Source organism: Pelodiscus sinensis, chromosome 6 (genome assembly GCF_052426305.1).
Source record: "Pelodiscus sinensis isolate ZL-2025 chromosome 6, ASM5242630v1, whole genome shotgun sequence".
Lineage (NCBI taxonomy): Eukaryota > Metazoa > Chordata > Testudines > Trionychidae > Pelodiscus > Pelodiscus sinensis.
Window position 1 is genome coordinate 96,057,467 of NC_143057.1, and position 61,659 is coordinate 96,119,125.

The following is a 61,659-nucleotide window of genomic DNA, read 5'->3' on the forward strand; positions in this document are numbered from 1 at the left end:
CTAATTGCCATTGATGGACCTAACCTCCATGAATTTATCTAGCTCTTTTTTGAACCCTGTTAAAGTCCTAGTCTTCTCCACATCCTCTGGCAAACAATTTCACAGGGTGATTGTGCACTGAGTAAAGAAAAACTTCCTTTTGTTGTTTTAAACCTGCTACCTATTAATTTCATTTGGTGACCCCTCATTCTATATTGTGGGAATAAGTAAATAACTTTTCCTTATTCACTTTTTCCACACTAGCCATGATTTTATAGACCTTTATCATATCCCCCCTTAGTCTCCTCTTTTCTAAACTGAAACATCCAAGTCTTTTTAATCTCTCTTCGTATGGGACCCATTCCAAGTCCCTAATAATTTTTGTTGGCCTTTTCTAAACTCTTTCCAATGCCAATATATCTTTTTTGAGATGAGGCAACTACATCTGTATGCAGTATTCAAGATGTGGGCATACCATGGTTGACTGGAAAATAGCTAATGTGACACCAATTTAAAAAAAAGATTCTATAGATGATCCTAGCAATTGCAGGCTGATCACCCTGACTTCAGGACATAGGCAAATTGATTGAAACTGTACTAAAGACCAGAGAGTGGAAGTAGATCAGTGCCACACACCGGTATAAACCGGCTGCCAGCCCAACCTGCACAAGGCCAAATTTTTGCTCCCCACTGTTGGTGGCTCTGCTGGTAGTGCTGCTATGGCAATGCTTCCAGATCTTACCGACAGCTAAGCACTGCGAGTGGCAGTGCGAGTGGCACCTGGTTGGTGGTACAGTGGGGCTAAGGCAGGCTCACCCCAGCCCTGGCTTTGGACCACTCCCTAAAGCAGCCAGCAAACTCCATCCCAAGTCCTGTTGTGCCCCCTCTCTGCTCTGTGGGAAAAGAATACATTGGGAGGGAGCACCTTGACATCAGCACCCCTCCTCTCTTTCCCTTGCCCTGCGCAGAAAACAGGAGGCTCCCAGGGGGAGGGGCAGCTCCAAGGTAAAGGACAGGAGCTGAGCAGCAGTGGGGGCAGGAGGCAGCCTCTTGGCCAAACTAGTCAAGATCACCTGTCAGAGGCTCCAAGATCTACCAGTAGATCCCGAGCTACTGGTTGGTGACCACTGGTGTAGAGAAAGTAGATAAGGAAGTGTTATTTACTCATAACCCAAGAACTAGGGGGTCACCAAATGAAATTAATAGGCAGCAGGTTTTAAAACAAACAAAAGGAAATATTTCATCACACAATACAGAGTCAACCAGTGGAACTCTTTGTCAGAAAATGTTGTGAAGGCCAAGACTAAAACAGCATTCAAAAAAGAACTAGATAAATTAATGGAGGCTAGGTCCATCAATGGCTGTTAATGAGGATGTGCAGGAATGGTGTGCCTAGCCTCTATTTGCCGGAAGCTAGGAATGGACAACAGGGTTGGGGGAATGTAACACTTCATGATTACTTGCTCTGATCATTCCCTGTGAGGCACTTGGCATTTGCTACTGGCCTTTGGTCTGACCTGGTATGGTCATTTTTATATTCTGGAGGTAAAGCAAAATTTATAACCTTTCCCATACCCTGGTTCACAAAATTCATGTGCATGCAAACCAGATTGTAATTATTGTATTATTTTGCCCCTTTGCAACTTCCAACAAACATTTTTATGATCTTGCATATTCTCAATTTAGTCCATGAAATTATTACAGAAGCAAGTTTCTATTGTTGCTTCTGGAATTTTTCATGCTTTTTTAAAAGGTGAAATAAAATTAAAAGCTAAGCTGACCATCATAATGCTTATTGATACCTATTTAGAGAACTGACTATATTTGATGTGGTATACAATGAAGGCAGTTTTACCTTGACTAAATTGAAAAAGTTTGCTATATGATATTCAGTTAAATATCTAAGGCTGTCCCAGTAATCAGCTCAGCAGATAGTGGACAGGAACGAATTAGTTTTAGTTGCTAATAGATCGTGGTTTTCTCTTTTTGTGATGGTTAAACGTCCTTTTGACATCAAGCAAAGACAATACCTGCTTTTGACCATATATTTTATGCCACTACCTTTTCTGCAGTTAACCATAGCAGATGAAAAAGCATCTGTGCTTTTTAGATACATCCTCAGAGAAGGAGGTCCCTCTGTGACTTAAAGTTAAAATGTAATCAGTTTTAGTCCTATAGCTTGGATTAAAATGCTTTACTGAACACAGTTTTTAATTAAAAATTCCATTACTGGAATTACAGCATTTTAAAAGTAAAAATTCCCCTGTTAACAGTCACACAAACCTATTCATGATAACAATGCTAAGTACTAAGTGGGTGAGATGATATCTTTTATTGAGAGAAAAAATATTATTTAACCCACATTGTCTCTCTAGTATTCCGAGACTAGCACAGCTAGAACAACACAGCAAATAACACTAATCAAACAGTACAAATCAAGGAAACTGCAAATTTGCTACATAGCCTCATCCCACAGTGCCTCCTTATGTACCTCTTATTTGTCCATTTGTGCTTACCTTTAGATAAAGAATTTGCTCCATACCACATTAAAGTATACAGCATTGTCATTACTCTTCTAAATAAACTGTTCACGCGAACCAGTTTCTGCCATGCTAATATACTCTATCTAAGAACATAAGAACATAAGAACAGCCATACTGAGACAGACCAAAGGTCCATCTAGCCCTGTATCCTGTCTGCCGACAGTGGCCAGTGCCAGGTGCCCCAGAGGGGGTGGACCGAAGACAATGATCAAGTAATTTGTCTCCTGCCATCCTTCTCCATCCTTTGACTAACAGGGTGTATCTAGACTACATGGCTCCATCGACGGAGCCATGTAGATGAGTGTACTCGGCAAAGGGAAATGAAGCTGCAATTTAAATAATTGACGTTTCATTTACATCAAAATGGCCGCTGCGCTGTGCTGATCAGCTGATTGTTGGTACAGCACAGTAGTCTAGATGGGGATCAGCCAACCTCAGATCCCTTTGTCGTCAGATCCTTTATGCCTTGTTATTTTTTCCAGTGTGCATTACTTTACACTTATCCATGTTAAATTTCATTTGCCATTTTGTTGCCCAATCACTCAGTTTGGTGAGATCTTTTCAAAGTTCTTCACGGTCTGCTTTGGTCTTGACTATCTTGAACAGTTTAGTATCATCCGCAAACTTTGCCACCTCACTGTTCACCCCTTTCTCTAGATCGTTTATGAATAAGTTGAATAGGATTGGTCCTAGGATTGACCCTTGGGGAACACCACTAGTTACACGTCTCCATTCTGAAAATTTACCATTTATTCCTACCTTTTGTTTCCTGTCTTTTAACCAGTTCTCAATCCATGAAAGGATCTTCCATCTTATCCCATGATAACCTAATTTACACAAGAGCCTTTGGTGAGGGACCTTGTCAAAGGCTTTCTGGAAATCCAAGTATACTATATCTACTGGATCCCCCTTGTCCACATGCTTGTTAACCCTTTCAAAGAACTCTAATAGATTAGTAAGACATGATTTCCCTTTACAGAAACTATGTTGACTTTTGCCCAACAAATTATGTTGTTCTACGTGTCTGACAATTTTATTCTTTACTATTGTTTCAACTAATTAGCCCGGTACTGACGTTAGACTTAGAGGTCTGTAATTGCCAGAGTTGCCTCTAGAGCCCTTTTTAAATATTGGCGTTATGTAAGCTGTCTTCCAATCTTTGGGTACAGAAGCTGATTTAAAGGATAGGTTACAAACCATAGTTAGTAGTTCCGCAATTTGACATTTGAGTTCTTTCAGAACCCTTGGGTGAATGCCATCCAGTCCTGGTGATTTGTTACTGTTAAGTTTTTCTATTTGTTCTAAAACCTCCTCTAATAACACTTCAATCTGGGACAGTTCCTCAGATTCATCACCCACAAAGGACAGTGCAGATTTGGGAATCTCCCTAACATCCTCAGCAGTGAAGACTGAAGCAAAGAAATCATTTAGTCTCTCCGCAATGGCTTTATCGTCCTTGATTGATCCTTTTGTGTCTCGATCGTCCAGGGGCCCCACTGGTTTTTTAGCAGGCTACCTGCTTCAAATGTACTTAAAAAATGTTTTGCTATTATTTTTTGAGTTTTTGGCTAGCTGTTCCTCAAAATCTTTTTTGGCTTTTCTTATTACACTTTTACACTTAATTTGTCAGAATTTATGTTCCTTTGTATTTACCTCACTAGGATTGGACTTCCACTTTTTAAAAGATGCCTTTTTCTCTCTCATTGCTTCTTTTACATGGTTGCTAAGCCACAGTGGCTCTTTTTTAGGTCTCTTGCTATGTTTTTTAATTTGGGGTATACATTTAAGTTGGGGCTCTATTATGGTGTCTTTAAAAAGTTTCCATGCAGCTTGTAGGGATTTAACTATAGTCGCTGTACCTTTTAATTTCTGTTTAACTAACCTCCTCATTTTTGCGTAATATTTGCAAAATTCACCTTTTTGAAATTAAATGCCAGAGTGCTGGACTGCTGAGGTGTTCTTCCGACCACAGGAATGTTAAATGTTATTATATTATGGTCACTATTCCCAAGCAGTCCTGTAATAATTATCTCCTGGACCAGATCCTGTTCTCCACTCAGGACTAAATCGAGAATTGCCTCTCCCCTTGTGGGTTCCTGTACCAGCTGCTCCAAGAAGCACTCATTTAAGGCATCAAGAAATTTTATCTTTGTATCTCTTGAGCATGAGAGATTTTCCATTAAATGATCAAATAATAACAATAATACAAATATCAGAGGGATAGCTGTGTTAGTCTATAACTTTAAAAACAGCGAGTAGCCCTGTAGCACCTTAGAGACTAACAAAAACTAAACATAGTATCATGAATTTCCGCCTTTTCTCTCTACACTGCTCATTTGAAAAGTGTGTTTTGCCCACAAAAGCTCATGATACTATATATATAATTTTTTTAGTCTCTAAGGTGCTATAGGATTACTTGTTGTTTCTAACAATACAAGTAAACCATGTTAAGGGGAATTCCTGCTCCATAAAATGATGTGAAGAGGTTTGGTATCTTCATTTTTGAAGATTTATGTAATATTAAACATATTATTCACAAAGCTGTTTAGATATATGAGGAGAGTCCTGCCATTTTTAGTTGGTCAGAATTACCATTGATTGTACTGGGAGCTTTGCATGATTAGGGACAGAGTCTCACAGAAAAATGTTTGTAAAGACTATTTAAAATGACCTGGGTAGGTTATGCATCACTTGTGTGTTGAGCACTTACACACACAGTCTTTTTCAGGTCTGTGGCTAATGCCATAATCTAGCCATAACTGATTAATCCTCAAAGTAGTGCAATCACTTACAACACATCCTTTAAAAATAAAAGAACCTATTCTGGAGTTTTGTGACTGCATCTTTTTCAAGAAGTTCTGTTGTTCTGCAAGCCAGTTGCCTAATGGGATGACATCAGTTACTGGAGGCATTATGTGTCTGGTAAGAGTACATCTCAATACAAATGAACTCTCTTACAAGGATGTAGAAATGGCTTGTTCTATGGCTTAAAGGTGAACTGCAAATTGCTTTTCCAGAACCTGTAGCAAAATATGCGCTCTTCTCAATAGATATGCTAAGAGGAACATTCATCTCATTATTCATTTCTTTTTATGAGCTCTATATCATACAACTGAACCCATTAGAACAAGCATCTTACCTATCAGAAAAGTGATCCTCCAGGGCTTTTTTCTATCTTCCATAGTTGTTATTTAGTAGATGTCACTGCTTTGTTTCTGTGGCCTCTGTCTTCTCTCTTTTTTCCTCTTTTTGTGTTCAATGCACCTCCATATGTTCCTCCTCTTAGGGTGAATCCCTATGCAAAGACTGTATCAGGCCTGGTGTTCTTTTTGGATATTTAGATACTAAAAGTACATGGTCATGGTGCCAGATAAATATTCAAAGTGATATGTAGTGCACCCTGGACAAGACTGCTCTGAGCTAACTGGGAAAAGGGGAAGAAGAAGTAGTTGAGGCATCCAGTGTGCTTTTTTTTCTCCTAACGAGAGTGTGAAAAAGGAAAGGAGCTTTGTGAACAGGGAGAGCTGGTAGGGGCTAATAAGTAGAGAGGAGTGACCTTGGCTTGTGGAAATCCAGGAAGTAGTTTAGTATGTGACAAAGCAACCAAGTTAATTATCTTTGACCAAACTAGTTTAGATTCATTTCAAGACATGGAGCAAAATCTTGTCAGAATCAGGTCTTGGTTTAGGTAAATTGGTTCACCAACCCATACTTATTTCTATGTGCAGTATGTACTCATAGGTCAAAATCTGTAATTATTGGTTCACATGACAGTAGTGTATCATAGAAAATATGCTCATCATTACATACATCCTCAGGGCATTTTCCTCATTGATTACCTACCGTGTCTCCGGTCACATGTGCTCAGCTCCCTGCATCCTTTCCATATGGTGTATACACAACATCTTCTTTTCTCTTGTTTCTTTTCTCCACAGTTGGATATATTTTCTTTCTGGCAAGTTGAGGGCAATTTTTCAACCAACTCCCTGTAAAACTAATCTAAAGCTACATTTCTCACCTTCCTGACTGGCTGCAATGCCTCTACCATGGAGGCTCTATTAGTGGCAACTGCTTATTCCAAAGGATTATTTTCCATCACCACTCTGGCTTTTCTTATTTCTTATTACTTTCTGCATCTCTTTATTCTACCATTATTCTTTGCAAGATCATGGTCTACTCAGCTGGAACCCTCACTGCTGACCTACAACTACTGCAGAAAACAGACAGCACAGCATGCTGTCCCTGTTGTGAGGCTAACTCTTCCTCCAGTTGCCACCTTCTCAGGAGAGAGAGAAAGAAAGAGAGATGCCTGATTTCCTTCCCAAGTAGAAAAGCTAGTAGAAAAGGAGGAGACTGTTATTTTGCACCCTGAAGAGAAGAGGGAACCTGTTGTCTCTATTTGGTAAGATGGAGAGAAGTTCTGTGAGGTCTGGAAGCTGGGAAGCTTTTGGGAATGAATTTCTGGGGTGAGAAACCGCCAGAAGGCTTTGGAATGACAAGGAAAGAACTTAAAGGGATGGTTCACTGATCATTTGGAAAATAAAATTCTATACCCTTCTACTTAGCACTATGGGAACATTGAGGGACATACTTTCAAACACCACCATGATGACTCTACCCTACAAAATGTGCATGCAACTATTGTGCTCACAAAATCCAGTATTTATACTTGAAGAGCAGGACTTCCTGATCTTCCAGCTATAGATTCATTGAAACTCGGGCATTTATGTGGCTGTATGAGGGATTTGGAGCTGCCTGTACTAATTTATGAAGGCTGTGTCCTAATCAGGTGATTGTGGTGCCTGCTGAATGCATGTATTGAGTTATCTCAACAGCCACAGTGTTAGGAAATGCACCGCAGCAGAGGGAGTTGAATCCTGATATGCCCTTTGTATAAACACTTGAAGGACAATGCAAATCAATTAATTTTGAATCCTAAAAAAATTTAAAAAACAATTAATAGTCTAGCAGCACCTTAAAGACTAAGGGTACGTCTACACTCCTCATTTTTTGAGGAGTAACATTAGTTCGGACTAAGGGCTTTAGTCCGAACTAACACGTCCCGGCGCGCACTTCCTGGTTCGAATCAGCTGTGATTCGAACTAGCGCGCCAGTGAGATCATGTTAATGGAGCGCGGGATATTTAAATCCCTGCTTCATTAACTACTTCGGTTGTCTCCATTTGCATCCCTAGTTCGAACTAGGGATGCAGTGTAGACGTACCCTAACAAAACATGTAGATGGTATCATGAGCTTTGGTGGGCACAACCCATTTCTTCAGCTGAATGGAGTTAATAAATGTCCAGTTCCAAAATAAATAGGGGATGAGGGGAAGAAGGAAAAATGGGGAAAGAAGCCAATCAGAGTCTTCATGCCACATGAAGCTGATAGAGAAAGTGCAAATTGTCTCCCTCCCACCTTTTCTCCCCCATTAAAGGGACTCATCTTTTGCAAAAAGAAGGAAGAGTCAACAAGGTTCAGAATGGTTGAAAGGGTAAAACTTTTGAGGAGATAGTTACCAGGGAGATTCAGGTAGAGACTGGTGAGCAGCAATCTTACATTTACAACATGAGACCAGGGTCAAGATAAGCCCCCGTAAGCCTGTAGGCAAAATGTGTGTGTATAGGCTGTTTATTGATTTAAAAATCTCTATTTTTAAGCTATGTTTTGCTGTGACTTGTTAGAAGTAAACAGTACTTGGTTTTAAGAAGGCTGCTTGGGGTCACTGTATTCAACCCGCTCCTGAAGGGAAGAACCATAGCTACTGACCACAGACAGCTCTGCTGAGCAAATATCATTGGAACACAGGGTAGGCGTTCCACGAGGCGTACAGCTAGTTCAGATTAGGAAGCCTAATCCGAACTAGCTAGTCCGTGCCGCGTGTAGCTGCGCAGCACGGAGTCCGAACTAGCCGACATTTAAAAATGGCGCCGGACGGCTTCATGCAAATGAAGCCTGGGAAATTCAAATCCCGGGCTTCATTTGCAACTACGTATGACTACATTACCCCCCCTAGTTCAAACTAGGGGGGTAGTGTAGACATACCCTCAGGGACTAAGACCTGAGAAGATACGTTCAGAGACCAGAAGAAGGGAAAGGGTTCAAAAGATCATAACAGGGTTAAAAAACAAAGCTACATAAATTAACAGAGGATAGGTTAATTAGCCAGGATGGCAGGAATGGGGTCTCTAGCCTGTGTGTCAGATGCTGGGAATGGATGACAGTAGAGGTTTACCTGTCCTGTTCATTCCCTCTGGGGCACCTGGCATTGACAACTGTAGGAATACAGGATACTGAGCTGGACGGACCTTTGGTCTGACCCAGAATCTCTGTTCTTGTATTCTTGGTGCAGCTAGCCCTGAACTGTGTCGCATTGCAATGACTATGCACATGGCTCTGAATCTATAAAGTAGCCAGTCATAATCACAATACTTTGTTTGAGAACAATGGCAGATGGGCCTGGCCCTAGCTGAACCACTTGGATTTAGAGCTATCTTTTAAACCCCTTAAAGTTTACATTCAAATTCATAACACTATAGAAAAATAACATTGTGAATTATGGATTGAAATCAGAGTTTTGGTTCAAACTGGCTGTTCAAATCAGGAGGCTGGTTTTGGATCCATCTTTGGTGTGTCTGAAAAGAACACCACAGGTTGCCATCAGGATTGTGGAAATACCAGGCTTACCCTTTTGTTTTCCAGTGCCCAAGTCATTTCTTAATGTGGTGCTGCCTAGGACAAAATGCAAATATAGATGCCCTGCTTCTTCTGTCTTTTGTCTTTTTAGTACTTATCTCTCTTTCCCCTTCCCACTTCTCTTCTGTAGTCAGTGATAGAGAATTTACTCCTCATTTTTTGTAAGACTAAAAAATGGAGACTATGTATACTTAGTGTACATGCTAACAAGTCTGATCTGTTGAGATCATGCTGTGACTGATAGGCTTTTTCATCGCTTTTTGTTTTATTCATAAAGTCTCCCCATGTCCTTTCACAGGTACTCTTTGTACCCACACTGAAATGATGAATGCTCCCTGAGGCTCAGAAAGATGCACACCCGTAATAAAGTTCTGTATAATTAATGCTCTCTGTACAGGTTGCTGTTTGTGTTTCAGCTGTTGAGTACATTGTGTCTCTAGTGCTCTGCTCTCTGTGACCAATGTGTTTTTCCCTAAATCCCCTCTGCTTCAGTAAATGCTACTTGATGTACTTCCTCAGAAGAGCTGAATAGAAGTGCTGCTACTTTGTTTTTCACATATCTGCAAGGGAAAATTCATGTGGATACTGAAATCACGAGTCAGTTGCCTACCCCGGAGGTCTAGCTATTTTGACTTTGAAGGGACATCTATTTAGTTTAGCATTCTGGCATTAAGCTTTCTTCTGGGTACTAATCTTTCATACTCTCTCCTGTATGCTTCCTTCCATTCCCCTTCCTTTTTCTTTTGTTTAGTATATCTTAGAATCATAGAATCATAGAACTGGAAGAGACCTCAGAAGGTCATCAAGTCCAGCCCCCTGCTCTAGGCAGGACCCATTCCAACTAAATCAACCCAGCCAGGGCTTTGTCAAGCCGAGACTTAAACACCTCTAGGGATGGAGACTCCACTACTTCCCTAGGTAACCCATTCCAGTGCTTCACCACCCTCCTAGTGAAATAGTTTTTCCTAATATCCAACCTGGACCTCTCCCACCACAACTTGAGACCATTGCTCCTTGTTCTGCCATCTGTCACTACTGAGAACAGCCTCTCTCCATCCTCTTTGGAACCTCCCTTCAGGAAGTTGAAGGCTGCTATGAAATCCCCCCTCACCCTTCGCTTCTACAGACTAAACAGACCCAAGTCCCTCAGCCTCTCCTCATAAGTCATATGCTCCAGCCCCCTAATCATTTTGGTTGCCCTCCACTGGACCCTCTCCATCTTTTTTGTAGTGGGGGGCCCAGAATTGGACACAATACTCCAGATGTGGCCTCACCAAAACCGAATAAAGGGGAATAATGACATCTCTGGATCTGCTGGCAAAGCTCCTCTTAATGCACCCTAATATGCCATTAGCCTTCTTGAATACAAGGGCACACTGTTGACTCATCTTAGTGTAAATACAGCTGGTCCCCAAGTTACGAACGAGTTATGGACCAAACACTTGGCCATAACTCGAAGTGTTCGTAACTCGGATCCCATTGAGTTACATGGCGACCGTGCTGTTTGTAAGTGCGGATCACATTCGTAACTCGGGGACCGCATTTACGACCGCTTTGGTCGTAAGTGCGGATGGTCATAAGTGGAGGTGGTCGTAAGTCGGAGACTGGCTGTATGCAATTTCTGACCACTCCAGGATGATAAGGCCCTTGCAAAGAAACTAAATGAATTCTTAGCATCAGTCTTCAAGACTGAGGAAGTTAGGGAGATTTCCAAATCTGAGCCATTCCTTTTAGGTAAGAGATTTAAGGAACTTGTTCTAGATTGAGGTACCATTGAAGGAGGTGTGGCAGGATGTTGCCCTGCACTGGCCCTTTAAGGGACTAGGAGCTGGAGAGAGGGAAGCCCAGCTGAGGCAGCTAAGGAGGGCCCAGCTGAGGGCTATAAAAGCAGCTCCTTGGAGGGAGAGTAGTGGAGACCTGACTGCCAGGGAAGCAAGAGGCTCCCTGGATGAGGGCAGGACTGGGGAAGCTATGGCAGGATGAACCTAGGCTACCCAGCCTGAGGCCCTAGGCGCTGCAAGGAGGCAGTCATAAAGGGCTGGGGCTAGCATGGAGGCAGCCCTAAAAGTCTGGGCTGCAAAGGAGGCAGCTGTGGCTAGCATGGAGGCAGCTGTGGCAGACAGGGCGAGCTTGGGCCAGGGAAGGAGGCAACTGGGCAGGCAGAGGTGGGCCTGTGGCCAGGGAGGAGGGGACTGGAGATACTGTGGTCTGCCCAAAGGGGCTATTAAGGGACTAGCAGTGGGCCACTGAGGCTGGGACAGTGTGGAGGGAACTGGGTGTTCCCAGGGCGGAAGAACTGTGGGTCCTAAGGAGTAGAGGGGACCCTGGAAAAAAGAACAGCAATGAGTCCCCTCTCCCCCGGAAGGGGGTGCGGACCAAGAACGGACCAAGAGAACACCTCACCCAAAGGGGAGTGTTGGCATCGGAGCAACCGGTGAATTCCTCAAAAGCCATGGAAGAGCCATGCAAAAAGTGAGTGAACCCCCTACAGAGGTTTTGGAACAAACTGATTAACTAAACAGTAATAGAGTCACCATGATCAGAAGATATTCACCCAAGAGTTCTGAAGGAACTACTAAATAGTTGTAAATGAGCACCTCTACCCCATGACTAGAGGGTAGCTACCATGAGGCCAATTTTTAAAAAAGTCTCCAGAGGTGATCCTGGCACTTACAAGCCAGTAAGCCTAAATTCAGTACCAGGCGAATGGGTTGAAACTATACTAAAGAACAGAATTTTCAGACACATAGATGAACATTATTTGTTGGGGGAAGAGTCAACATGATTTCTGTAAAGGGAAATCATGCCTCACAAATCTACTAGAATTATTTGAGGGGTCTTCAAGCATGTGGATAAGGGGGATCCAGTGGATATAGTGTACTTAAGATTTCCAGAAAGTCTTTGACAAGGTCTCTCACGAAAGGCTATTGAGCAAAGTAAGCTGCCATGGGATATGAAGGAATGTATTCTCATGGATTGGTAATTGGTTAAAAATAGGAACCAAAGGGTAGGAATAAATGGTCAGTTTTCAGAATGCAGAGGGGTGCCCCTTACGGGACTGTTCTGGGACCAGTCCTATTCAACATATTCATAAATGATCTGAAAAAGGGCTGCCGCTTCCTGCGGCTCCCCTTGGCCACAAAGAGTGAACTGCAGCCAAGAGGAGCTGCAAGGCTTTGTGGATGTGGAGATGTTAAGTAAACAAACCAGAATGGCCCATTAACAGCTTTCTCAAAGTGTGCTCATGGCCCATTTTGAGAAACACTGCTGTAATATTTTGAATGGACCTGAATAGGGAAAGGATGTATCGAGATGGCCGGAGCGGAGGAAATTCTAATAGTCAAGACAGGAGATAGAAAGGTACTAGGTGAGAGAAAAGGCCATATCTTTGAGATATAATCATTAGGCAAGAATGTCCAATTATGAGGTTTTGTGTTAGTGATATTGGTTTTCACTTTGTTGCCTTCATATTTGGTACCCTTCTTTATGTCAGAACGGGCTCCCTTTTCCAAAAGTGTGGGAGAGGCAGGTGACTCGAAGTCTGCCTAGTAACAATGAAGTTAAGGGATATTTACCCATCCCTCAGAGCTTTTTTCCTTGGGTTATTTGCCCAGGTAATAGTCCAATTGTTCCCTCGGCTGCTAAGCTGAGGAGCAGTCCAGTAGCCCGCATAAGAGCACAGTTGCTAGAAAAGCCCTAAACTAAGATAGGGCTACAAGACATCAACTCGTTCCATCGATTCCATCCAGACTTGCTAGGCCCCAGGGCAAGGTGGAGATGATGGCTTCACACACCCAGAAGGGGTGGGGCATAGGCAGAAGGGGTGGGACTGGGCCTTTTTGAATCGCTGGGTCCCGGGGCAGCTGCCTCCTTTGAGCCCCTTCCTCCCTAGTGGCAGGCCTGATTCCATCTGGATCCTACACACACAGCTGTAACTATCACTTGTTAGCCTGCATACACACAGACACAATGACGAGGAGTCAAGAGCAGAAGACCATTGTGTGGTTAGTTGTATGGCTCCTCTGGCTCCTGAGTGCCTTATCCCAAATTCCCTATTCAGTGTCCTGTGGTCCTGTCCTCATCCTGTCGGCCTGATCCCTGTTTGCCTTACGGCAGTGGTCACTAACCAGTAGATTGGGATCTACCAGTAGATCCTGAAGACTGTGACAGATGATCCTGACTGGTTTGGCCAGGAAGCTATCAAGCATTGGCACTTCAGTTGCCCATCTACCCACTGTCATGCTGCACCTGTCCTCTGCCTTGGAGCTGCCCCCCCCTTCCCAGAAGCCTCCTGCTTGCTGTGCAGGATATGGGAGGAAGAAGGGGGGGCACTGATGTCAGAATGTCCCCCCTCCCTTCACTCCTGTACCCTTCTTTTCACACAGAGAGAAGGGGATGGAGAGAGCTTGGCAATGAAAATCTATCACTCTCACACACTGTCTGTCTTTCTCACAAACACACACTGTCCTTCACTCTCCTCTCCAGACCCAACACATACATGGGGGGTTGTTGTTACTACTTTGACTGCTTGCAAAGTGGGTTATTTCAAGTTTTTGACTGGTCTATGCATTTCATCATTTTCATTTCTCTCTTATGCTTAAATTTAATTCTTTGAGTAGTGAGTTCTAAAATGTCTAACCAGTCATGGCTGGAGCAATTATCCCTGTGGTTATTGCTGCTCCTGGATGTGGCTGGCATGTCCCTTCATCTCCTGAGAGAGGTAGAGCAGGGGGTCTCCGCATGCTGTCCTTGCCTGCAGACACCACTCCTGCAGCTCCCATTGATCAATAACAGGGAACTGTGGCCAGTAGAAGCTGTAGGCTCAGTGCCTGTGGATGAGGGGCAGCACATGGTACCATTGCTGTACGTGCCAGATGCTTTCAGGAGTGGTGCAGGGCTAGAGCAGAAGTAAGCCAGCTTTAACTCCACTGTTGCACTATCCGGCAGTCATCTCAGTTACATGGTGAGCAGCCAGAAACTCCATCCTGAACCCCTGTCCCAGTTCTGAACCTCCTCCTGCACCCAACCTTCTGCCTCAGATATGAGTCCCCCTGCATCCAAACTCCTTCTCAGAGTTTGCACCCTGATCCCCACCCCCGGACTTCAATCCCCTGCCCTGGGCTCTTCCCACACTCCACACCCCTTGGCCTAAGACCAGAGTCTGTACCCCAATACCATACCCCAGCCTGATGAAAGTGAGTGAGGATGGGGAAGGAGGGGGGGGGGTGGAGTGAGCAGGGTGAGGCCATGAGGAAGGGGGTTGAGCAGGGGTGGGACCTTAAAGAATGGGCAGGAAGGAAGCAGGGTAGGGTATTTGAGGTAGATTTTACATTGCACTTAAATTAAATAAGTAATCTTCTGTTTAAAAAGGTTGGAGACCACTGCTTTAGGGTCTGCCTACATGTTACTGCCAATGAGACATGATAGTGTAGTGACCTTTGTTATTCCCATTGAGTTTCCTGTTGTCTCTGTAAGGGCATTCAGGGCCAATTTTGTTCTGTTTCATGGAAGCTTAGGGCCCTTGTTTACTTGTACCCCTGTGTTCATTCATAAACCCAGCTGTCTACACCTCAACAACTAGTCATGTTTTAGATCATTAATGAAACGGGCCAATGATTAAATACGTATGGGGATGGAGACTCTGAGCTTAACCTCTTTTGAGGTCAACAATTTTAGGGCTAACTGATTTGGTCCAAGTGCTAACATAATGGAGAAGAAAGTGACAATATTTAAATATAGCCTGAATGTGTTAGGCTGGTGAAAGAGCGAAGTCAAAGATGACTCTGTCTGAGGGGTTTCTGAGTGAGTGGGTTACTGGTGATGTATTCAGTGAGTACAAAGAATGTGGCAGAAGAAGAGGACTTGTAGGTGAGATGTGGAGCTCTACTTTGGCTGTGTTAAGTTTGTAGGAGTGTAACCTCAGCAGGAGAGATGCAAGAGTTAGGTCAGGCCCTGACAGGGTTAAGAGCTTTCAATCATGGACACTCAGTTGTGTCTGCCTGTTCCATTAACTGCTTCATGCCTATGCAGATTCACAAGTTGCAAAGCTTCCTTCCAATCAATGAGAGGACAAGTGGAATGGACTTCTGATGATGTACTGGGACCAACACAGCTGCAACAACACTGCATATCTGAAATATTGGGTACTTGAGGGTTAATTATTGGAAAGTGATAATTTTGTCATTTTGATTTGGATTATTAAGAAACTCATATTAAAGTTTTCACTGATCCCCTTTACCAGTGATTCTCAAATTTTGTATTGGTCAGGGGACCCCTTCACACAGCAAGCCTCTGAATACAACCCACCACCCACTTGTATACATAAAATAGTTAAAAAAACAAACACTCTTCTAAAAGCTGCAGGGGAAACCTTGGGTATGGGTGGTACTTGTGCAGTTAACACAATGTGCTAGGTTTCCTTTTATAAGACTGTGACACAGAAAACAATCAGGGCACCTTTTCAAAGAACAAATAATCAGTTTAAAGAACAGAGTGGACTCAAATGTTTTAGATCAACTTCTTCAAAAATAAATATGCTAAGTCACTTTTATGACACCCCTGCTGTTTCTGCTTTGCCCATTTCTGTCAGTGATGACAGCAGGTGTCAAGTGATCAGTCAAAGGGACTAAGCAAATGAAAAGTAATGTTGGTATGAGCGTGACAGTGCTAAATGTGTGAAGTCTTTGAGACTGCTACCTAGGAGTCAGTATTCCCAGTGGCCTCTGCTATGTCATTCAGGTGAATTCTGTGCAGTTGGGTGACTAGCAACTATCATAGCCCTGGTCTACACTTTTTGAAATAAGTGGCGCATCCATACTACCAAGCCCATGACTTCAAAATAATGGGTTGGTTATTTAAAAAACTGTACTCCTGCTTTTCTTGGGGAATAAGCTTATTTTGAAATAGCTATTTTGGGAATTATTTCAAATGTAGTTATTTTGAAATAATTTCCTAGTGTAGACATGCCCAAACTTGTAAGTCCAAAATAATGTTAGTGTGGATGCTCCCATGCTGCTTATTTGAACTAATTGTCTAGACACTGCCCCGGAGGCCTACACTTCTGTCTACAGAGAGATGTAGATTAGTTATGTTGAAATTGCTAATGAAGCTGGGATTTAAATATCCCACGCTTCATTAGCATAAACACAGCCGCTACTTTTTTTTTGAAACAGAGCTTTTTCGGAAAAAAAACCTGCAGTCTAGATGCGGATCTGTTGAAAATAAACCCTTTTTTGACAGATCCTGTAAACCTCATTTTTGAGGACAGAGGGATACAGTCTAGATGTAGCCTGGGAGGCCTCTTGTAGTTCACCAGAGTGCTTCTTGAAGCTCTGAGTCCAAGGTAGTACATCCTCATTAACGGAGCCTGACTTGAATTAATATTGATGCTTCTCTGTAGTGAGGATGTGCAAATTAGAATTTGTTAAATTGGGAGTCTTTAAGTTGAATTTAGTAAATTCGAAAAAATGTCCTAGTGCAGACAGGGCCAGAATGGGTTGGGTGCTGTAGCTCACACCTCAGTCCCAGCTGGTCCCACTGGAGAATACAAAGAGGAAGAGGTGGTCAGTCATCCATGCAGAAGAGGTAGTCAGTTGTTCATCCTGGGGCCACATCCTCCTCTATGAGCAGCGACCAACCGTCTTTGGGCCAGAGGAGGGGAATGTCCCTGGAGCAAGGTCATGTGTGGCCTGCACAGCAGGCACTGCCTCACAGGGGCCCCGAGAGCTAGGCTGGCTGCTTCCCCACCCTTCCCCCATGGAGAAGGTGGCAAGGGAAGTGTCCAGCCACAGTAGGATCCCATGGGCAGCAGAGGAGCTGAGAGCCTCCTGGCCCTCCCTGGGGCCCCCCCACACACTTGCACCTCGCAGCTCTGTCCACTGGAGCGGGTGGTGCCTCGCATGTGCAGACTTACCTGTGTGCGGCACTCCTTGGTGTCTCTGGGGTCATGCCTGCACCCTTGTGATTAGCCTGCTTTCAGCGGTGTCTAGTGGAGGGAGGGCGTCCCCGTCCCAGGGCCAGACATGTGCATGGCCTCCCCTGAAAGCAGGCGCCTGGGTGGGCTCAAAGTCTGCCTGCTGAGTCTGTGGGGCACACAATAATGCTGCATGTGGTTCCATGTGCATGGACTGCAGCACGATGTCCAGCCTGAGCAGGCCGAGCGATGGAACATAATATATATGTATGGAACATAATAAAAATAGGTCCTGATTCTGTAGTCAATTAGAACAGTACTTACATGGGGAATTCCACCACCGGCATACAGCCCTCATGGGGCTACTATGCCACCTTGCTCCTGGTATGTGTATGGTCACATCTAAGGAAAGGGGACATGGCCAATGCTTTGCTGGTCCAAGTAACATCTGTTTTTACATTTAAATGTGACTATCCTTGCATAAGTGTGTACTGGAGTATGACAGGATGTACTCTCTCCACACTGAGCAGGAGCTGAGGAGGCCAATCCCCTTTTACCCTTATTGGGCATGCTCAGGCTGCACTACTATAAAGAGAGCAGCTCCGCTCCATTGGGGCTGGCAGCTGGAGAGAGAGGATGTTCCTGGCCAGCTCTCTGCAAAGCCCAGTGACTGCCCAAATGCCGAGATGCTACCACAGAGGTGGGAGACTGGACACATCTAGAGATCGCCTACGTTCCAGAAGCAAGTGGAGGCAGCCAGGTCTCAGATGAAGATAGGGAACTGGAGAGCCACCAGCAAGCGAAGACATTGCAAACAGGAAGTAGCCCAGGGATGGTGATGGCTACAGGGTGAGTGAGCTGCCTTCGGAAAGTCAATGTGTTGCGGTTGGAAGTTCCCCACTTACTCAGTGGCTAGAATAAGCCACTAATAGGGCTCTGAGTTGGGGTCCAGTAGAGTGGGAGGGCCTGGAGCCCCCAGAGGTAAACCTTTCCCCTATCTACTGCCCCTTAAATAGACTTTGACCATTGGGATGTGTGGGGACTATTGAACTGTGCTGCCCTGCCAATAGGGGTGAGTTATAGACTTCAACCATTGGGTCATCCTGAGACTGTTGAATCATGCTGCCCTGCCAATAGGCTTCCAGAGAGGGGACTAAAGGGATGAAGTGATAGACTTCAGGGGTGCAAAATTAGAGACATCAGCTGGTGGAGAAAAAGGGACATTTGCAAGCATTACAGACCTGAGCTCCCTCCCCACCCGCACTCCCTCTCCCAGACAAGGTCCTCACTTCAGCTCTGTGATATGGAGGATTTATTTAATATATTTAGGATGGGATGCCAGGTATTTATCTCAAGATTCCCAATACCTCATCTAATCATTTCAACTATCTGCCAAATGCCACCAGCAGCTTTCCTAGCATGATGTCTGCACTTTGCTAGGGTACGCATCCCATTAGTTGATGTGCTCAAATGTGAGGTTTGTGAAGCCGAAAAAGTCAGACCAAGATGAGAATCCTTGCTGCTCCATTGTTCCTTTTTTCACTGAAAGCAGTGCAGCTTAGTGGCTTAGATAGAAAGTTATAACTAAATTGGCTGAGATTTTGAAGATGAAAGAGATTTAAAAATATAGGATCTGCGTGAACTGACCTATCACATTTCAGTCTCTTACTAAATGTGCCATTGTAATGTAGTCTATGTGAATGACAATGTACTTCCAATACTTTTTTAATATTTATTTTTTCCTCTAAGAACCATTTAAAGAGATGTGTATATACATTTTCAAAGTGTTTATGTTTCTAGATACTTTGGTAACAGACAGATTAGACAGCACTTTTAAAGACATGACTGTTGGCATAAGGTAAGTGGAAACAAGACACTGGAAGGTCCAGGTCCTCAGATGTGAGGAGAAGGGGTTACTACACTGATATATCGGAAAACGGTACGCAAATTGCACACTGCAATTTTCGTATCTTTTTCCAATCTTTTTTTTCGGAAGAGGCTTTTCTGAAATTTGGCCTGTCTACACCGGGCCAAATTTCAGAAAAGCCTCCTCTTTCGGAAGAGCCCTTCTTCCATGTGGAAGGACAAAGACAGGGCTTCCAAAAGAGTGCATCTGCTCTTCTGCAAAAAGAAAGCGGAAGAACAGATGCATTCCCTGGACACGGCAGTTTTTCCGGGGTACCTCTGGTATCCTGGAAAAACCCCATAGTGTAGACATAGCTTCAGAAGGTGATTGGTGCTTAAAGGAGACTTGAAGCCCACCTTGCTTAATCATCTCTGGGTGCATCTTAGAACCACCGGCTACTCTAAGTTGTTGCCCAGTCCCATGATTTTAATGAAAATTTCACAATATTTGGTATTTTCCTCAAAGCTCCCAGAGCTAGAAGCAAGAGATTGCATGAGGATCTCTGGTTCTGGTTAAAAAACCAAATATAAACACATTTGTAGCCCTCAGTGTAGCAGAGAACAGCTAGAACATGTGATCTAAATGCACCTGAATAGCTCAAACAAGAAATCAAACAGAAATAATCCCTTACTAGTTTTAAAATATATAATACATTTTATGACACTTTGATGGGGTTTCTTTTAGGAGGGGGAGGGCTGACTCATGATTTTTGATTGCCTGGCATTTGCGATATCAAAGTTGTGCCAACTGCCAGTTTAGGGCTTACTGATGCATAAGTACAGTCTGCAATTTGTCCCCTACCCCACACCTTTCTCTGCCTGCAGAGAGGGAAAGTAGCGCAGGGCATGCTTTGGTACCACCTCACTATCTTATTGTGTGAGGAGGAATCCTCTGCGGCTGGTTACTTTGACCCTAATGTAGGTCAGAATCTGACCTACTGTGAAATCTGCCTTCCTGAGGGGGAAGAAGGAAAATCAAAGCTGTATAATGATAAAGAAGTAATCACACTGCTTTATAACATTAAAGATAAATCTCCTTTGAAATACCATTTCTTTATTCATGCGGGTTAATCCAGCACAGACAGACCAAGAATCTGAATCTGATCTGAGCTTTGGCTTTATTAAGCATTATCTAGTGATTATTAGAAATGAGGCACCTGACCTGACTCAAAGAAAACACTTACCTCAGAGATATATAATTATCAAACAAGTCTCCAACTATTTGTCTGGTTTGAGTCTTGTTTCCTACAGCCAGTTGCTGTAACACAGTTGAAATGTAGTTGACACTTGTCTAATTGGCTGTTACGTGGAATCCCAGGGCCCAATCCTCTGGAGTACCAAGCACCTTGCAGAACTGAGGAGGGTGGAATGGTATACTTCAGTATGCTAATTGCCTCATTAGGCAAATGTAAAGTAGGGTTTTTTACTAGAGTGAATGTTCTTAAAGAAAGCAGTAGTAGGCACAATCCCTGCATGGTTAGGAAAGAGAGAATCTGGTTCTTACAATCATTGACAAGACTGAATTTTTTGCTATGGGTGAATGAAATCAAGAGGGGTTCTTACACTGGAGGTCATGAGCCCTCAGGAAGTCATAAGGTTACTACATGGGGAGATCATAAGATGTCAGCCTCCACCCCAAACCCTACTTCATCTCCAGCATTTATACTAGTGTTAAATATATAAAAAGTGTGTGTGAGCGGGAGTATTTATAATGCAGGGAGGAGGGGGAAGGAGTGGTGTTGCATTCAGAGGTTTGTTGTTGGAAATGGGTGACCAGTACAAAAGGTCGAGAACCACTGCACTAGTGTTTTGGTCTTAGTGTAGACATACTCTTAGATTTATTTCCATGCAAGGCTGTGGAGACTGAGTTGAAGGAGTTTGGAATTTCTATAATGGTAACTATTCCTTCAAATATATTGGGGACTGGTAAATTCAACCTTAACTCTAAATTTGCTTGAAACTTCAAAAACATTTTTAATGATCCAGATTGCTCTAGTAAGGATTTTATCCTTAAATTACTGATATGTACTTACCACCAGAACTTCACCTTACAGAAAGGGCTTTCTTTTGCCTGGAATAAATGGAACCGAGCTTACATATTCTGTTTAAAAAAATAGACAAAACACAGTGATGCACTCATGCAGTATCCCCAACTTTATGAACCAGCTCTAAGAACTCCTCAAGGTAGTGTGCTTCAGAACAGTATCCTTGTGGAGGGACTGCTCCTTGCTATCATCCTTAGAGATGCAAATCACCCCCAAAAGATGCCAGGAGAAGTATGCAATAAGAGTGGGTGAGTTCAGGGAGGAATGCTCCCTGTATAACCCAGCGATCTGCAGAAATCATGAGCAGGCCTTGCTGCACTACCTTTAAAACAATTTGGGAAGAAATTTAGGGATTTTTGCACAAGGTACAATGTTTCAGATGCCCTCTTTGAGGGGAGGTATGATTGTTCCTTCCATTTTGTTTGTTGGGCACTAATTAAATATGTGCAGCCCAATGTAAGTGAAATTGTGGAAATAATTTTATTGGTCTCCAAGGGTATGTCTAGACTACATCCCTCTGTCGCCAGAGGGATGTAAATTAGACATACCGAAATTGCTAATGAAGTGAGGATTTAAATATCCCGTGCTTCATTAGAATAAAAATGGCCGCCGCTTTTTGCCAATGAGGCACTTTGCCGGCAACTAGCGGCAGTCTAGATGGGGTTCGGTCGACCAGGAAAGCCTTTTCTGACCAATCCCTTATGTCTCATGCAACGAGGTTTACAGGAACGGTCAGAAAAGGCTTTCCTTGTCGACTGATCCCCATCTAGACTGCTGCTTTTTGCCGGCAAAGTGCTGCGGTGGCAAAAAGCGGTGGCCATTTTTATTCTAATGAAGCACGGGATATTTAAATCCCTGCTTCATTAGCAATTTCGGTATGTCTAATTTACATCCCTCTGGCAACAGAGGGATATAGTCTAGACATATCCCAAGTGTTGAGCTCAAATGAAGAAGTGGGTTCTGCCTACAAAAGATCATAGTATATGTATTTTTGTTAGTCTGACAGGGTCTGTCTATACTGCGGGCTAAAGTTGAGTTAAAATATACAACTTCAGCTATGTTAATTGCATAACTGAAGTCGAAGTTGCTTATATTGGCTTTTAGCACTGTCTTTACAGCAGGAATTTGAAGGAAGAACACACTGGCTGAGACTTCCCTTACTTCTTGTGAAATGAGGGTTAGAGAAGTCAGAGTAAGGAGCCCATTATTTTGAAATGATTGGCTTGCTATGTAGATGCGCACTCTATTTTGCAATAAGCGTGCAGTGTAGACCTAGCTTAAGGTGCCACAGGGACTACTCAATGTAAATAAAATGAGTGAGTTACAATGGAAATAGTCATTTACAGTAGTTCTGAGACGTTATGCAGAATAATGCATAGTAAGCCATTCAATATGCATACTCCTATCTATATTGAGAAAATGTAGTGACAATAAAGTGAAATGGTTATTAATATAGTGCATCCGATCAAAAGAATCACTCTGTCTTCCAGTGTAAGAATGACAAAAACAAATAATTTGTTGGAATCATGAAAGTAAATAAAGCAAATGTTAAAGAATATTGGTGAACATATAACTCTGCCATTCTGTTATGAGAAGCTGCAATTGGCTCATTTGAAAAATGTATATTTTAAAAATATCAAATCTTTACTTCTATGCATGTGTAAGGGGACTGTTACCCCTTACTAAAACTCTGTGGGAGTTTTTTGGTTTGCCAGCTCCCAGTTTCAGAAGGGGAAGGGTTCATGAGACTGACAGACCCCAGAGACAATGGAAAGCAGCCAACACTCCTGCTCAGCCTGATTGACAGGTTGGACAGGCCAGTGAGGAAGAGGAGAGGCCAGGCCCCGTCCTCCCTGTGAGCTGGGATTGTTCTGGCTCTCTCTGAGCAAACAGAGAGCTGAGACACAGCCCAAGCTGTGTGCTGAGGGGCAGTTTTTGCAGCAGCTGAGCCTGACACACACTGCTCAAGGAGCGCAGATCCTGTGTTGAGCAGCAGACTGGCAGTGCTCAGAGAGCCAAAAGGAACAGAGAAGCAACGCAAGAAGCTAGAGACTGGCCAAGTAGCACCCTGCAGCTGGATGTGGTGAGCAGCTGGGAACTGCAAAGTGTGGGGAGAGGCTCTGGACTGGGAGAGGGGTCTGGCCACTTAGAGCTTGAGGCTGTGTGGTCACTGCCAGAGCAAGCGTGTCCAGCCTGCACACCCCTCCCCCCCCCCCGCAGCACATCCAAGACCTCTAAGGGGCCTCTAAGGAAGAGACTGTGGACTGTCCTTACACTCTGCAGGCTGCTGTTTTGATGTCCCTGTGCTACAGAGCAGGGCTGTGTGTTCTCATTTAACCATTCTCATTTCTTATTCTATTCTCTTTAATGAGTTGATGTTTAATAAATTGTATTTGCTTTAAACCTTATGAAGTGATCACTGGGCCAAGAAGGCCTGCAGCGTAAAGAGAGCACCTCGGAGTGGAGACATCCTAACTCCTGCCCCTAGTGACTACAAGGTCGGGGATTAAGCCCCATAAAAAGGGACAAAACCACAGCAGTCAATGATTTTAACTAGAATGCAAACTGACTGTGTCACAATATATTGCCAGCAGAGGGAGTTCTAAGACAGGCTACTAGGAAACATTAAAAACATAACTTGCAGATTGAAGAAAAGGAGAGGGACCAGCAGAAGAGAAATAGGTAAAAGGCCTGAGACAGAAGACTTATAAATGTGTGAATTTGTATAATGGTTTATCATTAACTGCTTATAGGTTGAAGCTGCTGATATACTATGACAGAGTCCCTAGGATACAACCTGGACTATGGGACAGCTGAGTCCTCTAAATGCACTATCGTGGGCAGGGCCATAACAAGGGCGAGATGAGTGAGGCACTTGCCTCGGGTGCATAGCTGAGGGGGTGCAGAAAAATAATATAGAAAACTAATTATTTTAAGACAGCTACTTATTTTAAGATAGTGGTGATTCCCTCCCTCACCCGTTAGCATCATCCGACCCGCAGTTTACATGTCAGGCTGCACGTTGCTGCTCCGTGATCCAACAGTCACCAGCCCTGGCGGTCATCCTGTGCATCAGCTTTTTCTGAGCCGCATAGGAGGCCGGGCACCCGCTCAGCCATGCCAAGCACTGCCTTAAGGTGCCCTAATGCAGTTCCCAGGCATGGTGTGCAGGGGCAGGGAAGAAGGGGCTCAGATTGCCCTACACAGTGGCAGAGGTGCAGGAGGAGAAGTGGGGGTGTCAGGCTGGGAGCCAGGACTCCTGGGTCTTGTCTCACCTCTGCCAGAGGAGTCACTCTAGGTCTTGGGGGTATGTGATTAGAGCTGGGGGTCTGGGATCTACTATACCTGGGTTCTATAGATTGGGGTCCAGGCCCTTAGCCTGTTGCAGTCATGGTTTCCCCTCCAAAAACTGGAGCCCATGCTGCTGAGCTGCCTGTGCCAAGTGCTTCAAATGTGCTACACAAACCAAGGGCACAAGGCAGTGACTGTGGCTTCTTGCGAAAGAAGTTTTAGTAAACTAAAATTAATTAAGAACTGCCTTCGAGCATCCATGGGTCAGGAGAGATTATCAAATATGTCCATCTTATCAATAGAAGCAAATAATATTAATTTCAACACAATTATTGATGAGTTTGCCTCATTAAAAGCACACAAAGTACAAATAAACAAATACCTAATAGTACCTGACATGGTGATATTTTATAATTATATGTATATATGTATTAATTGATTGTTTATGCAGATCTCAACTATAATAAATAAATGTTGTTGTTATTATTATTGTTGTTGTTGTTTATGTATTTTCCCTTTTTCTATTAAATAACTTCTATGAATATATACACATGAGGGGGCACAATTTTATATTCTTGCCTCAGGCGCAAAATTAACTAGTTACGGCACTGATCATGGGCTTTCTCCCACACTGTGATGCTGATGTCATGCTACAAACCTCTTACAGGTATTGCTCTTAGACATCCATAGACAGGGACACACCCAAGTCACATGAATGATTTCCTAGCCATTTATGAAACTGCAAAAGAGAGAGAGGTATCTGACAAGTACCTGATGCTCCTCAGTCTTGCACCCCAAAACTGTACTGTCTTGCATTGCCCTGATCAGTGTAAACCTAGTTTACCACTTCTTTATAGGAAAGTGGACATGCACTTTGTAATCTGAGCTCTGATTTCCTTAGCACTTCAACCAAAACCACCTGGTTTTAGGTAAAATATAAAACAGATTTATTAACTACAGAAAGATGGATTTTAAGTGATTATAAGTAGCAGGCTTAGAGACCAAAGTTGGTTACCTAAGAAACAAAATAGAAAAACAGCCTAAAAAGCCAGATTTAAATCAAACAATACCTCACCCTAACTGATGGTTACAGTTCCTCAGTACACAGATTGAACCACTTTCCAGCTGGGACCAACCTTCCCCAGTTCAAAGTATTTTTCTTGCAGATGTTTCCCCAGGTGTTGAGGTGGGGGTGAGGGTGGAAGGGAAGGAGAGGAGAGTCCAAGTGATGATGTCATTCTCTCTCATACTTTTTTCCAGCTGCTAGAAAGATCCTTGCTGTGATATGAGCTAGCTAGCCCCCATGGCATATGTGCGTCTCAGAGAAGCCTCTGGCAAAGTGAATTGCATGTTGATGAACCATTAACAACTGTCTGGCAGGTGATGGCTCCTCCTTTGTTGTAATTGGAAAGCTGGTTAGGGGTGTTCCCAACTGCACAAAATATTTCAGTAACACAAACATAGCAATACAGGTTGTACCTCCCTGATTCAGCACTTTCAGCACATGACTGGTCTGCAACCAGGGATTCTGCTGGACCAGGGGAAGTTGATGTTGGTCCCTCTGCTATCATCAGCTGTGGGGCTCTACTCCAGTGGCAGCAGAGAGCCGGCATTGACCAGGCCAGGAATGGGAGGGGCACTTGGGGGAAGAAGTGAGGTGGAAGTGGAGCCCCAGGAATGCAGCCCCCTGGGGAATGCATGGAGCCCCACAGCTGAAGGGATGGCTCCCACCCCTACCACCACCTGCTGGGCTGTGCAGCCACCCTGCCGGTTCTCCGAGCATCTCCCATCCTTTCCCCTCCCCCTTCCTCCCTCCTTGAGCTTGAGCACAGCAAATAAGCTATTTGAGATGCTCCTGAAGCTCTGGAAGGGCAGGGCAGGAGTTGCTGAGTGTGCCTGTGAATGCTCCATCCTGGGAGCACCTAAGGGGATGCCAGACCACAGACCATAAATATGGTGGCCATATTTTCTGAACTAAAAATAGGGACACCTTAGCCACACTCTCTGAAATCACTAGCCATGCCCCTGAGCCCTTAGTCCCGGCCATCTGCCCCTGGAAGTCCCACCCCTGGGATAGTACTTCCGGGATCAAGATGAACACATGACTGGAAGTAAAGGGTGCCACATGACCCCTTTAAAAATGTCTCCCACCATCCTCCAGCAATAGGGATGGGTTTGGACCCCACAAGAGACCCCCCCATGCAACTATACTGCAGTTGCATTAACCCAGGGTCCAGACCTAGGGTCCCATTATGCTACTGTGCTAGGGGTCCAACCTTGATTCAAGATGAGATCCAGGATCTAAGACCTATTACTTTGCATTGTAGATGCAGCCCCATTTGACTCAGGGCCTTGGAATCATCCAGAGCTATCCCACAATTTCATGGGACAACTTCCTTAGTCCTCTTACTGGATGATGCTTACCGGTTCCAATTAACTGGTAATCAGAGAGGGCTGCTCCAGCCCCACAGAGGGCCCACTGCAGACAGGGGTTGCTCTTGTCTGGAGCAACCCCTGTCTCTGGGAAACCCGGGGGCCCCAAAGGCAAGGACTGCGCCAGGGTCCAGAGCAGCCTCTCTCTGTGGGTAGCCCAGCTTGCTGCAGACAGGAGCTGGTCTGGAGGCGATTGGGAGTCGGTGGCAGCCCCAGCATGACCTAACATTAACCGGTTAACTAATGAATGGGAATTTACATCCCTAATGCAATGTATTGCAATTGCATTTTTTTGAGTTACTGCAAAATTATCAAGAGTCCTCCATTTCCAAAAGCTAGAGTAACAATACTGAACTAACCATGACAGTTACTGGGTGGAGAAGACCATATCACTAACCCTCACCACCATGGCGTGAAAGGTTCATTTCCCATGGAGATCAATGGGGCTGGGCTATTTTATATGTAAAGCTACTGAGAAATGTGTATGTCAATACCATGATGGCAATGCCTATGTTATATAAATAATACCTAAGAATAATTGCCAAATGAGACCACTTTCAACCTACTTACAAAGCACCCGATTAAATTTTAAGCTAGGATTGGGCCCACAGCAATCTGTTGATATTACCCAGGAAGATTCAGTTAATATTTAGTCACCCTTCAAAAATATAAAGGACCAATCAGTCAAAGCCCCACTGCCTGGTAGAGCTGATCTTTGAAGAAAATTGGAGAGACTTTGAATTTACTTCCTCTGACAGCAGTGCTTTCTCTCACTGGATGTGTAGTCTTTAGCACAGGTCTCACTTTGTGTGTCAGAATAATTCAGAAATGCGTTGTGACAGCTAACTCCATTCAAGTCTAGGCAACGTGCAGCCCAAAGAGAGAAGAACAAATCCCTTGAAGCTGGAAGTCAAAATGTCTCGCCTCTTCACAGAGCTCACAAAGGGTTTGTTCACCCTGACAACCCACTCTGAAGAGAGATGATACATCCTGCCTCTCTGTGGATGCACCAAGTATTTTCACGTGGCATCTTAACATGGTGTTTAAATAATCAACTGCTTGGATGAGGAAAACTCACAAAAAGTCTGTCCATCATCCACACCTGAGTGACACGATGATTTCACCACCGTGATAACAGACCTGATCTCTCTGTGGGCTCTTCTAGAGCAACAGGGAGCCTGGGGCAGTCTCTGGAAGGGAGAGGTACCTCTATTTCAGTGATTCTCAACCTTGTTGGCCTGTGGATCCTCTGGCTCAATGTAAACCTTTCAATGAACCACCAGTTGCTAATGGAAACTCTGTGTTAATTACATCATTGCACCTGAGCCATTTTTCTAGTGCTGCAGCTAGGGAGAATGGTTTAATTTAAATTATTAAACAGATTAAGCATTTTAACTTTCTCGTTAGTTTATCAAACTTCATTTTAAATAAAATAAAAAATTTATGTCCAACTGTGACGGGGCGTCCCCCGCCCGTCCCTGGGGCGCCGCCGAGCAGGCATTCCTGGGGGTAAAGGGGGGGCCCTGCCGGGGCTGCGCGGCGTGCACGCGAGCCGCGCCGGGGCAGGGAAAGCCGGCCGCCCCCTCCCCCGAAGCGGTAGCGCCGTGGCGGACGGCGCGGCGATAGCGGGGGCGGCATTTCCCCGCCTGGAGTGACAGGGGAGCCGGCCAATGGGGAGACCGGACGGGCGATAGGGGAAACGCCCGCCCGGTGACGTAGGCAGAGGCGGGCGCCCGGCGGGGAATTTAAAATGGACCCCCTTCCGCTCACGAGGGGGGGAGAGGGGAGTCGGGCGGCAGCCGCGAGCGGGCTTGTTGCCAAAGAGGCGGAGGTTGGGAGAAACCACCTCCCTTTGAGCCCGGCCACGACAGTCCTCCGGGCTGTGGAGCCAGCCCAGAGCAAGGTGCGGGCATACGGACGCCCGACCGCCAGCCTGACGGACGAGCCAAAGGTGACCGCCCCGAGGAGGGGGAGGAAGGGCGCCTGAGGAGGGAAAGGAAGCAGCCCAGGGCAGAGCTCATTGGAGCTGGTGGGCTGACGCGTTTCGGCATGGAGCCCCGTCAGCCGGACCGGAGCTAAATATCTCCGTGTCCTTAGGGCCCTGGGCTGGGGCCCGTGAGTGAGGGCGGGCCCGGGCCCCCCTTTCCCTCCCCCTCCCTAAGGAGGGAGAAACGTGTGAGCTAGGGACCGGCCGTGCGGCTACATAAAGCACGACCGACAACTCGAATTCACCGCCTTGAAGGCAGGAAGACTAGGCACTGAGTGGGAATCAAGTCCAAACGGGACGTGGTCAGAGGACCCCGAAACGGGGGCCGGCGGGGTCCCCCCTTGTACACCAACACAAAAGTTTTCAATTTTTCTTTATTTATGGCAGGGGTGGGGAACATTTTTTGGGTCAGGGCCATTGATCCACAGAAAAATCAGTTGGGGAACATATAAGTTAAAAGCAAAAGAACTCTTCAAAGCCCCAACCCTTGCCGAGGTGGCCCCCAACTGAGACACTTCATTCCTCTGGCATTCCAGTCTCAAGGGGCAAGGGGGACGGACAGAGAGGACTGAGGTTCAGGTCTTCCCATTGGTCAGATTTACTTTTTTGGTGGATTTTTTGGAGCCCCCTTGGTTCTGGGGTGGAGACCAAAATGAGAACTTTAGTGTATGTAACAAGGCTGCCAGAGAATGGGATGGCGGGAGGTGGTGGTGCAGGATCTGGGAGGAAGGTGGGGGGCAGAAGAGAGAGAGGTTGCAATGTCTGGGTGGCAGGTAGGGTGCAGAAGCAGGATGGGAGTAGGGTGTCTGGCTAGATGGAGGGAGCAAGAGCAAGAGATGGTGCAGTGTGTGGCCAGGAGGGAGGGTGCAGGAGCAATGGTGGATGCAGGAGCAGACTGGGGGAGGGTGTCTGGCCAAGAGGGAGTGTGCAGGAGCATACTTGTGGGATAGGGGTTGCATCTTCCTGGTCCAGCACCCTCTGGACCTGACTGGTCCCAAATGAGGAATTTTTCCAGATAAGGGGAGGTCATTTTAGACTCCCTGCTGCTGCCCACCATACCGTGCTTCCTGCCACTCCCATTTCCCCAAACCCCAGCGAGCCTGTGGGCCGCTCTTTGGCCTCCCCTGCCTGGGCCAGCCAGGCTGTGGGCTGCTATTCAGTGCCACCTGCCTGGGCCAGCTGGGCCAGGCCACGGTCCCGTTCTTCAGCTTCCCTGCCCAGCTGGGCTGCTCTTTAGTCCTTCCCCCCTACGCCCCGTGCTGCTTGTCCACCCCAGCCCCCAGGCCAGCCATTTACGTGTGTTCCACGTGCTCCTAACAGGTAATGTCTCCCCTGCTTCTATTGGCTAGATCCCCAGCTGCAGGAAAAGCTGGGAAGTGTTCCTGACTCGTCCCCTAGCCAGGGGAGGGGAATCAGCTGCCACTTCTTCCTGCACTTGGAGCCTAGGGACCTTTTCTGGGACATTTGAGAGCTGTGCGGGGCACCGGGACAGGACATTAAAATTTGGGAGTGTCCCGGATTTTCCAGGCCATATGGTCAGTGTAACCATAGAGACTGAACCTGTACTTTATAACTTCACATACAATGATGATAGCACCTACAATTCAACAGGTTTTTAGTGTTCAGCAGATTCAGACTTCTAAAATAACACTTCACAAGTTATGTTATCATAATTATATGACAGTGGTGAATATGGGGGTTCCAGGGTGCTGCTTTGAGGTACAGAGTCACAAGCACATAAACATACAAGCCAGGCAAACCTGTTCAGATAAAGAAAAAATGCCCCAAACTTCAGCTCCAAATTCCAAAAAATTGAAAAAAAGTTTGTAAATTTTCAGATAAGGATCTTCCTTCCTTTTCCATGATACTAAACAGACTTCTAATTTTGATTAAATCCATCTCAATGTCTCAACAGATGGGAAAAACTCTGCTAATTGACTGAACCACCATGGCTGGCCGGGACTCAGAACACTCATGTGCCATGGGTGATGGGTGGCTTCAGAGCTGGCAATTCCTGTGGGAAGTGCTGGGGTTCTCTCTCCTCGCACTATGGGGCTGAGACTTCAGTCATCCCCTTACTAACTGTGCCATTATTTTTAATAATAGACAGGTTGGAGGCTTCTATGAATTTTGTTTATTGCTTACAATCTTTTTGTGGCTTTTACTAACTAAACTGACAAAATCTTATAACCTTTTGAGATTTGATCCTTTTGAAAACATATCTTTTACTTGTTACTAAATCTAAACATGAACTCAACACCTTAAAGTTTAGCTAGTACATTTACCCACGGCTCTCTCAGCTAAAGAAACATTCCCAAATAATACTGTAACAATTGCCTAGTACCAGGGCTTCACAGTTGTCACTTCTGAACTCCTTGGGAACAGTGGGGCAGAACTCAAATTATTCTGCTTCAAAACTTTATTTCAGCTAAGCACACGTATCTATTAAGTGAAACACTTAAGTATTTGATTTTAAAGCAGGTACTTAAGTCCCACTGAATGTGGCTTAAGTACCACTGAAGTCAACCAGCTACGTTTTTGTTAGTCTCTAAGGTGCTACAAGACTATTAGTTATTTTTTAAGTTTTTTCAGTTGCAGATTAACACGGCTATCCCTCTGAAACTAGTGAATTTCCATTAGCTGTTAATGGGGTCCAGCTTATGATATTTTAAAATTAATTCATTAGCATGAGTAGTTCTGATTCTGACCAGGAGCGGGCTGTAGTCTACAATATTTTACATTTATTTAGTATTTTTCACCAGAGGTGTACCAAGCAGTTTACAAAGTTTGGGAGAGTCATTTGTTCTTTAGAGTATAATTCACACTTCCAGAATCAGATGCGGGGGAAATTAAAGTATTTGAGTTATAAGGGAAACAGACTGGGGAACTAAGCCCCTGACAGATCTAAGCGAGGTGCTCAAGGTCATACACCACCACATCAGTTATAAAAGTGAACAAAGCCCTGCTCTCTGAACTGTTTGCCTGTCAATCTAACTACTAAATAACATTGACTTCATTCCTATATGCTCACCTAAAAATATTTGAGATAAAATCAATGCTTTTCCATAATAAAACACAATAAACACATACGGCTTCTTAAATGTTTTCCTGTTGCATTTTTTCTATTATCCACATGGTGGAGCATTAGAAAACAAACATTTTGTTGCTGTGTGCTCTAGTTAAATGTGTGAAAAGGAGAGGCTCAAGAATTGACACACAAACCACTAATGTAATTATATGCTCTGAAAACTGATGTTGTAGGTTACATGACTGACAAGATCTATCACCAGTAAGGACAGAGAAAATATCCTCAAACTATAATAAAAAAATCTAAAATAAGTATGATCCACTTAGGAAATAGTGTAATTATACATATATAATTTCATCCAATGAGGCAACACAAAGCACTTTATTCATTTCAATATTTAAAATGTGCCTCTCTAGTATTCTTAGATTTACCAATTCACAGTCCTAAGACATGAATATACACACACAGCTATATAAACTACCAAAAGATCTAGTAAATCAGTTTCTAACCCACATGCCTAACTAGAATAATTAGAGAGACATGTGGTAGCTACTTAATAATGCAGGTAACACTGCACAACATATTTTCGACACCAACTGAAGAATATCCAACTGAAATTTTCCATTGTAGTCGAAGGCCTTCAAACTGAATTTTGCAGGACTGCAGTGATAGGCTAGTTACCATTAATTCCCCCCCAGCCCTTTGTGCTGATTACATTTTCCGCTAGGTGTCGCTCTGGGTTTCCTTTTGCTCTGCCCTGGGAAAGGAGAAACTGTTTTCTCCCATCTCAGACCTGCAGCAGATTAATACAACATTGTACCCAATGAGGTCAATCCAAGGCGTGATTATTAATTGGCAGGCTAGATCCTTCACAGAGACTTGTTTCATCACTGATGAACACTGCTTCAGTAGCCAATGGACTAAATGGAGAACATTTCTCAGTAAGATATGGATCAAAGGCAACAAATGTGTCTCTTTCTGGTCCTGAGATATTCAGAAAAATGTTGAATTTTCCTTGAAAACGTTTGTTTCTTTCTGTGTGGTATCCCCCCTCCTTCAGTCAAATTTCATTTTATTCATGGTTTCAGCCAAAGCGATCTTCACTTTACATATGCCCCCCCCTTTTTTTGGCTTAGGAAGGGACCTGATTTGGCTTTTTTCCCCTAAAGTGTGTGCATCCTTGTGACATTTTAATAAAACTGAACCCACTGTTATGTTCAAAGAAAAATCTGTTTTCCAAGTAGCTTGGTCTTGTCATAGGGGTTTCACATGGCATGCTTCCTAGCCCCAACTGGGTCCCATTCCCTCAAGAGGAAGAGTTGGGGAAGTGACAAGGGCTCTTGTCCTTGCCCTTGAGAGCAGAGGAGAGTGGGGGGGGGGGGGGGGGTGTAAGGAGATGTGTCTGCAACTGGCTGGTTGGGGTGCAGCCGGGGCATGTGACCTTACCCCTGTGAGCATTGCCCTCACGACCTATTCAGACCAACAGGCGTTAGATGGGAAAAAATCAACCCGGGAACTGCCCTTGGGCATGTTCAACCCGGTGGACGCAGTTTCTGTCCCTGCGCCCCTGCGGGACACACGTCCCCTACTGGTCTACTGACTCCGCGCTTCTCCGCTGGGCCGGGGATGCGCAACTTTATCAGTCCACCACGGAAGGCGCCTGAGCCACGGTAGAGGTACTACCCGGGCTCGCTTCCCCCGCTAGCCCTGCACCCGCCGGCTCCAGGCCCCGGGCTGCGGAGTCTGCATCGCTTGGGGAATCGCGCCCCCACCGGTCCTGGAGTGAGCCCCTGTCCCTGCCCCCAGTGCACGCTCCTGAGGGACGGGGCCCTCCCCCGCGGGAGAAGGGCGATCTGGGGCCGCTAGTGACACCCCGCGGCAGAGCCCTGCCAGCAGCGACCCGGCAGCCCCAGGCGGGCAGCTCCGCGCAGGGAGCCAGAGCGCGCGGGTACAGCAGATGACGCTGGGGCGGGCTAGAAGGCGGTGCCTTGTGACGTCGAGAGGTTCGGGGCGGGGCCGCCGCCTCCTGCGATATAAGGGGCCAGTCGGGCCGGCGCTCCGCGCAGTGGGGCTGATTGACCGAGCGGAGATGGATTTACTGCGGACTATCGCTCACCAGCCGGGCGGCGGCAGCAGCAGCAGCGGCGGCCCCAAGGGGGGCGAGCCGGCGCTGGGCAGGGCCTGCGGTGGGGAGGCCCGGCGCAAGAAAGCGCCGGAGGAACAGCCTCAGCACCACCACTCGCAGGCTGCCCCCGAGGTCTCCCGGATTATCACCGACCCCGGCTCGGGCAAGCGCTACTGCCGCGGCAAGGTGCTCGGCAAGGTAAAGGACCCGGCGCCTCCTCCGCCGCCCAGGGGGCTCCTGGAAGCGACTCGCATGGCTCGCCCCGGGGAGCAGCCCGGGCTTCTCCCTGCTCCCTTCGCGCGGCATGGTCCTTCCTCCAGCCGGGCAGGAGTGTCCTTCCCCGCCCCTTGCGCCGGGGGCCGTTCGCGTGGCTACCTGCTGCATGTCCCTTCGGCAGCCCCAGGCCCTCCGGTGTGCCTGGCAGGACTCGCTCGCTGATGAGCGCGGTGGACCTGTGCCGCCCCGTCTGAACGTGGATCGGATCTCCTTGTCTGTGTAAACGCGCCGCGTGGAGCATACTGTGTTCACAGCCCTCTCTGCCCCACCACTGGATCGGCCCTTCCTCCCACCCTAAAAGTGTGTGTTCCCTCAGCCGTGCCTGTAAAAATGGCTTAGGTTTCTCTCCTCTCCCCCTTCCCCTACACAGCGAGGTGGGGTCTGCCTGCTACAGAAATGCCCAAGGCGGAGGCAATCACAAAGACTCTCTATTCTTTCGAGCCTCTTGAATCATGCACCCAGTAGATGACTGATTAAATGTGGAACCTTTCATACCATGTTTAATTGCCTTTTTTGGTATGTCTCTTTAGGGTGGATTTGCCAAATGTTATGAGATGACAGATTTAACGACCAACAAAGTCTATGCTGCAAAAATTATTCCTCACACCAGAGTGGCTAAACCTCATCAAAGGGAAAAGGTGTGTGTATGAGTGACTCTTTCTTAAAAAAATCTCTTTGTGTGCGGCATGGCCTTTCCCCTGTTTAGAAATGCCTGCTGGTGTTAGCAGACTCCTCAGCCAGAGCTATAAGACTAATATGTTTTTCTTATGTCTTGTTCTTTAGATTGATAAAGAGATTGAGCTTCACAGAATGCTTAATCACAGGCATGTTGTGCAGTTTTACCACTACTTTGAAGACAAAGAAAATATTTACATTCTTCTGGAGTACTGCAGTAGAAGGGTGAGCATCAACTGGGAGAAATCCAGTATTCACTTACCTGGGAACTGCAGCTAATGTAAATGTATAATATGTGAAAGGTATTTCTGATAGCTTTTTTTTTTTTAGGTGGTCATTTCTCTATAAAGTGAAACCTACTTGAGACCTTTAATTCACCTCTTTGTGTTTTGTTTTTTGCAGTCTATGGCTCATATCTTGAAAGCAAGGAAGGTATTGACAGAACCAGAAGTGCGATACTACCTCAGGCAGATAGTGTCTGGACTAAAATATCTTCATGAACAGGAAATCTTGCACAGAGACCTTAAACTAGGTAAGTCATTTTTCTCATTGATTGCAAATTGCACTGTTTCCAGCACTGGGCACTTAGCATACTGACAGCTCAATTGATAGAATCCCTTCAGTCTTTTTCTACAATGGAAGCCTGGAGCACTTAAGTAATGATATTAAGTATTCATTTTAAAAAAAGCTTGGCTGTTTGCTGGCTTCTATTAGTGTGACTCAGCTCTAGTGGCTAATGCATCCCTATCTTGCAATGAAGGAATTCATTTTCCCTTTTTTTGTCTAGGTAATTTCTTCATTAATGAAGCCATGGAACTAAAAGTAGGAGACTTTGGTTTGGCAGCAAGGTTGGAACCACTGGAACACAGAAGGAGGTAAGAGTCTAAAGAATGTCTAAGGTACAGCATTAATTCTGAGCAAGACCTTAAAAATTAGAGGAACATTAAGACTAGCTTACTGCTGCAGGGGTCAGAACTTTTCTTCATATAAAAGTACTGTAATATGTGCAGGGTGGCTTTTGTCTCTGGACACTTAGAGGATGGCCAATGCCAGAGGCAGGATGTCTGACTAAGTGTTGCAGCAAGGTGTTCAGTATGGCATATCCTGGAATACTGAAGATACTAAATAGGAATGTTAACAGTGCAAACATGATTCACGCTGTTTCTTGAGGGTTTCTAATCTCCTGCCCAATTTCTTCTCTGGATTGATATCTGATTACTGATCTTTTTGGTTTGCAGAACAATCTGTGGCACACCAAATTACCTCTCTCCAGAAGTCCTGAACAAACAAGGACATGGCTGTGAATCTGACATATGGGCCTTAGGCTGTGTAATGTAAGTATCACTTCAAAGACTCTAAGCTATCTTGATAACCTTGAAATGGCTTTAGGGTTCAAAAGTGGAGGCAATGACTGGGTTAACACAATACCTGAAGTCTGGGTAACCTACCAACGTCATATATGAATTATCAGAGCAACCTTCTTGCCTATGAAATGGGTTAATTTTAATCTTTTTTTAAAAGATTTTGAAGCGTTGCATTTACTTAAGTACTGAGTGCCTCTTACTCCTCTTAAACAGGTACACAATGTTGTTAGGAAGACCTCCATTTGAGACTACGAACCTTAAAGAAACCTACAGATGTATAAGGGAAGCAAGATATACTCTGCCATCATCTCTGTTAGCACCTGCGAAGCACTTAATAGCTAGCATGTTGTCAAAGAATCCCGAGGACCGGCCCAGTTTAGATGATATAATTCGACATGACTTCTTTTTACAGGTTTGTACTGTGACTTTTTTGTCCTAAACATTCTATTATTCTAAGTGCAGCTCAGTCTTCAAATTATTGACTTATATTTAATTTCCACAGGGCTTTACACCAGATAGACTCTCTTCTAGCTGTTGTCACACTGTTCCTGACTTCCACTTGTCAAGTCCAGCTAAGAGTTTTTTCAAAAAGGCAGCTGCTGCTCTGTTTGGTGGTAAAAAGGAAAAAGCAAGATACTTTGATACACATAGTAAGTACAGTAAAATTATACTTATGTATATAGCTTATTAAACGTCAGCTGGTGATACAGCTACAAATGTAAAAAAAGCATATGTATTTACCCAAGTTATGATATTGCAAGTTGTAAATTTACATTAATGAGCTGTCTTGTCATGGTTGTATTCATATTGAGCTACTTACTAGTAGGTGTAAGCAGATGTAGCCTGTAGTCTATAACTTCAACTTGTATAAGGAACATTTCATGTAATGTACCAGCAAGCTTTTTATTGGTCCCAAACCTACAGTTTCTGTTTAACTACACTCTTAGTCTCAAGGCAGAAATGCCATTATACTTAATGATTGCCATGAGTACACTGCAAGACGGAGAATGAGTTTTTTACACATTCCATCCTTGCTTGCAACTAATGTTGTAGGATATTTATAGTATTAGATATTGTAAACAATTTTGGATATGGTGATGATGTTTGGCTTTTTAAATTACAGATCGACTAGCTAAAGAAGATGAAGAAATCTACAAACTTAGACATGATTTGAAAAAGATATCAATAACCCAACAGCCGCACAGACATAGGACAGATGAGGTATAGTCAAACTGAACTACAGTGGGATGGGGTAGTAATAACTAACTACTTGCCATGCATTCATAATTGAGATTGATATTGCCTAGGCATGCTTAAATTATATCATAGTAACCCTAAGAGGGCTTAGGTGTGTCTTGCAACATTGGTGTGGAGTTGGCTTTAGTACTTGTACAGTGTCTCCCTACATCTTCAGAATTTACTCAAATCCTCTAGAATGCATCTTTCTGTGCATCATTTGGCACAGTTTTTAAGGGGATGCTACCAGGCATTTTTCCCAATACACCAAATATAAGGATTTGGTTATTACAAAAATAAGTCTTCATAGAATATCAGTGAAATGACTGGGGTTGTAATGCTCACATGCAGTGTGTGCAACCCAAATGCTGCAGCATTTTGTGGGTTCATGAGAACAAGAATAACCAGTTTTGCTACATTGTCCAGGTTTTGAGAATTGCAAGACCTAAGCAGCATAAACATGTTAATTAAACTGTTAGGACAAGAATATAAGTTTGCTGATAATGTCTCCTCATAATTATTAGGAACAGACACCAGATCTCTTAAAATTATTTAGCTGACAATTGATTCTGGGAACAAAATGAGCCATACGAAAGCCCTCAGAACTAACTTATTGATTCTTAAATGCATGATTTCTTGTTGTAGGATACCCAGCCTCCTAACATTACAGCAGCCAAACCTGGAACTCTAGCAGAGACTAAACAGGTTGGAGATGCCATTCGAATGATAGTTAGAGGAACTTTAGGAAGCTGCAGCAGTAGCAGTGAATGTAAGTACAATGTTAATGGAGTTAGTTTTTTTCTGTCACATCATACATGCATAATAGTAAAAACAAACCTCAGACAAAACAGTGGATTTCAGCCTTTCCATTCTTTGTTGGTTGCAATTCTTCACTCTGAAAAAAGCTACAACTTATGAGGCTAAGGCTAGATTGATTTAGACTGAGGTGTAGGTAGTTCAGGGTTTGGCAACCCACCCACCATCTGTATAATGTACCTGTTCTGCTCTTTTTTCAAGGTTTGGAAGACAGTACCATGGGAAGTGTTGCTGATACAGTTGCAAGGGTACTGCGAGGATGTCTTGAGAACATGCCAGAAGCAGATAGTATTCCCAAGGAACAACTTACAGCCTCTTTCCAATGGGTTACAAAATGGGTTGACTACTCTAACAAATATGGCTTCGGTTACCAGCTGTCAGACCACACTGTTGGTGTTCTCTTCAACAATGGAGCACACATGAGCCTCCTACCAGACAAAAAGTAAATACCTTCAAATGATTGGAAATTGACAGTTCATTAGACTGTGTGCCTTAAATGTTATGCTTGAACATACCTATAAGTTTGGTTTTTTTCCCCTTGTCCTGCAGAACTGTTCACTACTATGCTGAGCTAGGCCAGTGCTCAGTCTTTCCAGCTACAGATGCCCCTGAACAATTTATCAGCCAAGTAACTGTTCTGAAATACTTCTCTCACTACATGGAGGAGAACCTCATGGATGTAAGTGCAACTCCAACTCTGAAAGGTCACAGAAGGTAATAAACTTGCAGTATACATGAGCTGACAGGTGGCTTTGTGCTCTGTTTTATTCTAGGGAGGGGATCTGCCCAGTGTAACTGATGTTCGCAGACCCAGGCTTTACCTCTTACAGTGGCTAAAGTCTGATAAAGCATTAATGATGCTCTTCAATGATGGCACGCTTCAGGTAAACATTCTTCAGATGGTACTGCATGAATGGGTTCCTGTTATACTCTAGTACAGAGAAGCCTGTGACTTCTTTAGATGTCTGCATCTAAAGACTTTTTTCTGTCAATATCTAATACTTATCTTTTTTGCAGGTGAACTTTTACCATGATCACACAAAAATAATCATCTGCAACCAAAGTGAGGAGTATCTCCTTACCTATATCAATGAAGATAGGATATCAACAACATTTCGTCTGACAACACTTCTCATGTCAGGATGTTCGTTGGAACTAAAGCACAGAATGGAATATGCATTGAATATGTTGCTACAAAGATGTAACTAAATGATTGACTCTTAAACCCAAAGGACTCTTTTCACTGTGAAATCTACAGTGGAGGCTATGGAGCGACTAGTATGTTGATTGATGGATGAGTGGTGGTACGAAATTATTCTTAGTGTGCTGGGCTGGGACCAGACTGAGACCTAATTCTACTTTGTTGGACTAAAGAAACAGTGTGACAAGGAGTTCTTTGGAGTGTAGCTTTCTTGCTTCACACATGTTTAAAGGCTTGACTAAAGTTCAGCAGAATGACTTCTAGTTCTGTAGGGAGCAGTTTTGATGGAGGACTTCAAACTGTGAATATGCATCTTGAAAGGGAGGGTAGGGAGAGCTCCATGTTGTGGAATAGCTGTAATGAGCAGGTTTTGGCTGCTTAAACTGTGAACTATGGCCATAACTTCTTCCTTATTTTTCAAGAACTAGCCACACTCGTGGCTGGCAAAGTGCATTCCTTGTTAATAATTTTTTATTTATTACAGCCTAAAGTGAAGTATTTATTACACAACATTTTTTGGACCTCGTTATTTTAAATATAAATTTGTTGGCAATAAAGAGAATGGAAAAAAAAAACAATTTCTACCCATTTCTTTAACATGCAATTTAGGATCTCTGCTCTGCATCAATAAAACAAGCTTGCTGCGTTGTTTATTTACCCAGGAAAAATAAACCAACTTGAGCCTTAATTGTCTCAAAAGCTGAAAACTAAGCCATAACAGTGAGCATGAAATTGGCAAACTATTCATCCAAATAAAGAAAATGATTGTATACTTACACTTTCTGTCAAATGGTAAATTTTAGTGCCACTCTTCAGCAGACGTCAGGTATAACTGGAAGCTACATTGATGGAGTTGCAAAATATCAGTGCAAATCTTGGCTATATTTCTACATTAGTAGTATAACTAAAACAGGAATGAAATGAGTCTTCAAAAGGCATCATGCCAGGAATTTAAATGAATTCTTGCCATTAATTAGAACAAATCTTCCTCTGAAGGGTGCTCAGTGGAATTGTACATTGCTCTTTAAAGTCATTAGAGTTCATTGTGTGTAAATTTCCCTTCATTCATAATGGCTGAAGACTCTTAGTATTGAGGGAAGAAGGCTTGAATTATTCCCTGAACTCAAATACTAGAATGTCTTGCCCATGTATGTCACTTAGCTTTTTCAGATGTGACTAGACTTATTTCTCTTGCATCATGCTTGAATGGCTATTTTTAACTTTTTTTTTAAAAAAAAAACCCTTTTAAGTGCCTAACAAAGTTGTAGGAGGTACATGCTACTTGAGCATAAAACTTCAGTACGCACTTCTTGGCTGACTCTGTCAAAATTAACAATGCAGCTAACATTTTTAACCACCAACTTTTATATGTCAAATTTGCCATATTGAAGTTGGTGTCTTAAATTATGCTGCATATGTAGTATCTGACTTCATCATATCTTAGGTTCTGTACATTTCACTAAGTACTCCAATATGGCTGAGGGACCACACTAGATTTGACCTGCTTCTTAACAATCCGATCTAGATAAAAATATCAGTATCATCTATTACAACAATGGAGCAATTAAAAGCTCAGATCATGATTTGTCAATGTAAGGCAAAAAGACTAGCACAGGAGGCTGAATGTCTAGTAGGATGACATTCAATGAGGGTAGTACAAGCTATATGTTTTCTGGGTTCATTTAAACGTCAGATCTATTTGTGCCTGTCGTCTTGAGGCTTGACTTGTTACTGCCTTTGCTATGGTTGCACATGAGGTATGTAAGAACAGAATGTGATCCATTAACGATTGTTTAACATAGCAACCAGTAATCCAGTCTGTTATTTTACTGAATAATTAGAACAGTGATATCTATATGGAAAGTCAAGTATAAGCACACTTATATCCTATGTGTTGACCAATCCAGTTGACAGCAGAGTATGGAAAGTCTGTTAAAACAAAATGCAGACAGGACAAATTATATATGCAATTAAAATTCATGAATGGGAATTAGACTGGACCTTACTTAATGTCTCCAGAGACTTGTAGTGTCAGCCAGCTTTTGTCTGAAACCTAATCTGAATCTTCTGATGCAGTTTTTTGCTCTTATTGCCTATTGTGCATCGAGTAATGTTTATTTAGTCTCAGTCTAGACAGGAAGACTTGATTGAGCTTTTAGGCTGACACATGTTACTTCAGCTATTCAATGGGAGTTAGATTCTTGCTGTTGAACAGAATTTGGACCTTCTAGTTTCCCAGAATGGAGATGTTGATGACTGATTTTACACCCAGTTGATTGATTTTTCTTCCAATTGCACATGTAGAAACTTGTAACTCCTGGCTTTCCAAAAAGAAAGATTTACTTAAAAACAAGCCCACAGGTGCAATATAACAGCATTACTTAAACAATAGATGTGCTATATAGCCATTACTGGATAGTTATAGGCATATGTAGGAGGAGGAGTAAATTTTTGCTTATGAAGCTATACCTTCTACATTGACATCTAGCTATGGCCTAAATTCAGGTCAGTGTGAGCAAGTGTAATCCACACGCCTTCTGGGTGTGGTTCACTGTCCCCATGTAGTAGCACTCAGAACAGGGCTACTCAACATGTGGCCCATGGGGCCGCATGCGGCCCACTGCCTGTTTGTTCGCAGTCCATGGTCCAGTTTGGATTTATGCAGGGCTCAACACCGGACCCACGGGTGGGATCCTTTCAACATGGCCTCCACTGGGAATACATTCTACAATGGCGAGTCAATCTTCTGTTAAGTGTTTTAGTAGTTAAATTCCTGTCATTGCTCATTAAAAGCGCTGCCATATGGGTGGAAATTGGGTAAATATTGCTTTTATTAATATCAGCAGAACTGACTTAAATGGGGCCTGCGTGTTGTGTAGTCTTGCCTTAATCTTTATATTCATGCCCATCAGTGTGAAAGAAGCTATTTTCATATATATTTGCATGCACATTGAACCACGCTAAAGTTGTGGCCCTCGACACATGCTGTGAGTATCATTGTGGCCCCTGGGACTTCCAAAGATGAGTAGCCCTGACTTAGAAGAATGTGTTTTCTCTACAGCCGTTGCTGAGGGCCAGCTAAGTTTTTTTTAGTTCATGTTAAGGCTCATGCACTAAGCTCCAGAGGTCCCTCCTATTGCCGTTACACAGTCAATGCCTTTTGATTTCAAATTGTAGAGTAGGATGAAGTTTTAATCTGTGATGCACACCTATAACTGAACGTGTCATTCAAATCACTGAACTTAGTGTAGAGCAATGTTATGTCAAGAAACTTGTTGCTTTGTCTGTATTTACGTCTTTGTGAACTGTTTTGTTCTGATCTATGTCTTGTAGTCTTGCACTTATATGAAAAAGGAAAACTGAGCTCTGTCCTAGATTTATGCATAGGTGAGGGGGCTAAATCAAAAGCCTACTTAAAATATGACACTTCTTCACCCTGTTCATCTAGCATGATTCTAAAATTCTTTCCTAGGGTAGACCCTGTCTCAAATCAGAGTATCTGGTGCACTACTTGACCCTGTGTTCACAATCACATAACCTCATTATTGTAATTACTTACATGGAAATTGAATATTAGATGAGCTCTTGCTTACCTTCTATAGTGATCAATGTTTTGAAAAGGTTTCTTGAACAGTTTAATCATGCTGTTCTTTTGCTCTCTAATCCTCTCTTCCCAGATGTCCTGGCTTTTGTCTGCTGAAAACAAAGATAGTGATAGCAAGCTGTTAGTTTGGGAGCCTCTGAACTAGGTTTAAAGAAGGGGGGAAAGGGGATAGTTAGAAATGGGAGAGCACTCACACAATGGCTAATAGTCATGAAGATGACATGTTGGCCAGAAAATTAATTTCTGTTCTAGTTTAAATTCAAACCTTTAGCGGTGTATATGTGCAATAAAAAGTACATTTGGACAGGCAGAGGAGCTATGTCTATAACAAGTAAGGCAAGAAAATACTTAAATCCTATAGTAAGTGATCCTGTGATATTGTAATACACCTTTTGGTGACCAGCCATTTGATTCCTTGGTGTTCTGCAATACACATACAGATTGGTGAAGCTGATTTTTATGAAGCCTAACATACTTTCAGCATGGATAAACTGTATTGAGGATTAGTGTTACAAGACTGGCAATATCTGGTTAACAAGTACTCTAACTTGGTCCAGAATATTCAGAAGTGAAAAATGCAGGTGGTGACTGATGCATTAATGGCATTTACAGCACTGTCCTTTCTTAAAGAATATCTTGCCTTTTAGATGTACACATTGAATCTTTTACAAATCCATAGCTAACTATGAATGCAGAGTTAAATGAATACCTGTGCAATCAACTATAATTATGGCCATGAGCGGTGCTAGGTACTAGTTAGAGCATAGCTTTCTGACTGTCTTCATGGGTTTTTTAATGCTTTATTAACTTCTGTAGTGGCAAACATCTTTGAATTGCCACAATTAAATTATACCAAATTAAGTAAAACCCTATTTAAATATATGGTACTAGAATCTAATATTATGGTTCATCAATATTTGGAATTTTAGTTTAATAGAATACAAAGATTTAGCCTCTGGGATTTATCCTTGTAATTTGGTTTGTATGAAAACAAAATTGATTTGAAGGATTCAGGTATATCAAGGATTTGCAGTTAGGTTTAGACGTGTCTTGTATCATGATTTCACACCAGAGATGCGAAAAAAATAAGACATTTTATAGTATCTGTATCCTGTGAAGATAATTGGAACTGACTATACAATGTGGCCCTCATTTTCCTATTGAATGAATAGATTTTGTTTTGAAATCTTTTTTTATTTCAACTAATTTTATCTTAAAGAATAGCTCAACTCCATGAGAGCTTTTGGGTCTAGACTTTCTTCTATAGATCAAACTATTATTCAAATATTCCTCTTTATTCCTGTAGAGCTCCCATCTCTGCTTCTCTGATCTTTCTCTGTTTTCTTTCCTCAATGTTACACTGAGAAGTTAGAAAATTAGGTTATTTAGATCTTTAAATCTTGCAGCCTTGCTCCTCTGGACTATTTTTTCAATGGACCCTGACTGTAGTTTCTTCTACGATTATTGTAACTTATAGTTAATTCTGAAGTTTTGTGATAAGCATTTACACCAACATCATTAACATGATTACTATGGATGGAATGGCCACCAGAGCACCTGTGCTTTTTCTGCTTTCTTTTTTCAAAAACTCCCTCACATGCCTTTTTCCAAAAGAGGTCTTTTGGAAAAATACTTCTTCCCCATAGAAAGAGGTTTACCAATCTAGGAAACACCCTCTTTGTTGTTTTTTTGAAAACATGATTGCAGTGTGGACGTAAGTGAAGGTTTTTTTGTTTTGTTTTGTTTTGTTTTTTTTGGAAAAACAACTGTTTTTCAAAAAACAAAACACAACTCTCTGCAGTGTAGACATACCCTAAGATGAGTGAGACCAGTTCACAATCTTAGTTATTCTTTTAAACTGTCTACAGACAGAAAGCACTGACTTAACTATCATTTGAAACAATAGCTTTGTAGCCAGGGTAGCTAGAAGCAAATCAATATGTACAAAACACTGGGAATTTAAAAAGTGTTAAATGTATAGAATACATGGAAATGCCATATTTGTGGACTTCAAATGACCATAACCATAGTCACAATGACATGTGACTGGAAAATAAAGATGAGCAGGCCATATCAGTGATCTGTCTATGGCGAGCAGAAAGTCAAAATCCACTTGGTTTTATAAACATTTGTACAGTATTATTGATCTATGATAGGGGAAATAAAAAGGTGGTTTTTTGCTAATTATATAGTGCAAAAAGATTGTTGTTGTTTTAAACGATGGAAATGGCAGGTCTTGCTCTCCTGGAAAAACAGGGAGTGCTGGAAGATTAACATAATTATGATGTTCAAACTGACAGGAAGGGATTTGAGTCAGACTGTTTAACACTGTTTTTTGTTTTTATATTTATCCCCTATATAGCTCAACTTCCAGACAAACTCTTGGATGAAAAGCTGTTTTTTGTGGAAGAGTCAAACTCCACATGTCCTTTCAACTGAAAAATGATGTTCTAGATTTTCAGGGAACTCTAGAATAGTAACAGAAATGGTGAGGCTTAACATTCCTGTTATTTCTACGATAAAAGAATTAGAAAAATATAAATCCTCTAAACCCCTCTCCACCCTTCTGAATTCTGGCATATCACATAGAAACCATACAGGGCTTGAGCATATGTTTCCCTTTTGTAGATTACCTTTAACAGCAGTTCACACAACACTTGCCACAATTGTAATGGCAACAAAAAGCACTACTGACGGGCACAGATGTAAGCTTTTTTGGCTCAGTGTATATTTTGTTTTACTACTATGGGAATGTTGTGAAAAGTGGGATTTGATAATGTGTGTGGGGGAGGGGAGTTGATGAGCTCAGAAGAAAGGGAATAAGTCTATACCATAAAAACAAACTTCCTTCTTCCTGTAGAGTGCAGCGGCTTTCCCATCAACTTCAAAGCCAGCTGTTTGCTTCTGCATTCCATTTGAATTAAGCTATAATCTTATGGCACCCCAGTAAAGTCTGTGTCAGGGTTAGAGTAAATGACTAGCAGTAGATCAAAACAATTAAAGGCTAGGCCCTCTACCACACTATATGTGGTAGTTAGGACAAGCTCAGGCTAATGTAAATGCTCTTAGATAACATTAGCATACAGTGTAGAAAATGTGCTTGTACTTCACATAGAGAATAAAGACATAAGGTCTGATTTTTCCAAATTACTGAGATGCACCCACACAGTAAGTCAATGGGAGCATCAGGTGCTTAGCAGCTGTGACTGAAGCCAATGATCTGCTTGCAGTCATGGCTAGATTTTGCATAATGTGACATAGTGGAAGATAACGTCAGACAAGGGTGAAGGAAAGAGGAATGTACAAAATATGATGATGTTGCTTAATTTTACATGGTGCTCAGTGACTGTAAGCATTTGTTGTGCTTATCACCGTAATGTCTGGCCACAAGGGCATATTAGTTCCTTTTTATTATTTTAATAAGTAACGAGGGTGGCATAATGGAGTAAGCTATTGTCAAAGGGGATGTGCAGAAATGTGGGTTTTGTAAAGTGATTTGAAAAACAGGACAGAAGAGGGATCATTGTGATAATCTAGTCTTATCTGGTTGGACCAGGGAGAGTATTTACAGAGTAGCAACCAGCGTGGAGGAGAGATGGTGATCTTTCTTGGAGAAAGAAACAAAGGAGTGAAGGAATATGAATGTATGGGATGCAGAGGTGGAACAGGAGCATGGCAAGAGCTAAGATATAGGTGGGAGCAGCACTACACGGTTCCCTGAGGGCAAAGACAAGGATTTTCAATTGCTCTCTCCAAACATGAATGTAATTTCGAGGCTGTTGCTGAATCTAAGTGGGAGGAGGGATGTGATGGGCTCAGACTGAGAGAAGATGACGACGACTTTGGCAAGATTGTTTTATATTGCAAGTGAGAGTTACATATCAAGTGGGTTTGAGAGAAGGAGTGTTTTAATCAGGAAATGACAAGGTATCGGTAATGATTTTATCATCAGGGAGAGAGAGGGAAACACATTTTACCATGAGGCATAAGGGGGTAGGTAAAGGGAAGGAGCAAGGTTCAGGAAGAAGTAGAAAGGCACTGCGATATTGCAGATAATAGAAGAAAACTGAAGCGATGAACCATGTATATCACCCTGGCACATAGGTGCCAACTTCTCATCTTGCCAGAGGGTATTCAACCCCCCTGCCTCCACTCCTTTGCTTCCTCCAAGTCCCCACCCTGCATCTTCCCGTCCTCCTCTTCCTCCTCCCTCCCAGATCTTGAATGCTGTAAATCAGCTATTCACAGTGCTCTGGAAGCACTGGGAGGGAGGGTGAAGAATTGGTAAGTGCAGGATTGCCTGTGAGAGCTGCGGGTGGGGGAGGGGGGCAAGGAGAAGCTTGTCACTGGCAGATACTCTGCACTCACTAATTTTTCCCCGTGGGTACTTCAACCCTGGTATATCCACAGTCAGTGCCTTTGCCTAGTGCTAACAACATGGAAGTGTTACAGGTGGAACCCCCAAGAACCGAAAGAGGAGGTAAACCTAGCAAGGGATAGACACTGCAACAATGGTTCAAGAGGTAAGAAAAGAATGTCGTCGAACTCCCAGAGCAGATAATCAAGAAGGATTTTATGATGCACAGTATTAAATGCTGCCTGCTGTGTAGTTGTAGCTGTCAGTCCCAGGATATTGCAGAGATTAAGCAGGTGAGGTAATATCCTTTAGTGAACCAACTTCTGTTGGTGAAGGAACACACTTGTCTTTTTTCACCAACAGAAGTTGGTCCAACAAAAGATGTTCTCACGATTTTCTCTAGTGTTGAATGTGGTACAGTCAAGAAAGCCATTGATAGAGAAGACACCTTAAAAGTTGCCAGCAAATGGTCATTAGTGGCCTTTATGTGCTTACTGTCACTGGAATGGAGAGCAAAAGCAAGAGGGTGCAGTAGAGGGTCAGCAATGAAGACTAAACAAAATGCTCAAGAAGTGTTTGGAAGTATAGAGAAAAGGGAGATCAAACTAGCTAAGCCAGAATGGGGGTTAAAGGAGCACTGTTCTTTGAATAGGGGAGACAACAGAATGTCAAGGTCAAGGGAAGCATTTATGAGATGGAAAAAGATTTTCTAGAAGATGCATTACAAAGGAAATATCTCATGGTTATGACACCTGTTTAGAAAACATTCACGTTATTGATTAAATAAAATGCAGGTGATTAGAAAAGAGGTGATGGCTTTAGGACTAGTGATAAAAGTATTGCATGTCTGACTCACAAGTTTTATTCTGGTATAAGCTTTTAGTGTTTGCAAATCCTCACCACCCAATGGCTGATCTATGGACCATGTGAAATGAATCAGTGGTTCATTCCAGTTTATAGTGAGCAGCTATCCACATTACAAAAACCTTCATTGCTAATTAGAAGCTATTTGTACTAATTAGCATCCTTGCTGGAAGTTTCAGTGGAAAAACTAAAAAACAGGCTTGGAGACTGAAGTATCCTCTTAACTGCAGGTCAGATCTGGGTTGATTACATTTCAAAGGAAATTGAAGGAAACTTACACTGCCATACCAACATTTTAGAAGTGGCTGCTGATTTTGTAAGCCTCAGTTTTTAGGAGCCACTTTGCAATTTGTTTTTCATGGTACTTTTTCTTCTAAATATGATAGCAACGCAATTCTGATATACTTTGTATTCAAACCATCACAAATGGACAAAGGTGCTTTTTAATGGGTTATTTCTTTTATTGATTATTTATATTTTCTTATAGGATCACATAGCTGAAGAATTACATTGTCATTAGAGATGTAGGCTTTTCCAAAGAAAATTGGGTGTGACTAGTGTGGTTTAAAAAAAAAATTCTTGCTTGGTTTGCCACTTGCTTATTGACTTTGCCTTCTCATGCAATATCCCTGCAACTGAACACATAGATAACTCATTATATGAGCTAATCAAGTGACACTGAGCATGCACTATGCTTAATGAGTACTTTAACATTCTCAGACTACTGTAAATTTAGCATATTGAATCTGAAACAAAAAAAAAAACATTTTAAATGGGTGAACAGAGGGATACAATTAGGATTAGGCAGACTGCAGGTATGTGAGTAGCAATGTGAAATTGCTCTCCACTCACAATAAGACCAGATCTACACTTACTTAGTGATTAATGCTTCACAGACAACTTTCCAGGATTCAGTTGAGCAGGTAGAGGAAGGACCCACTAAATAGATTGCTGATGGTACCCCCATCAATCCTCTTATTTCATGGGGTCTTGAAGAGTAAGGGAAGTCGATGGGAGAGTTTCTCCCATTGACCTCCTGCAATGGGGATGCTGTAGAAATTTCACTTAAGGTACGTAGACTCCAGCTATGCTATTCACATAGCTGGACTTGCATATCTTAGGTTAACTTTCTTGTATTGTGTATACCTGGCATTGCTGATAAGAGAAGTAAATCAACATTAGGTTAAATTGTGACTTGGCCTCAAATCCTTCCTTTCCTGTCCCAGGAAGAAACCAGATATTGGTTCAGAACAGCACAGCTTGCTACCTGAGGGGATATTATCTGCCCCTCTTATATCTCATGCCGATTACTCCTCTCTCTGAGCATTACTTCTGATGCACAAAGTACATTACATTTATACACAGACAAATGCAACATGGTAGAAAAATACCATTTTGTTTTTACTAATATTTTAAAAAACCAAAGTGCTTTCATTTTAACAAATTTCTTGAAATTATTTTTTGCTTAATTTATACTTAAAGTTTTATTGTTTGTTACAGCAATTTTGACAAATTTAAGTTTTAAAAGAATGGGAACAATGCCTGATTTCTATAAAAGTACTTGTTTTTCAGAAATATGTCAGCTAGTTGGAATTTTAATTGATATGTTCAGTTTGTATTTATTTTAGTCACATGGTATTTCTGCTCTAATTTGATGCTGTAAAACATTGTAATACAAGAATAACAACTCGGGTAGAAAATAGTGAACTATAAATAATGAGGTGAGGTCCTGTGCAAAAAACCAGAATGGGATCCTGTAATTAAACACTATATCATTTCACACTGGATGTGGTGGTGTGAGTCTGCAATCTCAGTAGTTTGGGAGGCTGAGTCTGGTGTATGATTTAGGGGATTCTGATGCACTATGCTCATGCTGATGGACTATCTGGTGCTGCTGACAGCATGACCAGTGGGTGACTGAAGAACTGGCAAGAATAACACCAGTGATCAGCACTCTCTTTGTAAGGGCTAATGGAAGGATCAATCAAGGTGATCACAATTCACATGCACAAGGGGGCTGGTGCAGATATGAAATGTCAAAATTAAGGCATTTGAATACATTACCTGACAACCTTAGTCTGTGTGTGTGTGTGTGTGTGTGTGTGTGTGTGTGTGTGTGTGTGTGTGTGTGTGTGAGAGAGAGAGAGAGACACCTTGTACTGTAATCAACCTGAACTTTGCGGCCATAGCAAACAAGGGAAAAGGTGATTGCAGCTGTGCGGTATGCTGTTTGAGACATTAGAAATTTCATTAAATCCATCCTTTTTGATAGCTAAAGCATCAACATTTTAGTATTTCTAATTTTAAGAATGCTTATACAAGGCTGATAGAGCAAAAGAATTTGTCTATCCAGTATTATCTAGTAGTGAACAGTTGTAAAACAGTTAAGTCTTCTAAAATAATTTAAAGAATGTTTTTAAAGTTTTCAATAGGCATAGAGAGCATGCAGAATACATTTAAGTATTTAGTGATGAACAGATAAATACTAAAAGTAAATGAAACAAAGAAAGATGACAGATAATTAAAATAATCATATAATGTCCTTTAAGTCGAATTTTTATTTTAACTTGTTTTGCAAAGGAAAACCTGTCTGGAATAATTGGAAAACAATGAAGAGAGAGCAAAACATTAACCCCTTTAGAATATCTGTCTGTGATAAGTCTTGATCAGGTTTAAATGAAAAATGTGATTTCATGCTCTGCATCATGACTTACTGCATGTTTGTTTTGTTATTACTCTCCAAGAAAAGGAAACTGGTAAAAGTTTTACATTCAGTTGTTAACCAAGCTCAGTGACTTCTGGTGAGAACAATTTCCTTTCACCTGGTGAATGTCTGAAAATGAAGATATTTGTACTGATCTCAAAGGTCAAAAGAGATAAGGATGTTAAACTTTCACTGTGCAACATTAAAACAGTGATATTTAGTTTTTGTTATTCATACAAAGAGCTTGGTTTTACTCAGTTCCTTGACAACCCCCCCAAAGCATTAATTCCAATATGTTTATTCATCAAAACATTAAAACAATTTATACTGTAACTGAATGATTATTGAAAACCCTTCAAAGCAGTGGTTGTCTATCAGAGGTGTGTGTACCCGTGAAGGCTAAGTAAAGGTCTTCCAAAGGATACGTCAAGTCTACATAAGTGCCTGTGAAGTCAGTACAAATTAAAATTTCATACAATGACTTGTTTATACCTCTCTACATAGTATCAGGGCTGGTCTGAGCCACTCGTGCACCCCAGGAGCATGGTACTGTGCCTGGGCATGCGTGGCCCTTCACCCGGCGCATGTGTGGCAGCCCTGTGCAGTTATCCCCGGGCAGTAGCCCGGCTGGCCCAGCGATTTGTGCACCCCCGGAGCACGGTGCCGCTCCTGGCCATGTGCAGCAGCCCCATGCGGTGCCCCAGGCGGTAGCCCCATCAGCCCTTAGCTTGGGCTGGCTCTGCATAGTATATTATGAAATGAAAGTACAATATTTGCATTCTAATTAATTTATTTTCTAATTATATGCTAAAGGCAAGAATATAGAATATTAGAACTGGAAGGGACTTCGAAAGGTCATCAAGTCCAGTCCCCTGCTCTCACAGCAGGACCAAGCACCATCTAGAGCAGGGCTACTCAACTTTGTAAGCCCCAGGAGCCACAATGATACGCTCAGCACATGCCAAGGGCTGCAACTTCAGTGTGTTTGTATATACATGCAAATAGCTTCTTTCACCCTGATGGTCATAAATACAAAGATTAAGGCAAGACTACACAATACAGAGGCCACATTTAAGTCAGTTCTGCTGATATAAATAAAATGCGATATTTACCTGATTTCCACCCATATGACAGCACTTCTAATGAGCAATGAAAGTCCAGGAATTTAACTACTAAACTGCATATCAACCTTTATATTAACTACTTTTATGTTTTGGCTCCCGCCCATGGACCACGTGTTAAGCCTTGTGTAAAACCAAACTGTACCATGGGCCTCAAACAAATGGGTCACATGTTGATTAGCACTGATCTAGAGATTATCCCAGGCAGATGTCTGTAACCAGCTCTTAAATATCTCCAGTGATGGAGATTTCACAATTTTCCTAGGCAATTTATTCCAGCATTTAATCATCCTGACAGGCAGGAAGTTTTTCCTGATGTCCAACCTAAACCTCCCTTGCTGGAATTTAAGCCCATTGCTTCTTCTCCTATCATCAGAGGTTAAGGAAAATAAGTTTTTTCTCTTCTCCTTCTAACACTTTTATATGCTTGAAAGCTGCTATCATGTCCCCTCTGTCTTCTCTTTTCTAAACTAAACAAACTCAGTTCTTTCAGTCTTCCTTCATAGCTCATGTTTTCTAGACCTTTAATCATTTTTGTTGTTCTTCTCAGGACCTTCTCCAATTTCTCCACATCTTTCCTGAAATATGGTGCCCAGAACTGGACAAGTAAACTGGATGATACCTAATCAGCACTGAGTTGAGGGGAAGAATTACTTCTCATATTTTGTTCCCAGCACTCCTGTTAATACATCCCAGAATGATTTGCATTTTTTTACAAGTGTCACACTATTGACTCATATTTAGCTTGTGGTCCATTATGACCCTTAGATCTTTCTGCAGTATTACTTCCTAGACAGCCACATCCCATTCTGTGTGTGTGAAATTGATTGTTCCTAAGTAGAGTATTTTGCATTTGTCCTTATTAAATTTCATCTTATTTACCTCAGACCATTTCTCCAGTTTGCCCAGATCATTTTTAATTATGACCCTATCCTCCAAAACACTTGCAACTACTTCCAGCTTGGTATCATCTGCACACAGAGGAAGAAGGGAGTGAGAGGCATCATAAGAAATAAGCCTGAATCTGTAGAAAGAGGCAGGTAGTATTGGAGTGGTAATCTGGCTTGATCATGCACAGTAGAAATCAGGAGTCTTGCCATTTAACTTTAATAATCAAGCTTATAATCATGATCTTCTAACTTTGCACCTTAATTGAAATGGATGATTCCAGATCCAGAGGGTTTCAGGTAGCATTTAAATTCACAGCAAATAGATCATTCTAACTATGCTCTCTGAAGCACAAACTTTCATTCATGCATTTCTTCTGGGAATACACGTCAAAGAATATTCCCAGTTATCATGGTTTTAAACATTCAGAGAGCTAGTTCACAAGCTAAGATTTCATTCTGGGTTGTGAAATATTAGTATGTTACATACAGTTAGAATTATGACTCCCAAGGGAACTGTTGAAAAACCTGTCATCTTGTGTGTAGTATGTAATCTTTAGAAATAATATTACTTACACTAGTGCAAATTTGGCACCTCTCATATATTTTGTTCTAATGCCAGTGAGAGAAACATTTGTCTGCTAGTTTAAAGGTGGGGAAACTGAGGCAAACACTCCAAAATTCAGAGGAATAATTGTCAAAAAATACGTGGCAAAAAATAAAAATATCATTGTCTTGAAAGGAATCTGGGAACTCATTTTCTTGTAACAATAATGCTGTCTTGTGAGGAAGTAAGTTAAGTGTTGGTTAAAAAAAGACAGAGATGTTTTGTTGGTATTATTACCACCTCTTCTGTGATTTTTCATGCCAGTTCTTTTCTCTTCACTATTTGAACTGAGCATTACATGTTTCAGTTTAAGAACAAGTTGTCTGAAGTCGGCAGGCAATCCAAACCCATAAAAGCAATAAGCAAACAGACAAATTCCCCCCCGGTTTAACCTTGTTGAGAACAGGCAAGATTTGGGTTGGGTAGACTCATATCCATTTGCACAGATTCTCAATGGTTTGTGGGATGGGATGTGGGACAGACATTGATGTACCCTTTGGATTCCATTTCAGGTAAACACATTCTCCACGACTACGTCTACACTGGCCCCTTTTCCGAAAGGGGCATGCTAATTTTACAGGTCGTAATAGGGAAATCCGCGGGGGATTTAAATATCCCCCACGGCATTTAAATAAAAATGTCCGCCGCTTTTTTCCGGCTTTTAGAAAAGCCGGAAAAGAGCGTCTACACTGGCCCCGATCCTTCGAAGTAGGAATAAGAGATCCTCCGGAAAAGGGCTTTTTTCCGGAGGATCGGGGCCAGTGTAGACGCTCTTTTCCGGCTTTTCTAAAAGTCGGAAAAAAGCGGCAGACATTTTTATTTAAATGCCACGGGGGATATTTAAATCCCCCGCGGATTTCCCTATTACGACCTGTAAAATTAGCATGCCCCTTTCGGAAAAGGGGCCAGTGTAGACGTACCCCACGGGTATATCTACACTTCATTCCTCTCTCTCGAGAGGAATACAAATGCAGACATCCAAAATTGCAAATGAAGCAGGGATTTAAATATCCCACGCTTCATTTGAATAATTGCATTATGGCACTATTTTGAAATAGCGCTATTTTGAGAGGAAAAATAGGGTTATTTAAAATAAAACCCTTCCCTTGAAATAACCTTTACTCAAAGGAGTAAGGGTTATTTAAAGGGAAGAGTTTTATCTTGAAATAACCCTGTTTTTCCTATCAAAATAGCACCATAACACAATTATGCAAATGAAGCGTGGGATATTTAAATTCCCGCTTCATCTGCAATTTAGGGTGTCTGCATTTGCATTCCTCTCTTGAGAGAGAGGAATGAAGTGTAGACAAACCCTAAAAGTGGGTTATAACTATTGTCACAATATATAATTATAATGAGGTCGTTGAAATCCCATCAATTTGAAAAGAATGAATAGGCCTAGACAAAGAAATTTATAGTGTTTATAGGCTTTATAGGGTTTACTTAGTGATATTTTCTTGTTGTATCCTAATTAGCACGCTCATTAAAGATGCAGTACAAAGTCTCGTTTTACTCCTTCCCCAGTTTTACATCGGTTTACTTCCATTGGCTTCCACAAAGTCACTCTTGCGTCTCGTTACTGAGTGTTGGATAAGAATCAGGCCAATAGTTTGAATACATCTCAAGTTGAGTAGGTAAAGTTTTGATTAAAGAAAAAAACAGGCAAAAACCTCCCAATGTTATCTGATTTCTTCCTCCTTTGTTCCTACTTGTAATTCTGCCTCTTTCTCACTGCCTGCCAGAGTCAGAGAGAACCGGGCATCAAGGGTATGTCTACGTCATAAAAGTAGTTTGCCAGCATAACCTCATCAGGTAGACATAACCTACAGCAAAGTCAGGATTTTCCTGTCACTATAGGAACATCACCTCCCCAGACAACTGTAACTATGTTGACAGAAGCATTCTTCTATAAGGTTAGCTGCAGGTATTTTAGAGGTTACTCTGGCAGAGGTACATTGGTCAGGTGTGTGAAGTTTTCATATCAGTGTAGCTATGTTTACTTAACTTTTGAATGTATACTAAGATCAGGTGAAAATATTCAGTATGACTTTTCCATGGGATCAGAGAGATCAATTAAACACAGCTTCTATGAGAAACCAAGGTAAAATGGATTTTGCTGAGCAGAATTGACCCTCATGATCACATGAGATGAGTGAGCTGCAGTAGGAATATAGGAGAAAGTTGACATATAACCAGGAAGCAGGAAAAACAATTGTGACCTCCTTTGTGTAACCTACTCACTGTGACCTAACACAGCAAATGAGAGTCAGACTCAAAATATACATGGCAACTAGCAGCCTGACACTGTTCACAGATAGTTTGCTAAATGCTTCTGCAGAGAGCACAAAGACAATAAAGAAATGCAGTTATATCAATACTAATGTATACCAATGCTGATTTTGAGTATTCTTACAGTTCAAATCAAGCAGTTCACCATGAAAAGTATGGCATGATTTTCAGAGGGAGAGTGCTCAGCAATTTTTGAGAATCAGGTACTTTTTCGGGTGTCTCAAAGTGAACATTTAAAAACCAAGGCATCCAAAATCATTATTCACCTTTGAAAACATGGGCCAATCCTTATCACACTAGAAAATAACTTAACATTTGTTTTGTTTTGCTTATCAGTAGCTATTCAGATGGAAAGCCCATTACTTTTCACATATTAAATATTTCCTATTTGTTTCCCGGGTTTACACTTCAATCCTATTTTTTAAATTCACTTTTTACTGAGACTGAATACACTGAAATCCATTTAGCCAGTTTCCCTAGTTCATTGTTTATCCTCTCTTGCATATTGTAATTTAATTTTTCTGTTTGTTCACAGGAACAGCAGGAAGAATTAATACCACACTGGGAAGAAGAGCAAAAAGGTTTTTTCCATCTGCTACCTGCAGGATTCTATGAATATATATTGCATCTGAAAAACACCATTTAGTTACCCTATACCCCATACCTGAGTGTGATAAAGGCCCAATCTTGTCACCATTCAAACTAAATACAGCTGGATACTTCAGAAGCCAGTACAATCCTTCTATACAAACACAGCTAAATGTGTAGTTTATAAATTAAGTGGTAGTTTATTATTTATCTTATAGAGACACAGACCAGTCATGTGATGAACCAAGCACCCTCAATTCCAACCTTACAGATATATTAGGGTAATGCTGAAGAAGGGTATTAAAGTTAATTTTTTGGGAGGGGTGGGGAGGGAGTCCCAGTGGGTGGGTCGCTAAATAATGGGATCGAGATTCATGTTGAATGCAATCGGAACAGGTTGTTGTACATAAGAGTAATACAACATTTCTGGACGTAGTCATAGATTTTTTCATACGTTCTCAGATTGTAAGGCCGGAAGGCAGAACTGTGATCCCTGGTTTTGACCTCCTGTATAACACAAGCCAGAGATGTTTCCCAAATAATTTCTAGAACATAGCTCTAGGACCATCCCACCGTGATTTAAAAATGGGCAATGATGGAGAATCTATCATGACCATTGGTAAATTGTTGCAGTGGTTAATTCCTCTCACCATTAAAATCAAATGCCTTATTTTCAGTTTGAATTTACCTCGCTTCATCCTCAAGCCATTGGATCAAGTGACACCTTTCCCTGCTATACTGATGAGCCCATTATTAAAGATTTGTTCCCCATGTAGATATTCACAGACTGTAATCAAGTCACCCCTTATTCTTTCTTTGTCATGTTAAATCAGTGGTGGGAAACCTAAGGCATGAGGGCCAGCCCCTGGCTTGCCTGAATTCAGCCCCCAAGGCTCAGAGCTCCCAACCCAGCATTGGAGTGCCAGTGCTGGTGCTCAAGCCCCCTTCACCACTGCCCCACCAAAGGGCTGGAGTACACAAAATCTATTAGCCCATCCCTCCCTCCCCCGCCCCTCCACCCCACTCTTGTGTGTGAGGGTGAATGCCTTTTTCCTTCTCAGTCAGATGCTATGTCACTGAGGGTTTGTTTTTGTGTTTGGGGTTTTTTGTTTTGTTTTGTTTTTTGCTTTTCACTTGTGTGAAGCGAAGCCCCCAAGTGATTTTTCTGTGGGTCCGTGACCCTCAGCCCAAAAAAGGTCCCCAACTCTGTGCTGAATTGACTGCGCTTTTTGAGTCTATCGCTACAAGGTATATTTTCTAACTTATTAACCATCCTTTGACTTTTCTCCAATTTCTTGATATCTTTCTTGAATTTTGGACACCAGAACTGGACATTCCAGCAACAGTTTCATCCGTGACAAATATAGAGGTAAAATAATCTCTCTGCTCCTTCTCAAGATTCCTCAGTTTATGCAACCCTAAGCATCATCCTGGGAGCTCATGTTCTGCTGGTTATCCAACACAACCCTCCAGATTTTTTTTCCAGAGCATGCTTCCCAGAATACAGTGCCCTATCCTAAATGTAGGGCTGACATTCTTTTAATTTTAATCAATTTCATGTGTGCCATGTTCATTTTATATCATTCTAATTTTTAATCAAAATGTCATGAAGTACCAAATCAAATGCCTTAGAAAAGTCTATTGCATCAACATCATTACCTTTATCAACCAAATTTGCAATCTAATCATAAAAAGATATCAAATTAATTTGAAAGGATCTATTTTTCATAAATACGTGTTTGGCATTCATTACAATACCCTTGTTTAGTTTTTTATTAACTGAATCCTATATCAGACCCTCCCTTATCTTGCTCAGAGTCAATGCTAATTTGACAGGCTCATAATTACCTGAGCCATCTCATTTACCCTTTTTAAAAATTGGCACAATGTTTGCTTTCTTGAAAATCAACTTTAACAGTCCACAAGCTCCACAGATAGCTTTTAAAATTCCTGCATGCAAGTTATCTAGACCTGCTGATCTGAAAATGTCTGACATTAGTAGCTTTTATTGAAAATCCTCCAGTGGAGTAGAAAGCATGTTGCTATCACCAGGTATTGGGACTATATAATCTGTTTTCTCTTCAAATGCAGAAGAGAAAAATTTGCTGAGCACTTCTGCCTTTTCTGCATTTTTATTGAAAATTCTAATATTTCCATTTAGTAATAGGTCAATAATAGGTTAGGATTATTTTTTCTTAATAATCATTAAAAACCTCCTTTTGTATTGTCCTTATCTATACTAGTCATAGATTTCTCATTTGGCCTTTGATTTCATTTTCAGTTTTCCCAATTCCTAACTTTATATTCATTACTATCAACTTTCCCTTTCTTCCATTTGCTATATATCTATATTTTAATTTTTATAGCTGCCTTCACTTCTTCTCTAAGCCAGGTCAGTTTGTTTTTTTTTAAACTAATATGGCCTTTTTTGTTTGTGGATTTTGGGCATCCAACAAGATGTCTTTTAATTATTTCTAATAATCACTCACACTTTTCTGATTAAATTCTTCCTTCCAGTTAATTTGGGTCATAAGTGTTCTCAGCTTTGTAAAACTGGCCCTGCTAAAGCACCAACTATATACATTACTACTCTGGACTATGTTCCACTTACCCATTATAACAGTGATCAAGTCATGATTGCTTACTCCTAAAATACCATTAATTTTTAGTTCTTTGATTCATTCCTCCTAATCTGTTAGGACAAAGTCTAATATAGAACCCTCCACCGCCATGTTGTCTGCAACACTTCTGGAATTAGAAAATTGTCTGGCATGGAACAGTTGCATGAAATGAAAACAGAATAGTTTTTCCTTTGTTATTACTGGAAATATGTGTTTCATTACAGGTTCTTGCCTGACTTCCCAGTCCTGCTACAGTGTAATCACAGTCTGTGTTTATGTCTTTACTCTGATGACAGGAATATGGTTGGGATTATCAAATCTCAGTTACTCAGTCTGTGCAATGCAGTACAAAACAGACTTCACCCTCCCTTGGCTTAAGAGAAGTTTGAGGACTAGAAAGGGTGTGTTGGCATGGGGCTGGAGCACAATATGCTCTGGTGATCCTGCAGATGGAATGATTTTAGGTGTTCCATATGGGCATAAGCCAAATTGCAAAATTTGGTATCAACTGTACACTTGTATTTCTATAATAACACTGGTTTTGCTTAGGTAAGGGTGAGCCACGTCTTGTCTGAAAGGTCCTATACAAAATAAAAGGAAAATGAAAGTCCACTTTGATGAAAGCCATGGAGATCCTGCTCAGGGCATCGTTCTCACTTATGCACTGGGCCTGTGTCACTTCGTACATGCCATTGTTCAGATAACTTTACGTTTTTGGAAGATGGAAGTTCAGTGTGAGGGTCTGCAATTGCCCTGACCTATTGGCTAGGACATCCTCCATGGCCTCTGCTGCAACTCATTGACAGCTATGGAGCTGCTGTTCTGGTGCTCTGAGGCTTTTGGAGAAAATTCTCCATTGAACTCTCCTTTGTACAGCTCATCGGCTCACACTCTGTTAAGCAGGAAACAATCTGGCCCAATGGTGTTACATCCCTAAGTAGTCATACAGGTGATGGCTACAATGATATTTTTCAGATAGAGTGCTTCTGTAATTACTCTCCTAAACTCTTTCACAGCATACACACAAAACGTATAATAATTGGAGTGTAAACTTGATGAGGTTTGATAAGGGTTTTTATTTAGGAAAGGAAGTGCTAATATAATGTTTATTCTTATACATTCATAGAAATGTTGAGAGGATTTCATGAGAAACAATAAACATAATTAGATCTCAATTCAACAGCTTTATTGACACACTTATGTGACTTTAGCATTAGGTCACTAGTGAAATGGTTATGTGAGCTTAAGTAGCATTCAGAGGCTTCTGCACGTGCATTAAATCCCATGCAGTAGGCTACATTAATCATATTAAAATTATGCACCACTCTGCGATGTTTATGAGGGGTACTGATCTAATATGAACAGCTGGTTTACCCAGCACTATCAAGTGGAATTTCATTTAATGATAACAGAGGGCAAACTGCTTAGCATGAGCTTTTGCAGTTCCCCTTGAAATACGGTCAACCTAGGATCAGAAAATAAACGTTATCTTTTGATCCTTTAAGTGCAAGTGCGTTTTAGATTCATGGGTGGGAAAATATAACTTACATGAAACTTGCAAGATCTAATAATCAAAGCAATGCTGAGAGTTATCCAGTGCTACTTCATGCTATGTAAATATTTTAGTGGAGTCATGTACTCCGAGCTGATGTGTTATTTATGTGTGTCAGGCATTGAAGAGGAAATCTCAGGATGTTACATTTCTAGAGCTGGGCAGCAGAACAGTGTCTCTTGTTTATATGTGGGGGTTTAAACAATGTTTACAAAAGAAAAGTAAGAGGAGACAACGAAGAAAACTCTTTTACTTTCAAGTTGAGTGAAGTTTGGAAGATACAAAGTTACCTCCCTTCTTCACACAAAGCCCGAGAAACAGAGCTTTAGTCTGAGAGCTGAGCCACAGTCTGTAGATATATCCCAACATCTATGAAGTTCCTTTTGGGATCTGGGCTTAAGTCAAGGTGTGGAGAATGGATTCCACCTCCTGCCCTCATTCTATAGGAATTAGCATGAGGGCAGGAACAGCAGCTGCTACACTACCTATGTAGAATTTCAAGTTCCTGGCCACAGGACTTGTACAAGCCTGGATACAGCATGTGGTTTATTTCCCCAAAGCACAGAGGCTTGAGATCTCCTGCAGACCTGCTCAGCTTGCACTTCCTTTCCTATCTCCAGTCTGTGCCAGGATCCCATAGGTCTTCTGAGAGTTGGAGTGTCACTCTATGTATCAGCAACATTGTGATTAAGGACCATCCCTGCTACATATACAGGTTCACTCTGCCTCCTCACTCTACTATGAAACTTGAAATGTTCAACGATAATGTTTGGCTTGAGCGTGTTAAGAGCTTTTGCAGGTCTTCTAAACTTTTATCAACCTATTTCTGAGGTTATAACAAACTCCTTATGAGGAAGGAAGTTTTGCTGACACAGACATTGAGGAAAATTGCTTTCTGTTTGTCCTCTAAAACTTATTTAATTACAAGTAAATAATGGGCCCTTCTTTTAATT

At 42.3% G+C, this 61,659-nt stretch overlaps 1 protein-coding gene across 1 annotated transcript; it reads left to right on the forward strand.

Annotated features, from left to right (window-relative positions):
- Window positions 1-33,867: 33,867 nt before the first annotated feature.
- PLK2 (polo like kinase 2) lies at window positions 33,868-40,736 on the forward strand. The gene is made up of 14 exons (XM_014579979.4): window positions 33,868-34,142; window positions 34,751-34,858; window positions 35,004-35,120; window positions 35,298-35,427; window positions 35,683-35,770; window positions 36,134-36,229; window positions 36,473-36,671; window positions 36,762-36,909; window positions 37,383-37,480; window positions 38,141-38,264; window positions 38,513-38,753; window positions 38,861-38,990; window positions 39,085-39,195; window positions 39,329-40,736. Exons 1-14 carry the CDS (start codon window positions 33,909-33,911, stop codon window positions 39,518-39,520), a joined length of 2,016 nt encoding a protein of 671 aa, XP_014435465.4. The 5' UTR covers window positions 33,868-33,908; the 3' UTR covers window positions 39,521-40,736.
- Window positions 40,737-61,659: the final 20,923 nt, after the last annotated feature.

Bases quoted from the DNA above. Each gene is read 5' to 3' on its own strand.
- PLK2 (XM_014579979.4), top strand. From the start codon at position 33,909: ATGGATTTACTGCGGACTATCGCTCACCAGCCGGGCGGCGGCAGCAGC. The intron at 34,143-34,750 runs GTAAAGGACCCG...ATGTCTCTTTAG, and splicing joins GCGGCAAGGTGCTCGGCAAG to GGTGGATTTGCCAAATGTTA. The intron at 38,991-39,084 runs GTAAGTGCAACT...GTTTTATTCTAG, and splicing joins TGGAGGAGAACCTCATGGAT to GGAGGGGATCTGCCCAGTGT.